At 32.3% G+C, this 72089-nt stretch overlaps 3 protein-coding genes across 3 annotated transcripts; 1 reads left to right on the forward strand and 2 right to left on the reverse strand.

The window, feature by feature from the left end:
• Positions 1-14483: 14483 nt before the first annotated feature.
• Positions 14484-22690, forward strand: LOC143236173 (beta-alanyl-bioamine nonribosomal peptide synthetase ebony-like; the record flags this gene model as incomplete). Its single annotated transcript, XM_076474461.1, is given in 4 exon segments — positions 14484-14687; positions 14689-16542; positions 19946-20191; positions 21702-22690. Coding segments are annotated over 4 exon segments (2439 nt in total), but the record flags the coding sequence as incomplete, so codon positions are not given.
• Positions 22691-28461: 5771 nt separating this feature from the next.
• LOC143236175 (transport and Golgi organization protein 2 homolog) lies at positions 28462-56529 on the reverse strand. Its single transcript, XM_076474462.1, has 9 exons — positions 56496-56529; positions 54245-54351; positions 51000-51259; positions 48142-48221; positions 47000-47114; positions 45567-45637; positions 38919-39075; positions 37814-37927; positions 28462-31813 (listed from the first exon to the last, which is right to left on the reverse strand). Exons 1-9 carry the CDS (start codon positions 56527-56529, stop codon positions 31693-31695), a joined length of 1059 nt encoding a protein of 352 aa, XP_076330577.1. The 3' UTR covers positions 28462-31692.
• Positions 56530-65984: 9455 nt separating this feature from the next.
• LOC143237341 (uncharacterized) lies at positions 65985-70582 on the reverse strand. The gene has a single exon (XM_076476484.1). It carries the CDS (start codon positions 69608-69610, stop codon positions 67163-67165), a length of 2448 nt encoding a protein of 815 aa, XP_076332599.1. The 5' UTR covers positions 69611-70582; the 3' UTR covers positions 65985-67162.
• Positions 70583-72089: the final 1507 nt, after the last annotated feature.

A 72089-nucleotide genomic window follows, 5' to 3' on the forward strand; every position in this document is an offset into this window, starting at 1 on the left:
TTGAGCACTTTCAAAAGTGGGTCTTTCTAATGAAACTAGGAAGGTTGTAGTTCGTAAGGTTGTCAGGTAACCCTTTATATTCTTTAGGAATAGTTCAGCTTAGCTTGACTATAGTATTTAGTGTTTCCGATGTGATAGGTTATAGTTCTTAATTCTTAGGGATGGTTGAACATAACTTCTTTATTCTAATCAGTGTCTCCAATGTGCCTGGTCTTAGTTTATCACCATTAGGGATGGTTTAGCTGTATTTCTTCGTAAGTGCAACAGCGTGTTAAGCAATCCATAAAGTTCATATTTCTATAAACTTCAGTTGAACTAAACCTATTATAGGTGACAATGTAAACAACCAAACAGTGTTAATTGTCACAAATATTCAGGTCATGGCCAAAGCGTTTATTGGTAGAGGTTACTAGAATATTGATGTAGCGCATGTGTTATGCTATTCCTTGTGAATGGACTTCCCAGAAAAACATTTGTCCCTATTGATGGTAGCTTTGCCAGCTACTGGCAACAGTCAATAAATTGTCAACGGATTCTACTGTTATACAGAACCTGGCTTCAGTGGGTGAAGAGGAAGAGGTAAAAGGCAAGCAAACAAATTACATCAATAAATGAAATAAAAAAGCAGCTGCTTCTAAGCAGAGAGTAAATAGTGTAATATTGAAGAGTTGGTTCAACCTGTCTTTTGAAAAAAAAAATTATAACACATACACAAGTCATAATTTAATATTAAAACAAATTGTAGACGAGCACAGACAGCCCTTTGTGCTTAATAACAAACAACACTATCATCTTTAGTGAAAATATGTCACCAACATCCAAAATTAAATAACGTAACCGGAACTACACGATAATCTTACACTTACATCAGTGAAAACAGTGGCTATGTCACGTTTCTCACCAGGTTTTGTTTGTTTTTAAGCACAAAGACAGGCAATGAGCTTTCTCTGCTCGCCAAATGTTGTGCAGAGTATAAATAGCGTGATCATGAATATTCCAAGCTGTATTCACTTTTTAGATAATTAATAAAGACAGAAAAAGCCACGTTTGTTTATCAATGAAGGCTATGCGAATACGTTTCGCGTTTACAAAACAAAATTTTAATATATATGTTTATATATTAAAGGTTTTATAAAAATGTTTATAAAAATGCTTTAAGTGTGAATAAAAGATACCGTCAAAAGAAGACTGAACTTGCGATTTAAGGAAATAAAATAAAAAATGTCAGCCAAACTGGTAGTCACACTAGTACCTATATAAATAATTTGACTGTAAATATTCTTTCATTAGTTAGCTATGCTGCTTATTTCGTTTGATCCACTACCATGCCCCAATCTGAACATTTCTTTTCTGGTTAAACTTTTTTTCTCACTGATGGTAGTTTTTTTCTCTAAAACAATGTTAACTTATTCCTTTATAGTGACGCCATGGAATCTAGACTGACAGTTTCTTGCTATTACCAACATGCATTTGGTACAGCTCTAAGGAGTATTATTATTTATGTAAATGCCTAAGTTAATATTACGTCACACTATACCTTTTAATTAGGCAGAATTTCATAAAATTTAGCAAATTTATGCTTAGACATTGGCAACAAATAATGAATACTAACCATCTACCTGTATGATTCTTTTGAAAACTTCAGTAAGAAACTGTTAACTTAGTTTTTTTTGGCCTAACCAACATCAATGTATTTGAACAAACTTTCACTTTATAGTCTTGCTGCTGCAAACCTGTCGTCTTTAATCAAAATGACAAAAACTAAAACGGTTCATTTTACGCTTATGTGAGGCTGCAGTAAAAATATCAGATCGATTGTTCAAGTGGGCCTGGAGAAGTATTTTGGTAAAAAGTAAGCGTTTTGTTAAATAACTTCTTCCATGTGACTTAGACCAATTTTGACACCTCATTGTAGATTGTGAAGATTTATCAGTGTGCGAAACATTAAAAAAATCCATGAAAACATTTTTTTCTATCAAACAAACTTCCTGCCATTTCTTTGTAAAGAAAAAAGAGAAATTAAATCAAAACTGTAGATTTTATATCTCGTCTCTTTCTTAATGGACTTACTTGAAATTTGGTATGTAAAGTAAGGGTTACGTAGAGCAGATCCACTAAGAATATTTGTTTCAGTAGTTACCACAGCCTGAGCTACAAAAAGTGGAATATTATTGTTAATAATACATAAAGTGTGCTCTAGGTTGTTTTGTTCTCAAGACGGCTGGTATGGGTATTAAGACTTCAATCAAAATAAAGAACAGAACAATGTTTTGACTTTCTTAGGTCATCTTCAGGTTAACAATGAGAGTGTTTCTTGTCATATAAAATACATCTCTCAATATATATTCAATGATACAAAGTAAAATAATTCTGTACTTTCTTATACTGTATCATTTGTTACATCATTCCAGTACATGATGTCGCCATCAGCAGCTATTAGACATGGTTTTTAATTGACGACAGAGTAATTCATGTTCTCCAAGTGATCAAACGTGTTAGATCTTTGGGGTCGCGTAGGGTGTAAAACTAACTCAAACTATTTCACAGACGTAGACATAAATGGCCTATGGTACTGTAAATATCTATCCATCATATCTTGTGCATAACATATGCATATACATGATCTAATTCATGGTATGGCAAAAGAAATACCTTCATCACGTTAACATAGTAATAAATGTACGTTTTCATGTATTACTGCTATTAAAAGATCGTTATAGCCTGTTGCATCAGATATACAGGAGAAATAGAATATACAGTCGGTATTAGTGTCTCATGCTGTGTTAGAACATTCCCAAACACAACCAAACAAATATAATTCAGTTATATGCCAACAGTATTTCAGAACAAGCGTCTGCCAACACACACCACTACACATCAGGTGATCAGAAAGCAAGCATTGCAAGGTGCTCTCATTCTTTCACCACATTGTTGGTCAGATTTCTAGTTTGAGTGAAAATAAAAATCAACCACTAGTTCCCTAGGTTTTATATACCAAACAAAACTGTAGTAGCCATGCATCTAACTCAACTGGGTAGATTATTGGAAGACCTGACCGCATTTGGTTTACGTTGATCGACAGGGTCACTATGCATTTCCAAATAAATTATATCTTAGAAAAACTACTCTTACTTTACAATTTATTACTTTCAGTTGTTTGTTCAAACACAAATACAGTTACTAAGAATTATTAACTGATTGTGGTTTAACTTATTCTGTTTTTTGTACGTGACTCTAATTGTTCAATAAATAATTGATAAAGATTTAGACATGAAGTCCACGTCCTTCAAGTTATGTTAAACCTATTTCCACTAAATAATACAAATTCTATCAAAGAACAACATTATTCAACTGAGCTATATTGTATTGGTGGAATAAAATTAGCATTCCTGAAAGTAATCGAACTGCAGTTTCCATACTGAATTGTGTGTGCAAAATAAAAATGGAGTTGTTATGCTGTTGAAACAGGAAATCTGCGACTATATAGAATGAAAAGTACAGTTGAAGCTCGTATTTTTTATTATTTATCAAAATAATGTAGTAAATCACTTTGATTGTGGTCAGAACAAGAAAACCATTGATTGCTAAAACCCTGATTTTAGCGTTATAAATCTGAAGACATACCGCTGTACTATCGGGGGGCTAAAGGATGAAAGATACACATACAGAAAAGTTGTCACTGAAGAACAACTACAAAACACCAGAAAGATATATTAACTTTTCATAAATTTAACATCAGCAGGACTGGTATAAATCAGCTAAATAAGTAATTTGATTTTTCCCTAACAAATAGTAGCCTTTAAAAGGTGAAAGCAAATATAAGTAGTCTGACCTCAATAGGTGGTGATGATAGTGGTTATTTTGGTCCAAATATGCATGATACATATTAATATGACACAAGTTCTCTCTGTTTGAAAATTGTGATGAAATGTGTCACAAAAAGGCAGAAATATATCTACATAAAATATGTCAAATCTTTTGATGAAATTTGTCACTGGGAGGTACACACCGAATTACATAAAATAGGTCAAAATATTCCATTGATTATCGAGTTCTGTTTAACATTTCTCATCATTCAGTCGCCACGAATGTAGTGATGTAGGATGATCATATTTACCTTTGTTCACATAACAAGGCAATGGGTAATGATCATAAAGATCTGGAATGCTCAGGAGTTCATAGCTTCTCGTTGGCTCTACAATGTAAGCATGAAGGTGCCTGTGATAATCAACAATTTGGTATCTTTGACAATACAAAAAAGGTTTTCCCCAAAGAGCAAAGTAACAGATCACTGAAGAAAATTGAAGACTGTGGAATTTATAGCAACTGACAACCATTGTCCCTGTGTTGCATGCGAGGCAGTTGACTGTACAACCTGATGCTTTAGTGACAAAATCGCCTTCCCCAACAAATGTACTGACAAGGTTTCGCTCTTCACCGAGTGAATTCACAGGCAATCTGACAGGATGAGTCAGGTCAAAGGCATCTATTCCAAGAAATCCATTGGTTTCCAAATGTGAACAGAGTTTATACTGGTGTCTCATTGCCATTGGTTTGGTGAGATTCCTCCTGTTTTTGGTACGTCTTGCAACATCAATAAAAAACTATGTTTGGCCTCAAATCTCATGGTCCACACATTCCTCAGTGAACTAAATCTGCGGGTCATCTCTGGGTAATGCAAAGTAAAATGTCCCTTTGGCTTGAGAGTACTATTTGGAAAGTCTTTTTCATAAAGAGAATGGAACTGTTGTGTCACATCATTTAAGCATTTAATGCTTGCATATGACATTGATGGACACATTATCAATTCTACCATATGCAGCAGAGCCAACAGAACTTTCCCTCTGTTGTTGCCTGCCTGCACTGCATCACCTACCAGTAAAAAAAATAACCTTAAGAGACACCAAACTTGCACAGCTTTTTGCTTAATGTGTACAGACCCTCTCAAAATAACAATCTCAGGCCTATTGATTTTAGCAGTTCCTTCACTCTGCCTGCAAGGTACTGAAGGCTGCAGTATCCAGACAAGACATACTGATCTATGAGTAAAACTAAAATTTTTAACATCAAACCAGATTCAAAAAGGTGCACCTCTGAATTTGAATGTTTCCTCTGGTTTGACAATGTCAATACTAATGTTTTCAAGAACAGATAGTTCTTCAATCAAAGGTCTAATTACTGTATTCAGCCCATGTTTTTTTTTTTTTTTTTTACATTTTGACTTTTCACCAAGATTTGTAAGAATATACAATGAAGTTGAAATCTCAAAGCAGGTTCAATATTGCCTAACTGATAGTATAAAGCAGCATATTTGTAAGCAAGAGCTCGTATTCCAGCCCGGTTCACAGCTGTAAACTCATCAAAATAGAGAATGATTTGAATGGAAAGGGGAGTTTCTTGCCAGAATGGATGGTTTTTGAAATGTTTACCATCAATGACATCTTTAAGACAATCATCAGCTTACTGGCGAGGATAAACAACCTGGATAAATATATCATCATGTTTATGCAAACACTTCAGAGTATCTAATAAAGAAACATACTGCATTGTGTAATGTTTCCCATCACCAGCAATTCCCAGGTCATACTCAACAGGCTTTACAAATGCTAAATTATCTTCAATGTAAGACTAGAAATTATTGTGGTCAGTGAAATTTTCAATCATGGAATAAAAGTCAAGACTTTCATTCTTGCAAGCTTCCATCACTGTAACTATACTATTTCTATGAACCTCCTCACTGATCAATGTTCTTTTTATAGTTTGAAATAAATGTTTATCTTTGGCAGCCATAATTGAACAGGACAATTTAAAAAATTACTTGTAGTTTTGTAAGTAATGTTTTTCAATTTCACGCATGTGCAGAATTATTTAAGTTAAGGTTCTTTGCTTGACTGTGACAACCATCTCCTTATTACCATCAACTGCCTCATCTTTGTCAGAGTTTTTATACCTCTGTTCCATAAAGTACTCGGCACATTCACCATCAGCTTCATTATCACGCATACTGGTAGTAGCAAACCATCCATGCTTTTTATTTTTTATCTTTTCAAATATCTGATGCTTTTGAATGGTCTTTCATATCCATTAATCCCACATGGGACAACAAATCCAGGCTCATGCTCATGAACCAAAGACAAATGTGAAAGAAGCTTGCTAAAATGCCTAACCTTATAATTACATTTAATACAAGGAAAAATACTGAAAACGTCTGACTGTTCTGTCATTTTAACTCCAAAGTTTACCAAACTACACAGTGTCTATTAATAAATATCATGTAAGACACGCATCCAAATGTCACGGGTTTTCATTCTGGAACGTAAAATGTATCATTTATTTAACTAAACTTAATGATAAATTTCAACAATAACAACTAGCAAATGTCGGTCGCCCGCGAACCGACGGTGTATCCTCGGACTTGCCCTCAATCTAGCGAATAAAAACGTACTTCAAAATGCAAAATCTTGCCACAACCTCCCTGGCGGTGGCCAAAAACATTCATTGGCCAGACCTCAACCTAACTAACATATTCACCCAATTGGACAGAAATCCCAAAGGAATTGTGGACTGTAGAGTGAACACAAGGAAATCTCTGCAGACGCATATGTATGCTGATGAGTGATTTATAGTATCCTCCGATTTTCGTAAAGATGTAGAATTTTTATTATTTTAACTACACAACTCGGTTGCTCATGACTCGATGCAACATACCCTGGATCCCACATTTCTCTCACCGGTATGGATGTGGTATAGATTATGGGAAGGACCCAAAGTCTGAGAAAGTACCCTGGGAGCAAAGAAGGAAGAGGGGTTGGGGAATATTTTGCAGGATCACAGGCCTTCTATTCATAGTGTAAGGCCTGGCACTGGCTACTCTCTCGCACCATTCAATTTCAAAGTATAGAGTTTAAAAATTTAAATACATTTTGTACCTAAAGAGATTTTTAGAAAGTTTGTAATATTATATTAAAGAAACACACATTAAACACAATATATGTTTCACTTTTTCGTTGTTTTCAAATGATTTGTCTTGCCAACCCCATTTGCAACTCCATTGTTGACTGTGTCAGTGGATCCCGCCATAATGAACACGTCGCATAAAGTGTGTACGCTTTAGCATTTGCAGCTCTGCTGATGTATTAAAAATAAGGATTTATTATCTACGTATTATCATATGTCATCTTTCCTTATCAAAGGTCTATAAAATAATAACAGACGAGGTTCCTCTTAATGAGTATACAACTTTCATCTGTTTAGCGATGGCCGTAACAAATCTTTTTAGCAGCGGTGTAGTTGGCGCTAAATTTAACAGAACAGCAACATGGATCATTGCAGGTTTTTGATTCTACCACAGGAAATGCATTCAGGATACCAAATATGTGCATTTGTGATGTCAAGACTGGGAATGTTTTCGATTTCATACTTGCTTCAAAGCATTACTTAAATATAAATATTCCTACTCTACTACTACTAGACTACAGTAGTACAAACATACACAATGTAACGAGCAACCATCTTTGTTTACACATAACGAACTGAAAAAACATACAGATGGATTCACTTAACGTAATCTAGAAAGTTAACTATTCGTATTCTTATATTGTTTTATTGAAACATAGTATAGCAAAATAAGACATAAAAAATTAATATTTACCTGAATTTCTTCTTTCCGTCATCTGTACGGTTGCATGGCAAATATGCAATGTCAGTACAAGTTTCGGTCATTATAATTTCTATAAACGTCATATGTAATTCTCCAATGTGCGACAAAATATTGCTGTGTGTGATTTCTCCCCCCCCCGCCCCCTTTGAGCTTATAGTGTCATTCCTACAACTGGCTGCCGCTAAGGGTTGGACCGTGCCGTCTTCACCCCCCTCCTGTGTATGTATTATTGTATGTGAGCCACTAAATCCCCCCTCGACCACCTTGAGGAATGATCAACCTCTCTCCACAAATAACACCTACAGCCCTCCTTGCACAAGGAACTCCCGCCTTCAGATAAACTCGACCTGGTACACCCCTCTGGAAAAGAGATAGTCTCGCTCGCGCCTAATGTAGCTGCTTTCCATTTGTACTCGATTTTCGTTGCGCACCACTAGACGAATAGGATGCATTTCTCGGAGGTGTAGTGTCAGCGCGAGTGTTAACCACGTGGGGAAAGCTTATTTCAGTCATAACTTAGATCGTTGTGGATTGTAATAATAAATATATTGACTATTGGATTTCATATTCGAATATTCCAACACACGCACACAACAATATAAAAACACAATTGTCAAATAAAACAGTGAAGAAGTAGTAGTGGTCGATAAATAAGACTTATTTAGGTAGGATTTATTTTCTGTGAAATAAATTTATTCCCACCCTTCAAAGTAAATAAATAGATAAATAAATTCTTGCAAAGTTTAGCCCTGGTCACTTTTCAATTGTTACATTTATGGAACAAAATACATGTATACAGTCATCTGCTTGAACTGCACCTTAATGCTATAAGGAACATCAAGAATGTCAATTCATGAGTTAATGCTGCCTATGATGTTGGTCTTCCTGACCACAAAGTAGTCCTTAAGACTAGCATAGCAGTGCTGCTATGAAGTAGTCAAGGTGACTGGGAAGTGGTCAAACAGACTAATTGTTTAAATTAACTAAGAGTCAGTCAAACTGACTAGTAATAGATCATCGTTACTACCTAATAGTCAATTTCATATCCATGACTACCAAATGATAGTCATCTTGCTTATTGATACATTTTAGATAGTCAATTTGACAGCGACCACGATATCTCTAAAGCAGAAAATAGACGTGACTATGCCCTGGTAGTCGTAATGAACAACTTTTATTTAGAGTGTTTGGCCAGGGGAAACGGACGTTGTTGTCATTGATGGTTGTATAAACACTGTCAGTTGCATCACGATTATCGAGAATTTACAGTTTTGCACACATACATTTCTAAAGATGATATCACCAAACACGGAGTCGAAATTACAACAATGTGAAGTGGGAAATGGTACTTTATTTCTACCTTGATTTCCACAGATCACTGATGTTTCATAACGTTTGTCAGATTGTGATTATATATCAGCTATTAGATCCCATTCTGTATCATCCAGGACAGAGTTAAACGCTTGTGTCAGGTTGTATATAAGTAATTAGATATATCTACTTTCCCATACTAACTCATCCAGGACTTAGATGGACACTTTTGTCAAATTGATTGCTACATATCAGTAATTACGTATTTCTAATTCCGATTATAAATCATCCAGGACATAACTGGACAATTCTGTCAGATTGTGGTATATGTTAGTAATAAGGTATCTCTAGTCGTGAACTTATTTCGACACTTCTGTGAGATCGTCGTTTTATATCAGTAATTACGTATCTCTAGTTCTCTTTGTAAATCATTCAGGACTTAGTTTGACACTTCTATCACATTGTGGTTATATACCAGTTATTACATATCCCTTGTTCTCAATTTAAATCATCCAGGATTTAGTTCTATACTTTTGTCAAATTGTTGTTATATACTATTAATTAGGTATTTCTAGTTCGAATTCCAAATCATTCAAGACTTAGATGGGGACTTCTGTCAGATTGTGGTTATATAGTAGTAATTAGGTATTTCTAGCTTACATTCTAAATCATCCAGGACTTAAAATAACTTCAAAATAAATATAAAAATATCAAGCTACTTTGTAAACAACAAAACGTAAACAAAAGATAAATTTTAAAAAGGGGTTAATAATTTAAATTTCCCTATCCTAATAGCCCCCCAGTAGCACAGTGGTATGTCTGCGGACTTACACGCTAAAAAACGGGTTTTGATACCCGTGGTTGGCAGAGCACAGATAGCTCATTGAGTAGCTTTGTGCTTAATTCTAAACAAACAAACCTATCCTAATATGAATATTTATAAAATGCGTACCTTCTACTTTAAGTGGCGTCCTCTATCCGCACACTTCTATTTAAACAATTAAATATATACCCAACATGCATTCTCTTCTCTTAACTTTTCACCTCGTGAAGAAGCTTCACAGCAGAAGTGATACAAGCTAATCTATATTCTGTTGCCTGAGAGAAGTTAAAGGTATGTGAAATACGTGGATATTTATTCTGCACTTATTAAAATCACTTCAATTTTTTATTAATATGTTTATTGGTTTATTTAGTGACAACATTTATCTGACTTTGAAATAAAAACACCAGTAATGAGAATTATGTTATAACTCGATAAACTGACTAACAAAACGACAGAGACTGAGTAAATGAAAGTCGGGATAACGACTCTAACGATAGTTTATTTATTCACGTTACAACAGACCGTTTTCCTTCTAAACTTTCTAAACAGAAATCCTGACTATGGTAATAAGGTAGAGTTAACGTCTTTTGTGTTCTGTTTTTTAATAAGGTTTGATTTTAATGATATTTTTTAAATTTTATTATTCGATATTTAGTTCTGTGTATGTTACACACAGATTAAAATATGGTTACGTTTGTTTGGACGTATTTAATACTTGTGTTAATAGATTTCTGTTTACGCGTATCCTGTATCCTAATGTCATCCATATTTTATAATGTGTTCATGAACACTGTATGTTGATATCATCCATGTTTTATAATGTGTACATGAATACTGTATACATAGATGTGGTTATCATCGCATAAAAATCATAGGCTTTAACATCATTTACAAAACCAATGTATTAATAATGACATAAACGAACTTACATCATTTATTAAATCGACGTGCATATTATAATATGCAATAATAAAGATAGAAAAATATTGTCTCAATGTGTTAATAATATAAAAAACAAAGCTTTAAACTTCTCCTATTAATGTAATATAAACGGGTAAGTCACTCGATTGCATGACTGATGAAAAGAACGTTACCATAGTGATGGATAAGTAAGATACTGGATCCATCGAACCATTGTTCTGTTCCTAGTAACAAAGGTAGCATAAACATGATTTATTAACAGACATATTGAATACAAGTTGAAAGAGGTATTTATCTCTATTTACAATACATTATTTAAGCCTTGTTAGGAGTTCTGTGCATGGTTTTGGTTTCAATTCTATAAAAGGATAATAACTTATTTAAAAAGGTTCACAAAACAGGTATTGGGTATAAAAGAGTCATGTTTTATTGATAGGATAAGCCAGATTAAATTACTTTATCTTGAGAACATAAAGATATGATATGATTATCCTTATGCTTTATAGGATAACAGATTAATTTCTTTTGTATTTGAGGAACACGAGTTTAAAAATGTAGAAAAAGCAGGAAGGATCTAGCTAAGACAGTTTTACTTTTTTAACTAAATGAGTAAATTTCCTATGAGTTGTCGACAACAGTAATGGAGGCGAATGTTTTATAGAATTTTTAGAGAAAAATATCTGGTTTCTTGAAAACTAAGACTCAAATTAAACAATGATTGTTATGGTGTGAACTCCTTTCACAAACTTATGAAGCATGATTACAATTAGTCCACCAATGGCACAACGGTATGTTTGCGGTGTTGAAAAACTAGAAACCGAGTTTCGATACCCGAATTGGGTAGAGCACAGACAACCCATTGTGTAGCTTTGTGGTTAACTAGAAACAAACAAAACTATGATTATTTGCGTTTGTCGTAACACATTGGTTGGATTATGAACAAAATTATTTATTTTGTGTCTCAGGGAGTTTCAAGAATTAAAAAGTGTAGTAACATTATTTCAATAAACACTTAAAATTTTACTTTTCTCGAGTTTTCTGTGTGTGGACAACCTTGAAAGGCCCAATGGTCCGTGATCTCTTTATTTACTAAAACCGATAAACATTATCCGTGACTGTTTCGAAAATGTAATAAAAATATCTTAGGTTTGAAAAAAGATGCGTCCAAGAAAGGATTTTAAGAAAGAACATAAGAGAAATAAATTACATTTGGTGACCAAACTGGTAGCTTCTCTTATAACATTGACAGCACTTTAAAACCAAGTATTCATTCATTAGTTAGTTAGACCATATGTTTTGTGTCACCCGTCATCATGTCCCAAACAGAAATAAAAAACAAAACACACGACCTTTCTAACAAAAGAATAAATATTTGCTGTAACATTTTTATCAGTGCTGGAAGAGTAGTTACCAATGTAGTCACCAATTTTGATTTCTTTCGTTAAAGCCTCAAACTCAGTCTTTTAATGTTGTTTTTGTTTTGTATTATGACTTTTTTATCAATACGTACCAACAAATCACAGCAAGTAAGAAAGTGACACTTGATAGTCACGAACAATAGCAACCCTTTTACACGGAAGAGACCGAAACGTTACAGAACCAACCAGATTCTTTAAAACATATATTGCTAGTTTTTGCTCCCTAAAGCAATGCTAATAATTTCCTTTACAGTAACAAAATGGAATCTAGATCGGCAGTTTATTGTCATCACAAATTCGAATTGCTATAGCTGAATCAAAGTTTCATTATTTGCAATAATTGGTTAAACTAATATTAAATTACGCTAAATCTACTTAATCACAAGAACTTCATAAAATTTAGCAAATTTTATGCTTAAACCTCGTAATAAATAATAACTGTCAATAAATAATAACTCTCAATAAATATTAGCTGACAATAAATAATAACTGTCAATAAATAATAACTCTTCAATAAATAACAAATGTCAATAAATGATAACTGTACAATAAATAATAACTGTTCAATAAATAACAATTGACAATAAACAAAAACTGTCAATAAATAATAACTGACAATAAATAACAACTGTTCAATAAATAAAGAGTGAGAATAAATAATATCTGTTCAATAAATAATTGCTGACAAAAAATAGTAACAATCAATAAATAATAACTGGCAATATATAATAACTGTTAATAAATAATGACTTTTCAATAAATAGTAAATAACAATAAATAATAACTATTAAGAATAATAACTGTCAATATATAAAGCTGACAATAAATAAAAACTGTCAATAAATAATAAATAACAATAGCTAATAACTCTCAATAAATAATAGCTGACAGTAAATAGTAACTGACAATAAATAATAGCTGTTCCATAAATAATAACTATTCAATAATAAATAATAACTGTCGATATATAAGACCTGTTCAATAATAAATAAAAACTATTTAATAAATAATAAACGTGAATGAACAATAACTGTTAACTAATGAATAATAGCTGTAAATAAATAATAAATGTCAATAAGTAATAACTGTTCAATAAATAGCGACTGAGAATAAATAGTATCTGTTCAATAAATAATAGCTCACAATAAATAGTAACTGTCAATCAATAATAACTGACAATAACTAATAACTGTTTAATAAGTAATAAATTTTCACCTTTCTTATTCTTTTCAGAACTAGATTTGGAAACTACTAACTTAGTATGCTTAGCTTAACCATTGCCTGTTTATTTATTTTTATCGTTTTTGCAACTCAGCCGTCTTTAATCCAAAGGACAAAAAAATAAATATGGTTTACTTTTACTCGTAGGTAAATTTGTAGTTAGAATATGAAACTAAATTTGTTTATTTGTTTTGGAATTTCGCACAAAGCTACTCGAGGGCTCTCTGTGCTAGCCGTCCCTAATTTAGCAGTGTAAGACTAGAGGGAAGGCAGCTAGTCATCACCACCCACCGCCAACTCTTGGGCTACTCTTTTACCAAAGAATAGTGGGATTGACAGTCACATTATAATGCCTCCACGACTGAAATGGCGAGCATATTTGGCGCGATGGGGATGCGAATCTGCAACCCTCAGATTACGAGTTGCAAGCCTTAACACTCCTTAACACACTTGGCCACGCCGGGCCCTCTAGCGGTTAGTGTAAAGTAACTTTGCACATGTGACTTATTGTCAGACCAAAGTTCACGCATAATTATAGATTGTAACGATCTATCAGTGTACCACTTTGGAAAAACTGTATGAAATAGTTTTCATACTTTCGGTGTGAAGAAGGAAGTAATTCAATCACCATTGGATATTTTATATCTTTCTTGAAGGATTACCTTGAAATTTTATATGTAATGTAAAGGTTACATAGAGCACATTTACTAAAAATTTTTCTTAGAGTAGTTACCACAGTCTGAACTGAAGTCGTATGAAGGACATTATCTCTCTTTTCGTATGTCTTGTCATAATATAGTTACATTGTCGTTCCAGTTACTGATATTGTTATCATATAATGTATTTTGTCTCTCTTATTATTGATTTTATAATCACCTGTTGCACATCGTAGGTAAGTGGTAACTGAACTATTCCCTCTAGATAAACTCATTTTGAGTTATACGACTCTTCCTGTTTAGATAAATGAAGTGTGACGTTATACACCCTAGGTTAGTTTGTTTATGAGACGAAAGTTTATATTAACAAATCAAAGATATCATACTTATTCCCTACAGAATGTCTACGAAAAGTATACTACCAGGAGGTTCTCAAGTAGGTGGTATTGATTTTCTTGATGCTATAAAAAACTACCGTAACACGATTTCCCCTTCAAACAGCAGTTATTGACCCAGAAAAAAAACTCACCTATAAAGAGTTAGACGTATATGTCAATAGATTGGCTCGTAGTTTAACTTCGGCCATCAACTCAGTGGTGTCTGGAGAGAAAGAGATTATATTAGCCCTCTGCATGACCCCATCTTCCAAGAGCCTCATTGCACAGCTTGCTGTTTTTTAAGCTTGGGGCGGCCTTCGTACCAGTAGACCCATGTTTTCCAGTTCAGCGAATTCGTTTTATTTTAAAGAGCACCAAGCCATTTTGTGTCATTACGGAATCAAGTCATGAAGACATTATAAAGTTACTTAGACGTGACACTGTTGCGGTCATCAATGTCGATGATGTTCTGTTCTCAAATTCTTCAGAGTTTCAAGACGATGAAGAGAGGCTTAACAAAGAACCTTCTCTTGCAGTTATAATGTTTACATCAGGAAGCACAGGGGACCCAAAAGGAATCCGTCTTGGTTACAGAAACCTCAACAACAGGTTCAAGTGGCAACTTCTGAACTTCCCCATGGACCATAACACAACGTGCTCTGCTATAAAAAGCCTTACTTTTGTAGACTCCCTAACTGAAACATTTCCACCACTGATGGCTGGTAGACCTCTTGTTATCCTTCCAAACATAACAATCCAGAATCCTAAAAATCTACTTCAACATCTTCAGAAACATCAAGTCACCAGGATAGTCGTTGTACCATCTTTGTTACAGATGATTATTTGGTATCTGAAGATTGAGCCAAGCTTCCGAGAAGACTTAACCATAAAGCTGTGGGTATGTAGTGGAGAAACACTAACAAAGAAACTTCTAACAGAATTCTTTCTAGCTTTTCCTTCTGCCAAAATTGCCAACTTCTATGGATCTACAGAAACCACTGGTGATGTAACGTTTGCTTTATTTGATGGAGAAGAACAATGTTATCAACACATTGAAGATATAGTTCCAATAGGCCAACCTATTTCTAACACTGAAATATATGTAACTGACGATTTATTTCAAGTTGTACCAGAAGGAACTGTAGGAGAAATATGTGTTAGTGGACTGAATGTTGCCGAGGGCTACCACGAAATGAAAAGAAAATATTCCTCTAGTTTTCTTCAGAATCCGTTTTCGAACAAATATGATACCGTTTATAAGACAGGAGATCTAGGATTTATTAAAAATAACACTTTGTATTTCACTGGGCGAAAAGACATGCAAGTGAAAGTTCGAGGAATGAGAGTAAATTTGGAAGAAATCCGAAAATGTATTGAAGACATACAAGAGATAAAACAAGTGGTTGTTTGCTGTGAAAATTCACAAGATTTGGACCCAAATATTTTAGCTTTCTTCACTCCAAAAGAAGGCCATGGTTTAGAAATCAGTGATATCCAAAAAACACTTGAACAGGTTCTTCCCAAGTTTATGATCCCTAAATTATATAAAGTGGACAAGATGCCTCTCCTGGTCAGTGGCAAAATTGATAAAGCTACATTAAAGAAAATGATTTACAGAAAAATTAATCATGTCGGAGCTGAGTCATTGGAAGTAGAGAGACATGTCAACACAAACAAAGACATTATGGAGATCATATCGTCAATACTTGCAGTTGGCGAGTCAATGCTGGACCTTAATAAATCTTTTTTCCAAAATGGGGGAAGTTCTTTAACAGCAGTCGAAACTGTCAGTAAGCTAAATGAATTTGGGTATAGTGTTGATATGGATGAATTTCTTACAGCACCGTCGTTAAATTCTCTTCTGCAAACTGTTGATAGCTTCCAGTCAAGTGAGAGTAAGTTAACTCAACTAAAAGTTCAAGAGATAACGAATATGACAAACTTTGATGACGTTGCACATATAATTTCACAATCATTTACCAAGAAAAACCCTTTAGATTTCATTTTAAAAACTTCAGCTGAGGAATATATTGAGTTCCTGAGGCTCTTATGGAAGGATTTGGTCGAGCAGAAACTCTCTTTTGTTGCTGTTAACGAGACATCTCACACTGTTGGAGTTATGAGCAATTTTGATTTCTTCAACGAACCTCAGGTAAGAGGTTTAAGGTATTTTTTAGAAAAGCCTTTAAAGACATTATTAAAACGGTTGAATACGTTTGGTATTTGTTTTTAATGGAAGTTCATGTACATGTTTATCATACTCAACTATAAAAGTTAACATACAGCTTCTTTGATTTTTTAATACCTACACAATAGTCGAGCTGCAAGGTTTCTGTAAAATCAGCCTTTATCTTGTACGTTTGAAACCATTTTTACTTGTATACATCTATATAGAATAGAAACCAATGTACGCTTCAAACATTTAGTATTTATCGCCATCAATAGAATACTTCCTTATGCTTATTAATAGTTGTTTACAAACTCTCTACTTATTTTGTAGCACGTAATCTGTGCATTTATCAAGTGTTTTCTCGCAATTATCTTAGAAGACTTTTCATTTGAATAACATTTCTTACTGGTTTAAGTAAACTACATTTTCCAGTATAACACGTAACCCTTCTAACACCTACTTAACATTTGAATTTGTCAGGATTCTATAGCTTCTCAATTATATATCTCTAGTCTTATCTGAATTAAAATCGTAATGACTTTTTATCAGTAAAAAATTAATTATTTTCAAGACAAAATCATGTTTGAAATAAAAAATGTTATCTTGTGTTTTCTGTATGTTTACCCTCAAGTTATAGTAGAGACGTTCTAATGGCACTGACAACAATCTTGATTTTTATTACATTTATTCACGTAATGGTTTTCAAAAAGTACATTGAAATTTTAAACGAGTTCACTAGAAAATGAACAAAGGTCTGATGCCTTTATCATTTCAACAATGTGACACATTCCTGCAAATAATCTGGAGTTAATAGTCTATCACTGATCGTAGTTTTATAAACATCAAATTATTGAAACAAATTGATGGATAGGCTTCTGATTAGTAACAACAAGAACAACATATGCTTCTAGTCATGTATTAAAATACCTACATTAATGTGCAAAGAATATCTGGAAACATATTATTAATCAGTAAAGTCTTTGACCACGTGCAAGATTACTCTTGTACATTTATCTATTAGTTGAGTAAAGTGGTATTAATTTGTATGAGATATTTCGTTATAGAAAATACATTCTCCTGATGAATTCATAAAGCTGGAATAATGAGCAAAAAACGAATTTTTATTTATTTTCTAGAACACACTATTCATTTATTGATAAAAATTGTCTAATGCTTGTTTACAAGTACAGAATGATTCTATCAAAAGAATATAGTAAGAGCACAGTAGAAAAGTCAGTTTACCTCGTACACGGTCTTTCGTGTTGGTCAGTTTTAAAAATATTCATTGTTAGACGCGTTTGCACACATACTCTGAATCACCAGGAAAATCATTTGTTGACGGAACAATTCAGACTTCGAGAGATTCAGTTTATGTTAAACTAATCTGTAGCTCTCCTGTTATATAAACGGCAACCCAGGAACATGCCATACAGTATTTCCTCCAATAAAGTCTTCTATCTTCTTACATTTTTATTCCATGTAGCTCACATCAGGAACCTGTGAAAATCAAGAAATGAATTTTATACCATTCACCTCTTTACATGTTTCCATTTCTGCTCTGTACTTAGTGATACCATTTTCTTGAAATGTATAGATATGAAACTGTAAAACTTTGTTCAAACAGTGGTTGCAGATGGTTTTTCTTTCAACCACCACAGTTTTTCCTCATCGATGTTCACTACATGACATCGAAAGAATCATGTTTTACTGTTTTGTGCAAACAGGAGAGTTTTTGTTTCCTATTTTTCTACACTCCCTTAAAAGTATGCTGGTGATTCATCAGGGAAGACTACAGTTCTCCAGAATTCCAGAGGATGGACTCATTTCAGGAAAATATTTTATTCTTCCAATTGTTTTTGTAACAGTTGACATTCTATAACTAGAGTATTTTGAAACTTAACTGATCATCGCCTTTTCATTATGTTGACAATTGCCATCAGGGGTAATCACTGAAATCTGTAATGAACTTATCATAATGTTATGCAGATATCCAGTTGACAGACCAAGTGTATTCTACACGACCTCTGGTAAATTCACGAGTGTGTTGGTGTTTTAGTAGTATTGAAATGTATTGCATTCTTGTCTTCACTCTCAGAAATGGCCAACGAAGACTTATCACAAGGAGACTACTGTCTTCCAGAAATCTACAAGATGGTGACCCATTTATCTAGACAAAAAACTCACCACCTTCCGTTGCTGTAGTTTAGAAAGTCCTTCTTCTAGCTACACATCTTTGCTGGCTTATTTCGTGTAGAATCTGAAAAACTTTGATTCTGCCTTCTATTTCTCCAACACCAGAAAGCCCGTGACGAGGATCGTTTCAAACATGCCATACCATTGTCCTTTTCAATAATTATACAATTTCTCATAGCCATCAGGGAAAGCTTTAATACACTTATCATTAAACTGTGTGTTAATTTCTGTAAATATTAACTTCACCAACCAATAACTTATGTAATGGCTTTCTCTTTCTGGCCACATTCAGAGTGATTTACTACATGAACTTTGGTAAATAATAATCTGTGAGCTCTAGCTGTACCTGGCATTATGTGTAGTGTTAGATCTTCTGTTCCCATAACATAAGAACACCTTTTATATTATTCACACACATTTCAATGTGGATACTGGACAGTTCCAGTACTTTTAGGAATGCTAATTTTATTCTATCAGTACAACACAGCTTAGTAGGATAATGTTGTTCTTCAACACAATCTGTATTGTTATTTAGTGGAAGTAGCTTTTGTTTGTTTGGAACTAAATACAAAGCTGCACAATGAGCTATTTATGTTCTGTCCATCACGGGTATCGAAACCCAGTTTCTAACGGTGTGACTCAAAAAATAAACTGCTGTGATGCTGGTTAACTAGCCGCTAATTTATCAACAGGATAATTAGTTGATTTCTTTGCTAAAATTCGTAGTGACTTTATTTGTGTTTCAGCAAGCAAGTAAGAAATTGTCAAGTGAAAGGAATTCAAAGTTAGATATTCTTTAATTCTGTTGATTATTTCTGTTGGTGATAGGCCAATCACAGAATTTGAAACTCAACATAACAAGAAATTTTTGTTATTGTGAAGTTGTACTAAATAATTCAAAATAACAATCTTCACAATGGTATTTATAAGCTAACCAGTAGAATAATAAGCATTGTGAAGTATAATATAATCATCTCTTGATGACATTTTGAAGCAAGAATGTATATTTAAGGAAACGTTTCTTGACATACCTCGTTTATTAATTTAATTGTTTATTGTGTTCAAATCCTTTCTCCAATATAGTTGGAATTCTGATCTCTGATATTAAGTTTGAAACTGTCACTTAGTTTTATACACATAGAAAACAGTAAAAATAACTATTAAGTTATTAGCCAATATTATTTCTTATTAGGTCGAACCAACAGGTGATCTTAAAATAATTCTTGAGATGTTGAAATCTCTGGAGGAAAAATGGAGAACACGACTAAGAGAATTTGGAGGCAGCTGGTTACATAACTTCACTGCTGGGACACACCCCTCATGCACTCCAGCTCAGAATGTTGAAATAGTTTTTTCGATGGAGCGTCACGTTCTCAAATTAGCTCGTGAGAAAGGATTTTGTGGAGTATTTATTATCAACTCAAATAAAATGACACAGGTAGTACACGCAAATTCTTAACAAATAAATAAACATGTAATTATTAAACATATACCTCTCCGATACTGTGTGTTCAAAGTTGTGGCTATCCGTAGATGGATAATAAGAATGTTTAGTTCAAATAATTCATTGTTAACATCCAAAATGTAAGTGCTTTTGGAGGGTGGACCTTCATTCTTCAAGTCAGGCAGAAATACTGTACCTGTTTATAATTGGTCAGTAAAAATGTAAACAGTAGGTTGTAGTAAGAGTGATCCATTGGACTACTGGTCTGGTAAAGCTGCTTATATTTGTGTGATGAAAATGTAAAAGAAAAGACGAAAAGCATATTTTATTTTAGTCCTTATAAAAACTGTACAGTGTAATAAAAACAATAGAAGAAAGGGTGAAGCACAATAAGTTTTTGTGTTTTGTGAAAATGTAACAAAATGTGAAGTACTACAATACTGATAAAGAGAATGGAAAATAACGGTTACATAATCCGAACGTTTGTATCAATATATATTGATACAATATATATGTAGTTTGTTCAGTGTTTGTCTTCTATGGATTAATTTGAGAATTCTCCAATTCACCTTGTTGTTTAGTAGTTACGTTCAATTATAATAACTAAACCCTTTCCTATGCTTGACCTTGTTGTTTAGTGGTTATTTTCAACTGTAGTAACTAAACAGTTTCTCTAACTTCACATTGTTGTTTCGTGGCTACGTTCAACTATATTAGGTAAACAGTTTCCCTAACTTGATATTGTTGTTTAGTGGTTACGTTTAAGTATAGTAACTAAACAGATTCCTATACTTGCACTGTTGTATAGTGGTTACGATCAGCTATAGTAACTAAACAGTTTCCTACTCTTGACCTACAACTCATTCGAAGATTAACATTTGTTTACCAAAAAGGATAACAAACAAAAATTATATACTCCCTCACTCTTGATCAGCCATGTACAACGACAGAAGATCTCACTGATTAAACTAACAATCAAGCTTTCGGTATAGGATATATTATATCACTAAGTTACATGACAGAACAAAATTATGTAAGAGAAAAAGATCATCTAATACTGACTTACATGACAGAACCACATTACATGTGTATGAAAGAAAGGAGCTGTTATGTTATCAAGTCAGAAACCAAAGAATGATATATAAAAAAATCTCTTGACCACAGAGTTATAAACAAGTGGTAAAATAATAATAAGAATAAAGTTTTAAAACAGCTGAATCTTGAAGTACAATAATCAGTTGGGTTCAAATAGACCTGTTTTTGAAAAAGAAAAAATCTGTCTAAACGTAAAAAAATGACAAGACTGCTCAAATAATTTCTGTTACTAATACCGCCTTAAAAAAATAAGTTTCGGCCCTCAGTACCGTAAATTACCGGTAAAATTTCACCCCCTGACAACAGTGTACCATTTGTGGTTGAATAGTGTACATTATGGTTAACAAAAATAATTCGTACTATTTACCACAATGTATGTTATTAACATTTTTGTTTCTTATCTGTATAGGATATCTGCACAAAATATCTTGATTATCAACACGTAGAAACACTGGACGTACAGAAATGGATGTATGAACACAAAGTACCATTTAAAGAAGCGCCTTCTGAAACTTTGTTGTTTGTGAATTACAGATTTGTTTAACGACGGAGTTTCAACAGCAAATACATTGTTGTTTACGTGAAGTTACATTTGCCATTTATTTCTTGAAAAGTTCTGGTCTATAACTTCCTTTATATCTTATCGATGGTTCACGATGAGCGAATTAATTCTGATTTGGTGTAGGTATAATTTACTGAAGAGGGAGCTAGCTAATCTGCATTTTTCGTTTGTCGCATGTCCAGTTTTCACCGCTGAAGTTATTTAATGTGTTCGTGAAAGTAATAACATATGATATGAATGAGTTGATGTTAAACGGTTTTTAATGTTTAATATCTATTAACGTCTCTGGTCAAATATCTGTAATTTGTGAAGATAAAACATTATAACCGTTCTTTTTTGGTCCAATACGAAAAGCCGACCAATGTCGTCCTTTATATCGATCTCTATAGCCTGACAATTTTGTTTACACATGGATCGGTATTGAAGCTCTATGAGGTTCCAGTGATCATGTCTCCATCTTGACTTTGAATTATCTATGGTACATATATATCATTTACAACACTAGGTTCTACGATATATGAGTAAACATTGAGTGAATAAGATACACCATGCATATTAACTGTATATGGAGTTATAGTTGTCTCTGTTATCGTGTGGTTATTATTTAATCCAAATATAAATGATAGTACATAATTATATTGGGTGGAGTCAAAATAAGGATTTGTAGTTTGAATAAATAATATTTACGGTATCTGCAGCCTTATTTCTTTACTTGTGACCATTCCTATTTGCAGGTTTATAAAGTTTTCATTTTGTATTTATGTTCTTTGCTGGTAATTTTAAGCTAAACAATAGTAAAGAATTGCTTGATATGGTATCGAACTTGTGTATTCTAACGATAATAAACAGTTATAATCTTGCCAATATGGTTTTTACTTGATATATAATATCAAAATCACATTACAAATATTTTACGGACTTAACATTTCTTAAACTAAGGTGAAAAGATATCATAGTTGAACATATATTTACAAGAAATGTATAAAGTTATAGTTACAAGCATGTTTCTGTACTGAATGAAGAAAATTACAGATTGATCCAGATTGACTGGTTTAACACGTTTCGGTAATTTTGAAATGTACCAAAATGGAATATGGAAAAGAAAACATCCAAAGTAAATTTTAAAATTACATTTAATCTTTTCGTTTTACAATTGCACATATTTCTATAAATTAAATTCTTTTTCAGCAAATTCTGCGAGGTTTTAACTAAGCTGTTCCATAGGCGTCGAACCTCCTTCTTGTATCGCGACTGAGGAATGGCCCTTCATGTGGTTATGTCTAGCCCAAGCCTGTTTGAATTTAATTGTAAAATTCTAAAAGTGGCGTTCGTGCACTGAAACATGCTCTACTATGGGTTGATTTGTGATCATTTTTGGTGGTTTTAATGGGAGGTTCACTTTCAGCTGCATCCGGATTGGTTGCTGCAGTCTCTGTGGATGGCTATTCGATGATCATGATAGGTTCAACTGGACTTATCACTGTTTCCAACCCTTACGATTCCTCGTTTATGATGTGAACCAATGGATGAACCAACTATTTCTTATGCGAGGTTGTTACTCGAGTTATCAATGTTTTTTGTCAACTTTGTAGTGTTACTGGAATCTACCTTGTCTTTGTTCTATAGAGACCTAGGTGTCACTCAAGATGCACCTAGAGCTGGAAAGTTCCTCTCCAGCTGTGAGATGTCACACCCTCCTATTATACTTACAGCTAGCACTTTCAAGTTTTTGTAAAGGAACATTGTTAAGAAAAATAACAGTTTATGGGCTTATAGAGTCCAAGGACTCACCTAGTATGCAGTAAATCTACGTAATAAAAACCACTTCAACAATAACATTTCGTGAGCTTATAGATTTTAAGGTCTATTCTAATACACAGCTGATCTATGCAATAACTGAAGATTCGATGATTTTGTATGTAGAAAGCCAAATGTAATAATCTCTTAGAGGTTTTCGAAAAAAAAATACTCTCTTAAGTTGAGAATAAAGTACAAGTTGGGTGAAGTACTTGTACCTATTACTTGTGATAAAGACTAAGAGGAACTGTATTTAAATATATTTTTTAATGAAGGGAAGCTTCTTAAATTGGTGAATTTAGGAATGAAACTTACCTGACGTTAAACAAATACACACTCAGTACATATATAAAGATTGAGAAGGCAATGATAAAACACAATAATTCTTTGGTCTTCTACCTTACAAGTTTCAACGTAATGGAAAATATCCAAACTATTTAAAATTTAACTTCTCCCTCCAGCTAACAGACCAGAAAATTTGATCACACTTACATGAAGACCTAATTATTTTCCACATGATCATAGTTATAGAGTAGTTCAACATACAATTATCCGTGATTGGACTACATCATGGAATTAACCAATCACTCTCGATTTGATGTATTTGTTTCCAAGCTAGAACACTAAAAAATAGTTAAAAGTCTTGTAACTTTAAAATATACACTATAGAAGAATGAGGTATGTGGTTGTAGTCCACTGATGACGAGAATTTTCTCTCGGAACTATTTCTCACTATTTGGGATAATCATAAAGGTGTTCAGTGGTTTATTTGTTTACGTAAGAACTTGTCTCCACAATGGTAGACTGTAATTTACCAACTGAGCCAATAACAGGCAGTGTTGAATGAAATAAGGCTCTCAGGACTAGAAAAAAATAACATTGAACACATAAACTCACCACAAATGAACTACTGCAAATACGAGCCACAAGAACTGCTAAGAATGATAAGGACTGACTCCAAATACTCGTCAGAATCAACTTGAAAAAGATATAAGAGTAATATCTTGAAGGGATAATCAATACTAATTCAGAAAGATGAGCTAGACTAACATCCAAGATAGTCATACCCAACTTTCTAAATGATCAGAACGAACTTGGAAAAGCGATTTCACCTTGTTTTTAAAGATGTTCAGTATCTACTTCGAAATACTGTAAGGACAAACCCTGAAAAATGAGCAAGGATATTCCTCGGAAAATGTTAGTACCAACTTAGAAAGATGATCAGGACTAAATTCCAACGAACTATCATTGAATAATTTATACCGATTGTGAAAAATGATAAGCAACATTCAAAAAACTGATTTATCATCTACAGATGAAAAACATCAAAACATAACTATATAATAATTTATGATGAATAACTACAAACTTAAGTTACACCGAAAAAAAACACTTGCTTTTTTAGTTGCCTGTTCAGCTGTACAAGCCAATTACAGAAGCCTTGTGTGCCACTTATTTTATTGTTATAAATATTTTATAATAATTATTGATCAATATATAAAACAAAACCATTTGTCGAGAACATCAGGGACTTATTGTTATTCAATTGGAAATAAAACAGAGAGCTGTAACCACCTGCATATCACCTATCTTAACTGGTACACACCACCTACTTTTAATTGGTTACACACCACCTACTTTAATTGGTGCATACCACCTACTTTAGTTGGTACACACCGCCTACTTTAATTGGTGCATACCACCTACTTAAAAAGGATATATTGTTGACACAGTTGATCAGAATATAAGATCCCACAGAACAGAGACAGAAGAAAATACTGTAAAACCGATATTTCTTTGATAGTTTTGGCTGAATAATAAGTATCCTCGAGATTTGTATAGAACACTTTGGATGATTCTTTAGTCTACAAGGAAAAGAAAGGAACTTTATTTTAAAGACAGTGATTTTTAATCTGGCATTATTTCCAGGTCTTTTGACAAGTTTAAAATTACTATGGAAATTCATTATAAAAGAGTATGGATTAAATAATAACAAAATCTCCTTTCAGGTCATGCTGTAGCATAAGCAGCTTATCATCGAAAACCTTCTATGACAAGTCCACCTGGCCCGGCATGGTGGTCCTGACTGTACCAGGCCCCTTCAGCATCGTAAGCCTACAAACTTAATTATGAGTCACTAAACGTGTTAAGAGAGGGTACTACTATTTTTTGATACTTTCCCTTTAAACACCAAGAACTGGATAAACATAAGAAACTGATACACCTAACATCTGCAGTTTACGTGTTTTTTATCACAAATTACAATGAATTCGTTTTAATTTTTTTTATCAAGTTCAAACCAAGTAGTGAAAATATTGATATCTTATTGGTTTGTTATATTTAGGGCATGTTTAGTCATGATGAATCGCTACAAATAACACATAGTATATTTTGGGTCATTTTGCATGTGTATCGTGTACTCGAGCAGCTCCTATTACCAGTCACAGACAAATAAGACGTATTATACCATATTTCCTACCGGCATGTAAACTGTCCTTTTATCCAACACCGTCAGTAATCATCGACGAACTACCCTCGACTTCTCTCCACTGTACGCTACCAACTTTACCGAACAATCCATGGTTTTCACCATATAACACCCAAAAAAACTGGTTTACCCTCACTCTTCATCAAAGTTTTCATGGCTCCTCTACCCAGTGCCAACATCATCCTCCTCAGCCATGACTGCTCTCTTGATTTTTACCACTTCGAAATTGAAAGAACCATACCGGAAGCCTCTCACACATGCAACCTTTACCAGTATATCTCTCAAGGCCATTCTTCACAACATTTGATCAATACACACTGCTTACCGAAACTGCAAAACCCACAATGATAACCAATCAAATACAAGAGATAAAAAATACAGACTATTCCCACATCAGAAACAGAAATAGACCACTTAAACAACTACAAGGAAAAAGATTCTCGGACCCATATAGTAACTCATCTCGTAACCGTCAAGTCTTCAAACAAACTAGTAAACTGGCCTAATTGGCACCATTCCTGCTTTTCATCTCAGAAGCTCTTTCCGCTCTCTCCACGACTAACTGATTCAATGCCCTCGTTATCGACGCCACTGCAAACTACAAACGAACCCTTCTTCCTTTTCTACCAAAATACCAAATAAAGCACGCCATGAAAATCCTGCCTGAACTCCTCTCAAATAACCGAAGAATCACAGACTCCACAAAGCACAAATTAACCCCTAGCCACATCCTTCATTTTGCCTCCCATACGTACTTCTCTATATCCGTGCACTGTTGACATATTGTCATCCTACCAATGAGAGTGGGTTTTCTCGGGATAGTTTCTCCCTACACCAACTCTTGGCATAGTATTTGTAGATCCTCCCGCCGCACTGATAGATTGTAGGTCCAACTTCAACCTTTCATTTGTGTAAATATCTCCTTCACTAACTTACCTATTAGCCCAATCAACTCGGTAAATTTATCTAGTTTGCCCCAATAACAAATCAGGCGCACATCTTATAACCACGAATGGGGCGAATGAGAATTGCCCTATCTCCTTGGTGATTAATTGGTTCTATTTAACAAATTAAATTCACATCAAAATGACTCCCAGAGAGAGACACGAGTTGGCAAGACAGCATCCACCAGGGGTTTCTTATAAAGTAGACCTTAGATATTTTATAAGTTAGGAAAGAACGAACTTTACACTTCTGATAAATATTAAAATATTGTTTAAATACTTTTGTTTATTTGGGTTAGCTAAAGATATATTTTATACTTATGTGGAAGGTAGAGGTCGTTTTTCCTTAACTATTATCAAAATAGTCAAAATGGCTAAATCACTCCAGTATAATCCACAGATTTTGAAAGATCTTCGAAATTAGAATACTTGACAGCTGTCAAGTTATTACAGAAATTAAAATAAAAAACTTTTAGTTAAATATTAATTGAACTTGTAGAAGCTGGGTGTGTGTATTGCTAGTAAAGTGACTGTGGTCAGGGCATGATATACACAACAGTTTTAAATGTAATTAACAATAAAGTCGTGTTAAATAAGCCTATAGCAGTAAGTAAAGGTAGTAGTACCAAGAACGTAGGTGCGTTATAGTAATATAAATAATATTTTAATAAGTAGTCTTAGATTCCATAAATAGGGATACAGTGATGAAATATAAGCTACGGTTACAAGGTAGATCAGTAAACATGAAGAGCAGATACCATTATTATAAGTAAACTGTATAACAACAGCAAATGATTTTACTCAACAGAGCTCTTTTCTTTCATTTATTGTAGCCAGTCTAGGAGAACATTAGCTCCAAGTAAAGTCAGTATTGTATTAGGTGAGAATTGTAACCAGATATGAAGAGAAACAAGTAAAAAATTGTTAGAAGTCAGTGAAATTAAATTAGGTGATAAGAAATTGTTACTGCATTTAAAAAACAATATAACCATAGAATCTTAGGACTGAACTTGTTAAATTATCTAACAAGTAATGCACGCCTATGAATTTAAACTTCATAAAAGTTGGTATAATAATGGATCTTCCATGATTAAACTATAAAGATTTCCTTTTTTCCATGTAAGAATTTTTTACAAATCAAGAAGAAGAAACTTACTTAGATCGAATTATTATTTCATTTAACACAATGAGCATTTTTATCATTACTTTTGTTATGTCTGGGATCTAGAACAATCGATAAGACTCTCATCATAATTGATCTGGAGAACAGCTATAGCCAGTTGTTCATATTTTCAACATAACAAAATATGACTCAATTTCAATGAAAGTGATTCATTTAGGTAAAAGTAGATATGACATATAAAAAGTCTGTATATGATGGAGAAAAATGGCTATATTTTTTTTATTAAGTACAAGAATTAGTGTAGAACATGTAAAAATTTCAAAACAATAAAATCATTGTAGGTCTGTGTAATTACAGTGAATTTCATAAAGCAAGAAACGTGATAAAAATTCACAGTAAATACATATGAATAGATTAAAAATAGTTAACCATATGAATATGATAACTCATTTGAAGGATTAGGCCCAAAATAACAAGTAGCTCCCAACATAATTGAGTTGTAAGATGAACACACGCTGAACGTATAGAATATAAAGTAGATCTTTCACATGATGATGACAACACTATTATTGACATCAATGTCACAGTAGTAGGTACAAACCAATGTGCTGAACACAGGAAAGACACATTACAAGATAGCACAGCCCAACCATCTAATACAGATGTGCAATGTCCACCAGATATATCAGATTCCAGTGTAGATGCAATGCTATCAAAGCCAGTTTTATGTTCTCATGACTACAACTTAAGATGATGAGAACCAATAACCAAACAATCCTACATACAAGGATTAAATGTTAAGATGTAGACAAACTGTTTGGCCAGAAGACAATATTCAAAAAAGAACTTATCCAATCAAAGAGCACAGCTAATTAGAAAATCAAGCAGTGTTCAAAATTGTTAGATAAAATCAATGTAAGGCCTGAATAACATTGGTAACAAGACAAAATGGGAAGTTTGAGACCCAAAAACGACAATGGCAATAAAAAGTACAAATTACAATGATTATAGGCAAGACAAACAATGTTTAGGTAAAAATGTGTGGACTTGTAACAAGTAGTTGTGGTAGGATAAAGACAAGTCATTGAGCATAAGACAAAGTGTCAAGTGGTGATGTAGCTAACATAATTAGAAGTGTCCACTGTTAAGGGAAAATGATGCCATGTTAGGCCTAGAGGGTTTCTGACAGACAGATGGATAAGTTTGTCATGAAATCCTGCATTATATCATTGGAGGATGCACATGCCTTCCAGTCTTGGTACTCTAAATCCACGTGTGGTGTGGAAGACCAAAAGCAATTGAAGTGGACCACAATGTCCCTACATGTTTAAACAGAAAGACAGAGAACATATCTAAGAGCAATTCTATTCCTTCTGTAAGGAAAGTGATGGGAACTATAACTTGTTAGTGTAAAAGGCAGAAAGTAATTAAATTATTAGAAGACTACTGGAATTTTATCAATCTGGAATACTTTGATTGCCCCTGCCTTTAAAAATAGGACATTCCTACCATAACCTGTTCTTTTAACACTTAAAACAGCAACAGTTGTAGTTTCCATAAAGTGATTTATTTGAACTTGTGGTTACTTAAGCCATTCAGTAGCAACATGTTCAAATGGAGGGAAGATTTAATAATAAGTAACCTGATGTGTAAACCCTTAAATGTAGTGATGTTTTTTTGGTATTTCTGTAATGTATTTTATGTTTTTATATGTTTAAGGTTATATATATTTGGCTACATGTGCCATTATCAATCATTATATTTCATCTAACTATGTGCCATAACTTATCAACAATAATTATTTTAATGATTATAGATATTAAAATAGTGTTTAAGAATGTTTCACATTTAACCACATGTCACCTTTTCTGATTAGAATATCAAAGTTTTAAATTTTTATGAAATATCTATTTTTGTTTTCTATGCAAGAATGTCTCAGCTCCAAGACAAGGCATTTTTTTTTTTTTTTGAGAAAAGAATACTTTATTTCCTAGTTTACTGTAACAAACTATCTTACTTCAGTTTAATATGAAAATAATAACTCAGTTTCAGGTTTGTATGGAAACATTCTTCAGTGTAGATTTACTTTTAATTAATGTATTAGTCTTAGGCTTTCTATGAATTGGTACCCTATAATTAGGTTTTCTATAAAAGAATGTTTCACTACGATTTATTAAGTCAGGTTGCTTCAAATTGAAGCTTTCTATGAAAGAATGATCTATACATTTCCCATGAGAAAATGTCTGTTATATTTGGTACAAAAGTATGTGTTATATTTAAGTTTGCTATGAAAGAATGCCATAGTTGTTTATCATGAAATAATGACTCTGTTTTAGGTTCCTTGTGAGAGCATATCACAAGTAATGAGTAACCAGACAGATAGTTACATGTAGCTCTGATGTGGTTGTTTTCCCAACCTACTTAATTACAGTCATGATTTCAGTGTAATTGAATATTTGACTGTATATCCAACATTTTCCCTTTTTTTATTATTGATTTTATCAAATACCTCTTTCCTAGAAAACTTACTTTATATTACTGTTATCATGACCAAAAGACAATTCATGTAGAAGCATGTGTGTAACTATGACAGTGCTCTGGAATGGTGAATACAAGTAACCATCTCAGTGTTCTATAGAGGGACAGGTATATGTCTGTGGCAATGAAAGATATATTTAAAACAGGTAAAAAATCATTCAACTACAATTACATTAATAATATAATAATGAAGTACAAATAAAACTATCATCACATGAAATAAATGCACATGTTAAAGAAATAAGAAAAGTGCATAAGTTCTAACATGGTAACTGATATAAAACAATATATCTTAACCTTTACTAGTGAAAACATAGGAAAGTATAAGTCTCTACTTATTTGACTTTTAGTAATTTCTTATTTAAGTTGGTAGCTTGCTCTGACTGGTAGTTAGTATTAACAACTACATATTACAATGTGTATATAATATGATGTTTATGAATATTGCAAAAACATTGTTTTTCATAAATTGAAGTAGGTACTGAGCTGGAAACAAAATCGGATATTATTATGAATTTAAAAAATAATAATAATTTTTGGGAAAACAAAAGTTTACAACATATATTTCCAGACTCAATACATGCATAATAAAAGTCCTAAAAATAGAAATTGCTGAATAACTATGAATGTAATAAATGGAGTTGAAGAAATCACTTCAAGTCTACACTAAAACTTTTCACAGTCTCAAAAAATTAAAAAATAAGTAATAGGAACAATTTAGGTTTTGGTTTTGTTATTCACAACATCCTTAGTGAATTATTATAATTTTCATTCAGTATAATGTTATATAAGAGCCTCAAACTGATAATTAACAATATGTATATGTATATATATATATCTATATATAGAAATATTATTTTAATTATTATTTAGAATTTTAGCAGCTCTTATGCCTGCCAAAGATTAAAACACTTGAAACAAAACACTGTTTCATGTTCGTCATGATGACTATTCTACTTGAAAGGTATGGTGAACGTCTACCCAATTTCTGTTGTTCAATGGATCTTTCATTGTTCTTTCATAAAAATCTACTTGACCAGTGCCGTCAATAAGTACCACAGAATGTGTTCTGAAAGAATAACTCTTTATCAGCATAACTCAAGTACTGTTCAAATTCGAATTGTTAATAATAACCAGATAATATTACATACTGCATAACTGTTAATCCTGTGTAAAGCACTTTTAAAGCTGGAAATAATAACCATAATCAGAAAAATTACACATCTCATAGCCATAAAACCTGTGTAAAAGAACTGTTAAATTTAACTGTGTTAAACTGTTAAAAAAAACAAAAGTGTTATAACTGTTTATAATCATATTAATAACCATAAACTCTCACAAAGCATGGTAAAAGATAGAACTCTTAACTGAAAGTTATATATAATACTGTATATGTGACAACCATAAAATTCATGCCTAACACTATTAAAGCTAGAATTGTTAACCCTAGTCAGGAACAGTTGAGCTAAATTAGCATAATTTGAGGGATGTTATTTGACTTCAATGTAAAAATTTATCCTAAACTTCACTAGGGAGTTACTCATGTATGAAGACACCAGACTGAGAATACAAAATTCACCAGATTTTCTGTACACACAAAGTATATCCTTGACAATGATGCATGTGGTAATCACCTTCATATTTTTGTAAATTTGTTTCTTCGTTATTTAATTTGTGATTATAAAACTGTTAATATTTACATTATTTGTAAATAGCACAAAGTGCTATTTCACTATCACATTTTACTACAAACCTCTTATCATACGAATTACAATACCATCACATAATTGTACCACACAGACTTTTTGTGCATCAGAAAAATTATTTTTCATAACTTAATTCAAATGATCCTATCTGTAACTTTCATTAGTTTCTTATTTATACCATACAACTTACTTCTTGACTAGTTTATCAATGTTATTTGATGATCTCCTCGAGTTCTCATTCCATAATTACATCCTTATCACTCATATATTTCATTCCATAACTCACTTTATATTAGCTTCAGTAAAAATTGTATTCTTTAAATCATTTATTTCTGAATTAATTTTTATTTTAAATATGCAAACTTTCACTTGGATCTTTTCCTTACTGGACAACTATTTATTACCATTTTATTATTTTCTCTCTTTCTCCTGGTCAATCAGTTTTGAGTTTCTGTTCCCAATCACTTCCTCTTCCTTTGTTGCATTTTTCCTTTTTTTTTTCCTGTTCAACATGAAACCACCCTTTAGATAACATGATGTCACTGACCAAACCACTTCGTACATGCATCTCATAAACTGTCCAAGTTCATTCTATATTAACTGAATCCTTTATAATATGCAGTCTATTAACAGATCCATCTCAACATAGTTTCCTGTCATTAGTGAGTGCTATTATTTTCTAAGGGATTTAAGCATTACCATGTGCAAAACAAAAGATGTGATCAGCACATGGTAATGCTTAAATTTTTTAACTGTTTAATTTGCAACACTAAGTTACAGAAGAAATCAACTTTGATTAGCTATCTATCCATCATCACTTGTTCTTTATCAGCTCTCAAGGGATTACACTATTTCATATTCCATTTATCAGAAGCTCTTCTTGTGTCATTTTTTAAACTATTCTTCTTACATTCTGCACCCTGCTTTCATGATATTTAGTAAGTGGATGAAAACATGTTAAAGACCTCCAAAAATTCATTATAAATTGTTAATTCCTTTAAAATAAGTAAAAATAAATGCCTGAAGACTCTTTCTCAACTTCTTATCATTAGATAATGATGTTCTGACCTGATACTTGATTATCTTATTAACTCACAAAGTTCATCTTCTGACCTGTTATCTAATGCTCTTGATAACTCACCAAGTTCCACCTTCTGATCTGGTACCTGATGTTCTTGTTAATTCACCAAGTCCTATTAAGAATTACTTTTTTTTTTAACTTCCTACAAATCATTCTTTCCTGGTTTCTTAAATGACTTTGAACTTTGGTAATTCAGTTAGAAAATACTGGTTCATCACCTTCCAGTTTTTTACTGTATGCACTAATGCTAACAATAAAATCAGTTTCTCATCAAAACCAAATTCATTCTGTAACTTTAAAAATTTTCTTTTCCAAAGGAAAAGCACTTAAACAAAACAAGTCTATAGCTAGTTTTTCAGCCTGAGTTCAGCATAAATTTTACAAAGAATAAGTTTCATAATTCCTTCCCATTCATTCTTATTACATAGTTCCAAATGGTTTTACTCGGCTTTGATAAAGGATCTAATATCTATCTTCAAGTGTGTTGAATATCCTATGCCAACATTATGTCCAAACAAAAGACATATAACAGCTTTATTCACACTTGACTCATCAATATTCAGCAGCTTTGGTAAAGGGATCTTCCTAAAATGTCCAGTATCTGCTCGATGACATCATGTCCAACTATAAAAGCTTTACATAAGTATACAGTAACGTTTCTCTCTTCACTTGACCAATATTTCAACAAAATCTTCCAGTTTTATCAAAACAAAACACAAATGATGGAGACTTTGCCACATTTTGAAACAACTACAAAGAGCCAAACCGCTCAAAAATCATGTATTTATTTTACATTTCCTCACAGTGATGAGTTTATTAGCTTCATGTGAAGAAATTCCAATAAATCATCACTCAATAACATTGTACTTTGATAGATTGTTTAGGCAAAGTATTCACGATGAATTTTGTAGAATGGATGGCAACTGCCTGTTGTGGAGACAAGTGTAGAGCTTCTACCTTTCGTCTTTGGAAGACTTTTGAAACGTCCTCTACACTTGTGTCTCCACAACAGGCAGGTGCTGTCTATTCTACAAAGTTTCAACATTGTACTAATCTAAATGGCAGCTTCTTTTATTTACAAGAGTAACAAATTCTTTAGCTGAGATAATGATGTTGAATGAGAGCTTATGACAAGAGTAAAACGTCTTTGCCCAAACTTACAAGTCTCTAAATCTTTGTTTTCTCATTATATCTTTATTTACCTCAATCAACAAGTTTGAACTAAACTTCATTTAATTATATGGTGTTGTGGTTCCTCTGGCCTTCCACCAAAAATAAACTCAATCTAAGCATACAGACTATCTTGTAGGATAGTTTGAATTTAGTATCTGGTTGAAAGCTATCTTATTGTACAATGTACTTGTAGATTGTAAATGTAAGCTACTTTTATATCTAAAAGTAAATTTATAACAATAGTATTTGAAGTGTACCAATGAGTAAATATGAACAAGCCCAGCTGTTAATAGTTATAAATAATTTACTTCAACTATTAATGTTATGATTAGATGTGGAATTAATCCTAGTAAAGAGAAATGTACTCTACCATGATTACATAAAGTGTTACAAATGTACTCTACCATGAAGTGTTACAAAAGGATGTAATTTTTACAACACATTCACTAGATATCAAAAATTTTGTCTTAATATTTCAGAACTGAATTTAGCTTCATTGGTCAAGAAACAATGTCAATTTGTACCTTTTAATAAGTTTATAATAATGTTGCATTATGACTGTTACAAATTTGTGATAAAAATTAACAAAAGAAGAACAGATAATCCAACAGATAGAACAGGAAACAAGTAAAATAAATGACCAAACATAGATAAATAAAACCTATAAACTCTTATTACAGTCTCTTTTGTTCTCAATTCATTTCAAATTACTTTTTGATTGAATAATTTTATATTTTTCCAGTAAATAAAATGAAATACTACAGTTTAAAAAGTGAACTAACTAAAAAAGATAAATAATGTATTGTATGAAGTAACTTTCCATGAAGTGTACAGTTTTTGGTGTTTAATGTACTGAAAAATAATTTAAAAGCAAAACTAACTTTTTGTTCTAAACATTTCACAAACACCATAATCGATAAAATATTTCTAACCTCCTCAAAATGAGAAAATATATAAAGTAATGTATTTATGAATTTATTAACTTGTCATAAAAGGTTATACTTTCATGATTAAATCAAAATAGATCAGATTGGAGTTAAAGCAATTTTTTTATGTGACTGTATCAAACCTTTCATTAAACATTCAAACAGATCTGTCATCTGAAAAAAACAAATTTTTTAAACTTACACTGTATTTTTGTTTAAGATATTTTAATTTGCAAGTACATTATTAAATATAAATAACTATACAAGATAGATTTATATACTCCAAACAATAAATAAAGATACAATATTTCTGTACACACTCAGAAATTATCCCACCTAAGATAATAAAAAAAATAAAACTTCAGAAGAATCATCTAACCAATACATGACAACCACAGATATATAAAACATGCATTATATTAAACAGTCATTAACAATGAAACAACACATCTAAGAAAAGGAAAATAAATAACTTTTTACCCTGAACCAAATACGTAGGTAAAAAACCCAGAGTTCAAGTACAGACATATCTAACTTTAAAATACTCAACAGAGAGAAGCCATCCTTCCAAGGCTTTTTCAGCTATTTGAAGTAAATAATGGAATTTATTGCCACAACAGAAAACATTGGGTATGTTCAGCTGCATCATATCTCATTGAAGAAAAACTTAGAATTAAAAAGGTTTTACTTCTTGAAACTTATCACAATAAAAGTTATTTTTATTCACTTCTTAATCACAAATGACACAGTACTTGCATCCTCTCGCAAGATTGGCTAAAATCCCACATTATAACTTTTGGTACGGTACTTGCATCCTCTCACAAGATTGGCTAGAATCCCACATTATAACTTCTGGTACGGTACTTGCATTCTCTCACAAGATTGGCTAGAATCCCACAATATAACTTCTGGTACGGTACTTGCATTATCTTGCAAGATTGGCTAGAATCCCATGTTATAACTTCTGGTTTGGTACTTGCATTCTCTTGCAAGATCAACTAGAATCCCACATTATATCTTCTGGTACGGTACTTGCATCCTCTTGTAAGATTGGCTAGAATCCCACATTATAACTTCTGGTACAGTACTTGCATCCTGTTGCAAAATTGGCTAGAATCCCACATTATAACTTCTGGTATGGTACTTGCATCCTCTCGCAAGATTGGCTGGAATCCCACATTATAATTTCTGGTACAGTACTTGCATCCTCTTGAAAAATTGGCTAGAATCCCACATTCTGTAGAACGAGGACCCAGATTCTAAGATCAGAAGTGGGGAAGCACACCACTTTTGAGCCAAGGAGAAGCACAGGATGCTAATCCAGTGAGGCTAAGTGATCAGCATGATCCCAAATATCAGAGGAGAGAGGAAAACTAAATATAATAAATAGGGGAAAGATAATTCAGTGACATAAAGCAAAAACATCACAAATCTCAGATGTAATTCTGTGAAGACTGAATTAGGCCTAGGAGACACCATGTGATGGAAACTGTGATGACTAGCAAGTTCTGGAGACCGAACAGGGCAGAGAAAGTCAATATCAACTTGCAAGTTAGTGAAAGCCATGAAAAAGGCTGGGGATAAAGGATAGACCATGCAACATTTGATTTCCTCATGCATAAAGCAAATAATTCTGTCATCAAAATGGCTGAACCTGAAGCCTGTAACTCCCAAAGTAGTAAAGTGAACTCTGGAATTCACAGCACAGAAAGATTACACCAAACATTAGTGCAGAAAAAAAGGGACTAAAATGAACTTATAAAAAAGAATAATCGAGTCGATTAACCGTTTTGACAGGTAAACATAGACAGATATGCAGCAATAACGAAACGTTGACAAATGATAAGTGATAGTTTGGTAGAGGGAGTCACATGCATCACATATCATGTTCCTATCAATCACAAGGTGATGCATGATGATTTACACTAGAGACTAGTTGGAATTTTTCATTTACAAAGGAGAAGGGGGAGAGAAGAAGGCTTGTGACATGTGTGAAGTAAAAGTTTGCATACAGAAGGCAGTGCTAAATGAGAATAGCTAAACTTGGGAGATAAGGGTAAATACCATTTCGGAAACTTAGGTTTTAAAATACTGTACCATGCTTTCTGCCATAGGCTTCACAAATATTAATTAAATAGAAGATACCTTAGTTTAATGCTCCAGAAATGAACTACTTCTCTCACCTTGTTCCATATCCTATATTTGGTATTTCAACAAACATAGCACTTAGTTTTTCTAAGTGGTCTTCAGGATAAAAATAATCACATTGGATTCTCATTGCTTCTTGGACTGGATATCTATGGAACACAATTCAAGTCAAACTTTGAAACAGCTACTCATTTTTTTCTAGTGCACAGAAGTGACCAGAGACAGGCTAAGGTTAAGCTTAATACAGTAAAGTCCTGAAACATCAATCTTTGACATATATTAAACTAATTACTCATAAACAAAAATAATTTTTCCATTAACATTTTACTCAGTAAACCTTGTGGCTGAAAATATCACAAGAGTATCCAACTGGCAATTCAATGCATTTTAATTATTTTCTTTTTAACAGAAGTTCTTAACAAACCATCATATACACAGCTGCTTTAATATGATGCATTGATGTGATTCTGATATGACAGTTTTAAGTAAAGAACAAACACAGACTACTTTTACTAATATAAACCTTTAGGGGTCATCATTAATTATACACTTTTTATTTTTAAATGAGATTGATTCCTTCTCCATCTACCAACAATTTTATCCATCCAGGAAATTTGTAAGCTTTCCCTTATTTCCCTTACCACTGTATCAAATGTATTATTGTGCTGAAAAAAATAACCCATTAATTAATTTCTACTTAATTATCATAAGATTCCAAAAGAAAATGTGCCCTGGGTTAACTGCTTTGACGATGACTGATATAAATGATTTTAAGCTGATTTACTAATGAAATTTTACAAAATGATGTGAAAGGGTTAACTTGCTCTTATATCTTCTTATCAGTAAAATATCACATCATACATTAAGCCCACATATTTATATAAGATAAAACAAAATTAAAAGTTTACATAAAGACCTATGATAAATTATACTTTCTGATAAATGAACATAGGAATTATGCAACACTTTTGTCTGTGATGAATTGTTTAGAAGCATTTAAAATTCTAGCCCTCTATATATACTTTGGTTATTTTGTAATAGTACATGTAGCTGGAAAGTATACAAACAATTAAAGATTCTACAATAATTCTGTTAAAACCTTCCGATCTTAGTGAAAAAACAGAATAAAAAAATACCTACTGTTTTCTGTCTGAAACAGCAGCAATCAAGTCATTGATCAGGGACTGTTTAGTGGCTGTACTTGGATGGCTTTGTATGACTTTTTGGAATTTCTTCTTACCCTCAATTACTTTCTGCCATGGCTTGCTCACATCGCTGTTTCCAAATGAATAAATTCCTGGAAAATTTATGTTCACCACAAAAACATGACAAACACAGCTCCATTAATCTGGTTTTTGCATAAAATTGCATATATAACAAACAAATGCTGGTACAAAATATGAAAAACTTTGAAACATGCTTAAAATCATTTTAGGAGGAAAAAAAAAAAAAACAGTTTTGGTAGAATGTCTTCCATCAGAAATTTAGAATTACTGTTGTGTTTTTATATGTGAAAAGAACGACACTTCCTCAGCATACAAAATAAAATAAAAGATGAATAAAAGAAGTGAAGAGAATTATTTATTGGTAAAAACTAATATAAGTTGGGGGTAAATGTGTCTAATGTACAATGAGGACAAAGCACACATTATAATAATCATAATAATTCAATCCATAAAATACACTAAGAAATAATAAAAAATACAGAAAACAAGTTAAAAAATAAAAGTTAGAATCAGATTAAAATTAAGAATTTAATAGACACTTTTGTGAAAGAAAATAAATAAAATAGATTTTGAAATGAATATGAACTGAAATGTTTAGTACTTTCACAAATCTTTCTACTTGTTATATACTTGACTACAGCTACATGAACACCTGAAGCATTCTACATGTCAGATGACTAAATAGAAACACTTGTCTACTTGAACAAACCCTTCTTGCACAGAACAGATACACAAATGAGTAATCCTTATTTGCTCTATACATGATAAAAGTTTTCAATATGTACCACATTTTGTTAAATTAAAATAAGAAATCTATATCTGAATGTTAAAAATAGAAGATTTGAGAAAAGAAAAGCAAATAATTTATGTACAAGAAACACATCAATTTTGGTCATTGAAATTATCTTTCAGTCAGAAATAATTAAATTTTGAAGATGTTTTCTGCCAGTGTCTTCAAAATCAGATATGTCTCTAATGAGAATCCTTCTGAATACATGTTTTACATAGTTCAGCAAGCAAGCAGTAGAAAGATGGAGCCCCAAAAAATATTCATAAACGTTTCAAATAAAAAATTAAAAATTTCAATACCCAAAAATTAACATTCTCATAAACTTAAAATGTATTTCCAAATAGATACTTCTTTGCAGAAATTTCTCAATTAGTACTTTTCTTTTGACAAATGTTTCACTCATCTCAAGCCTTTTGTCCATCACCTCCTTTCTGCATATCTAAAACCAAATAACCATGCAGAAGCCTTACGTCAACAGGAGTGCCGAATTACCCTATCATAGCTAGTGCCCTCTATAATCAGTTAATCAGTTCAAGATTGGCCAACCAAGTCAACTGATACACCTTAAGTAAGGAGGAGAGGTAAGAAAAGTGAGAGGAGATAAATATATATTTTGAAATAGATTTTCACTTCAGGAAAATGCTAACTTTCACTCTGAAATTTCACCCCCACACACACATAAAAAGCTAGAATTTCACATTTAACTGGTGGAAGGCTTTTGAGAAAATGATCCTACTTTAAAACTTTAAAATGTGCCCAAAGACCATGTGGTGAGAAAAAGGAATTAGAAACATTCCACCAGGAGAAGACTGTACCACTTCTCAGCCAGATATATCTCTTGCCCTTGAATAAATTGTTGATAAAATGAAAGGGCAGTAACATAGATGGACTCCAAAATGTTCTCATGGTGTCAAGTATCTAGGGTTGACAGACCATAAATGGGAGTTCAATCTCAAATAGCACTTAGCTGTATCAGGAACTGTACATCAGATCCATAGTAGAAAGAGGATCTTCAAATTTCACCTTAGAAAACAGGTACTGGCAAAGAAGGTAAGCTACCATATGAAGAATCCATCCCCACATGTGCACATCTCCAATACAATCAACACCAGATCCACTGGGAACCAACATCCAGCAGATAGTAGGATGTTAGTAGAGCTGAGGAAGCATTCATCTCCAGTCCAAAGCCTAGCAGCATTGAGAATATATCATAAAGTCCACACCTGTGAGGTTGTCTGTGGCTTGTTCATCTTCAACCAACACTTGACCAAACCAAGAACTGATGTCTACAGAATGGTAGGAAGGAGAAATATTTCAACTGCAGAGAAAACTGAAATACCTAGATATATGGCAGAGTGTTACAACCAACATCAGGTGGCATATGGAATTATACGTCAGATATGCAGTAAGAAGGGCATCATGCCATCAACACCAGTAGAATACCACTTCCCTACTTTCAGCTGAGTGGAATTACACTTCACTCAGAAGGACTGACTTGCAAGGTTCACCACCCCAGCAACTAAAAACTGGTAAGTGGCAAGAACTTCCATACTCTGCTGGAAGAAAAGGGGTACAAAATGTGTAAGAAAGTCTAGAGGTCCACAGCACCAAGAGACAGTGCAACAGGTGACTGTGATATCTTTATTTTGAAAAGCAGAGCTATCACATCGACAGAGTTGATTAACCAACACCTGGTGGTGTTTGGAACTGTGCATCAGGTTATAGTGGAAAGAGACTCACCACATTGAAACATCAGAAACAGGTAGTAATCCCTATCTGCTTTAAAACATAAGGCAAATCTGAAGTCTCCATTAACTTAAGAATTCACAATAAGTATAGCTCTAGAAACAAAAGTTAAAGTAAAAAAACTAAAGTTTTGTTAATTATTGTAAATCTCATCAAGTTGAACATGGACAAGAAATTTGAACATCTCTGTTCAATCCAATACTAGTAAAAGAATTAAGTATATTGTGTGTACAAGAGCATAGGGACACTTAGTCTGTGTGAAGCTTGTGTCACTCTCCTCTTGGTAAAGGGATTTTGTCACATGTTAAACAAATGAATTTAAGTGAAGGTTAATGCAAGTCTCATATGCAGATGTATTAGGATAATAATGTTCCTGTATGAGTGATGAGTTATCATATCTGAAGTTAACACAAGATTAAAGGAAATCAAAGGACCTTTTGATCCATTTTGGCTGTCCTATTCACTAAATTAAACCAAAGCCTTCATAAAAAAACAAGATTCAAAGCCTGCTTTTATCATTCAAATATTTATGAAACTTTCCCATAAATAAACTACATCTACCACATACAAATACAACCCATTTCAGAAGCCAACCACCCTGTTAAGAAATATAAAGCTATTTTAGCTGAAGATGACTTTTTTCCTTGCCAAAATTTGAATTTGTGTCTTCTAGCATTGGCACTATCAATTCCCTCAATATCAGAACCCCTATAATTCTTCTTTTTTCAAAAATAAATACTGTCAGAGATCTTAACCTATCCTCACTTGACAATATTTCCAACCCAGGTATTATCCAAGCAGCACTCCTCTGAACCCCTTTCAACAAATCATTATCCTTTATGAAGTAAGGATCCCAGCAATCAAAATGTGTCCCACTCAATGACTTTATAACCTCTTTAAGCATGTAATCTATATTTCTTTAGAAACAACTTAGAATCCTCTTTCCCTTGCCACTAACAACACTACATTGCTTAAGTCAACATGTTAATACATCTGTAAAACCTAAAAATTTCATACAGTATACAGAAATATGGGTGCAATATAAATATTCAGTAAGCAGAGAGATAAAAAAATTAGTTAAATACCACTTGGTAAGTTATCAAGATTAGTAAGTTAAACAGTGAAATAGTGTGTATGTTGCCGACTGACTAGAAAGGAAACTCTTTCATGCAAGTGGCTTATGCTTTGTTAGGCTTACCATTTATCTCCAAATTTCTCTGGAAATATTGTTTGTGAAGTTAGGACTACAGTTGAACACAGCATGTAGCAAATATTGATTTTGTTTTGCTTTAATTTCGCGCAACGCTATTCAAGGGCTATTTAAGCTAGCCATCCCTAATTTAGCAGTGTAAGACTAGAGAGAAGGCAGCTAGTCATCACCACCCACTGTCAACTCTTGGGCTACTCCTTTACCAATGAATAATGGGATTAACCGTCACATTATAATGTCCCTACAGCTGAATGGGCAAGCATGTTTGGTACAACAGGGTTCAAACCCACGACCCTCAGATTACGTGTCGAACACCTTAACCCACCTTGCTGTGCCGGGCGTAGCAAATATTACTGAAGAAGTAAGTAAGTTTGTTATTGCTACATGGACTGAGTTTAGCATCATATTTATTAAATATTCCAAAAGAACACATTTAACAATGAAAAATGTTATAACAGTATATAGCTCAGACTTTTATAAAGAACCATTTAATGAGAACTATTATTGTTAGCGTATTGTATAAAACATCACAATGTGATATAATATTTTCTACTTACAATAAATTAAAGCAATGAAGTTCAAATGATGCAACTTTAATTTCAAATTGGTATTATTACAAGACATTGACAGTGAATACATTTGTTTCCAAGGTATGGTGCAGATCAGCAAAGCATCAATTAAAAATAAAATATGCAAATCTCTCTTATTATATAAATATTTTTATTCATAATTGAGTAATGTTCCAGTTGCTAATTTAACCAATATTGTAAAATCATGATGAATTACAGATGGACAACATAAGCACTGGCACAACTGTCAGCTGAATGAATGTTATTTTTCTGAGGGATTCCCTTGAGTAGAAAATTTTGTGAAATTAATAAAAGAAAAATGGAAGCACCAATTTTAACTATAATCCATAATGTACTAAAAGGGGACCTCTTTCTCACAACCAGTGGACTGGAGGGAAGCCAAGCAAGAAGATTTATCTACAAAATGAAAAAATCGACAATTTGAGTTGCTGAAGAACATATCAATGACAACAGTGTATGTTGTTGTAAATAAAAACACACTTATGTTTGTCTGGAGAACATATCAGCAACAGATTTTTACAAGATTTCTGTCAAATACTGAAAAACAACATCTTTTACAAGAACCAAACAGCTGCAGAGAAACCTTAATACCTTATTCTGTAACAAAATACCTAAAACCCTAAAACCAGGTATGCTAAAAGTTTTTGTATCAAAATTATTGGAAAGGTTAATAAAATGTAGAATGTAATTAAAGATTAAAGCAACATAAAAGTAAATTATTATAATATAAATAATTTATATAACCTACTATACATTAATGTGAATGATAATAACATGGAGAAACAGATAATCATAAGAGAATAAAACACATTTCATCAGTAGAACTTCAGAGTTTGATCTAAAATATTTCAATCTGATTTTTTGTAATATATTTGGTGCCAGTGTAAAGAAAATATACATTAACATTGTTAATATATATACATTTTTAGACCAGCATTCTAAAAAAGTTTTACCTTCTGACACAGTGAAGGTACAGTAAGTACACATAACAGAGCTATGAAACATGGTATTTTCATACAGATCTCACAACAAATGTCAGGAGGAAATAAAGAGAATAATGAAAACCATCTTACACTTGAAATTAATAAGCCATAGATTAAGGTTAGAGTAGAATTTAATTAAAGCAATATTCATTTGTATCCGATATAAAAACACTTTGTTTTCATGAAACACTCCACAAAATACTAGAGGAAAAAAGAATCCATCATAATACTAGGAACATGAACTACAAAAATGTTTCACTCTACACACAATGTTCATTTAGTATTTACAATATTAACCTGACTATAGAGTGATCTTCAATATAAGCCAACCCCTATTTTCAGAAACCAAGGAAAAGAAGAAAAAAAATCAATTGTCACAATGTCCTTTGTTGGTACACAAACAGAGTCAGTCTTAGTCATTCTGGAGCCCTGGGCAAAATTCAGTAAATGGGGCCCCATAATGATAAAAAAACTCAGAAGTTGATTAAAATGCCATGAGCTTTTCCATGTGTTGGAACCCTGGGTAATTGCCCAATTTGCCTAAATGGTAAGACTTTCTATGCCTACAAAATTGATACAACTGAACAGTGTGTAGATGATTAGTTGTAAGAAATAGCAATGAGCTTGAGTGAACATTTGGTGACTATGATATCTGGATATTCAGGAATGTCACCAGCTAGAGTAAGACTTGTGGTAAGCTGTGACTGTGAGACAACTTTGAACTGGACAACTTAATTATTAATAAAAAAGAACACTGCTTTATAACACGACCAACACGGCAAGTTGTTTTGACAAAAATTCCTAGCAATAAAAATTCTTTATTAGTCATGGTTCCCTCCATTGCTTTAGAGTATCTACTTTTGCTACAGTAGCTCTGAAACTTTCCTTCTCATCCATAGGTCACTTCTATGATTTTTAGTTTTAACATAATCACCAATATAAAATTTGTGACCCATGTTACATTATCCTAAATGCATTACCCTACACTTACTATAATTACAGGCCATTTCCCAAATATTTGTCCAAATTATGTAATGATCCAAGTCATTCTCTAATACCTGAAAACTTTCAATACAGCTAGAAATACCTAATTACATATCCAATATACATACACAAACATATATTTCACAAATACTTTTAAAAATGTAATATAACACATAAAGGAAAACACACAGTGTATGTAAACATGACTGTCTGAGGGAGGTTCCATTTTAAATGTGTGTGTGTGATTATATAACATTACCTGGAGGAATATGTTGGGGGGATTCATCAGATAAGTTATTCAAAAAGGCTGTAGATAGTCCATCAGATGACCTGTAACAAGATATAAGCCAGAACATTTACTTATTCACCTTTGAATTTAGACACAAAAAAAATCAAGCTGACATCTAGATTCTCTAAAATGTTATATAAAATTGCATAAAGGTTTTATGACCAAAATTATGTTAAAAATATGTAAATAAATATGTACATGGCCCAAAAATGTGTTTTTTAAACACAACACTATACAATGAATTATCTGTGCTAAATCCACAATGGGTATTGAAACTTGAATTTTAACATTATAAGCCTTTAGACTTAATTACAGATGCAGTAACAAAACAGAGCAAATACTATTAGAACAACATCCTATTTATTATGTACCAGAATATAAGGAGCACAAGACTGATCACAATATTCATAATGTGGCCTAACTAGTGACATGTACAATGGAATTATAATCTCTTTCGACTTGTATTATATATTTCTGTTGATACAACCTAAAATACTATTTGCCCTACTGCTAACAACAGCACATTTCATGGATGGCTTTATAGATTGGCCAACTATTACACCAAGATCTCTTTCTTTCATGACACAATTAATGTTATTCCCATCCAGACTGTGCTTGTAATTAAAATTATGATAACCCACATGTATTACATTACATTTATCACAATTAAAATCTATCAGCCATTTATTTGTCCAACTCAATACGTGATCTGACTTATCTTGTAAATCAGTAGCATCCTCTACACAGTAAGCAACACCCAAGACCTTGATTTCATCTGCAAAGTTAAGTAATTTATTGACTGTTCCTTCATCCGTGTTATTGATGTAGCTCAAAATGAGCAAAGATATCAAGACTGAACCCTGATGTACTTCACTTGTAGCACTAATCCAATTTGATTAAATTCCACTTCTAATAGCCCTGTGCTTTTTTCTGCCCAAATCTTTTTCTATACAATTTGCTAATTTATCCTCCACATCTACAGAAATACTTTTTTTTACAAATCTTTTATGACATCTTGTCAAATGCTTTCTAATAACTCAGATACACCAAATATACATTCTAACCCTCATCTGCAAAAAGAGTAACCTTTTCCAAGCATGTCAAAAGATTCATAAGGCAAAATTTTTCATCAGTAAAACCCCATTGACATTCCAATAAAATTCTAAACCTTGTTAGATTAATTTGTATAACATCTTTCATCAGACATTTGAACATTCTTTCCACAACTGATGTAAGACTAATACATCTATAATACCTGGGACAATTTTTATCTCTTTCCTTGAAAAGAGAAGTTACATTAGCTAATATCCAATCCATAAACCTTAACAAATTCAATTACCACGTTACTGAATGAAAAATGTAAGATAATACAATAACTTATTGAGAGGTATACAAAAACTTACTTCATCTCAACAGTGACTAGAGTAAATCCATTGTAATCCTTTCCAGTTTTCTGAACATCTTTTAAGTATGAAGCAGCATCCTTCTGACCTGTGACATAATCCACAACGAGATATCCTGAAAGAACTGTTTCATTTTTTTAAGAACTTCGAAAATGTAACATGATATAATAAAGAATTAACATTAGGATATTTTGTATAAATATCATAAAACATTACGTCTTGACTTCTCATGATGTTATTTCAAACTTTTATGAAGACTGGAAGGTATTTGGAGAAGCTTTATTAACCTTCAAATGCTTTTACTATGTTTGTTTGATGTGCACCTTTCCCTTCTGGTAATCCATGTAAAAGCACATTGGAATTGTGTACCTATCTTCTCTATTTCTCCAGTTCAGTGACACTAACATATTAACAAAGATATTTCATTATAACTGCACAACTGTTATTCCAGCTTAATTGGACACTGTGTTTAAATACAAGTGCAACTATAGGCTACCTGAGCTTGATTATTTATTTGAATGTGAAAAAAAAACCTTGTTTGTTTTATTTAAATTAAATTTCTTTTATCTTAGCTAAAAGTAACATTTTTAGCTTTACTATTTCATCATTGTGTTTTGATCATTTTCGGAGTTTTGATTATGACTGTTACATGTAATCGGAAGGAAATCTTTCCACTGGAAGCAATGATAACATGACACGGGCGAGACTACTGTTAAGTATAGAAGTTCTGCACACATTCTTTTATTTCCACTGTGAATTGAAGTTAACAGTGAGCTCCTACAGTCTCTCTAACACTTTCCTCCACAAGAATACAGAGATCTAGCTCTAGTACTAGGACTGCAGACCTGGACTTTTGTACCAAAAACCCACGTCTCCAACATAACCAACATAAGATCCCTTGGGAACTGACATCCAGAAGATGGTAGGTAGGTGGAGAGCCCAGGAGAGTTTTCCTCCTGTCCAAAACATGGCAGTATTGGGAATTCATTGTTCATTCTGTAGTGGAAGGAGGGTACATTCAAAACACATGTGAGAACTTATGTGGCTTATCCTGCTCCAACCATAACACTCACCATAAAGCAAGATCCAAATATGCAATAAAGGCCCCTGTAGAGAAAAATAAAATAAAATAGAGTACTTACCATCTACAGATAAACAGTTACAGAACTGATGATGTCTCACAATGACGTTCAACCAGTGACATGGTAAGGTGATGGATCTGCTTGGAAGGAAAAATAAACACACTGTCACAATTATCAAAAGAGAAGAGAAGAGACGTGGTAAACAAATTAACTGGTAAATTCAACTCAAAAGGGTAATAAGAAAAATATTAAAGGAGAGGTGTGGCAAGGACACATGGGAGGAGATGATTATGAAGATATGCATATTTGTACCAGTCTCACCAATGCCAACTGAGAGCACTGACTGCTCCCAACAGAAGGTGAAGAATAGAAGACCAAAACTGGGGAAGTAGTGTATTGAGAAGAGTGGTAAAAGCATCCAAATTTGGTACACCCCACAAAGCATACAAAACAAAAGTAACAAGATCCAACTGATATCCCACACTCTTCAGCAAGCTCTCTAACAGTCAGACGTCGATTTGCCCGCACCAGGGTGTTGATTTTGTCGACGTGTGGGTCGACAGTTGACGTGGAAGGACGTCCAGGACGCTCATCATCTTCAATGGACTGTCGACCATCCTTAAAACGTTCATGCCACTTGAAACATGCCGTACGCTTCATAGCAACATCACCGTAAGCCGTGTTAAGCATAGCAAAAGTTTCAGTCTCAGATTTTTCAAGTTTAACACAAAATTTCACAGCAAGTCGTTGCTCCTTCAGTTCATTCATTCTGAAATCCGCCAAACGAAAAAATCGCACTTCACTTAAAACCGCGTAGCTAATACACAAATGAAGATATCTGCAATCGGGAAATGGCGTCGTAATCAGATGATCTGTGCGAACCTAGCGACACCAAGCGGATTCCACTGGAACCAACTGGAGCCGCGCAATTCAAACAGTCCGCGTATTTTTTTAACAGACCTCGTATATGCATATATACAAAATATACAATTATGTGAATAAAACATTGAGTTTTGGAAACATAAACTGAAAATTCAGATGGAAAATACAACAAACATATATAAAAATAGAAACTAAAAACGCAGTAAGTATATATACCAACAGTGAAAGCTAGATCTGTCATAAACAGGGTTAATAAACACAAATTTTGAATTTATAACAACAACCATAAACAGCAACACAGTACAAATAAATCTTTACATGAAAATACAACAACATATACAGGTATGCATTAGTAATTAAATCCCCAAATATACAAGTTATATACAAACTACAATTACAAATATGAAATTATAAAACTATAGTTTCCAGTTACAAATGAATAAATATAATTACAAAAGGAAATTCGATATACAAACTTAAAAGAAAAATTAAACTTCAAAGAGTAATTTAAATTAGTTACAACAAAACTATAAATGAACAGTACATGTAATATACAATATGTACCAGTGTTGAATGTAAAACAAATACTGAAAACGAAAATACAAAAATTTAGAGGATTCAAAAATACAAATAAACAATAATAATACAAAACACAATCAAGCGTGCACACCAACGAGACGTTTGAGCGCCAAAGGTGATAAAGTTCCCTCGGACTCAGTAACCGATGGTCCGCCACAAGGCAGAGTAACAGTTTGTATCTGGCCTTAGCCATTATCTTAAAGTACGACACTGGAGCCCGCTGAAAAACTAATTGGTTACGGGTAAGTCAGATGACGTACTTAAACACCGATAGAGTGTAGTGGAACGTGATGGTGAGGTAAATAGGAACGCGGGCCGGCACATGATACAATATGGTCCTAGCCGAGATCGAAGGGACACAGAAAAGGCGAGCCACCTTTTTCCATATCACATCCGACGTCAGACAGAGGACTAACATGTGTAGGACAGACCCTACCCGAGTGTGACACAATAGGCATGATTCGGTAACACTGCTATTTGAGACATATAAAGTTCTGTTACCGGTAAGATGTTTTGAACGATGCGCCAGTTGATAGCACGGAAGAGCAAGGTGGTGTTGCTCTATCCTGTGAGTACGGTCCGGGGTAAGCTGAGGGTAGGGAGAGCTGGAGTCTGTACGAATATTACGTGACATGGCATGACAACGTCTGATCGCTGCAACAGCGTCAGCATACCAATTGGGAGGATCAAAACACATCAGTTTACTCAGACATGATTGAAACACTAAAATGCCTAAGCCCTGTACCAATCAAGAAACGAACAAGTTGGCTGCAGCGATGATCCTTCTGAGACAGACAGCAGATAGTTGTTAACAAGAAAAGTTTGGTTTGCTTTTGAATTTCGTGCAAAGATAATCAATGTTCTAGCCATCCCTAATGTAGCAGTATAAGACTAGAGGGAAGGCAGCTAGTCATCATCACTTATGGTCAATTCTTGGGTTACTCATTTACTAACAAATAGTGGGATTGACCGTAAAATTATAATGCTCTCACGGCTGAAAGGGCGAGCATATTTAGTGCGACGGGGATTCGAACCCGTGACCCTCAGATTACGAGTTGAACGCCTTAACCCACCTGGCCATGCTGGGCTACAACAGGAAAAGAGAAAGACACTTGGTCTGAACACAGGGGATGTCTAGTATTTAATTAATTACAACCAAGACACTACCTCAGTTTTACCAATCCACAAGAAAGTGCAGACATGCTGCTCGACAGCTCGTGCATTGCAGTTATTGAGAGGAAGAATCGCGCCAAGATACCATATCAAAGGGAGAATCCTCCTACTACCTCTGCCTTGCAGGGCTGTAATGATAATTTTGAACTGCCGAACTGACACGTTGCACCATCTCCCCAAAGCAATTTGAGGACTTGCAAAGAAGTGAATCCCCAAACATTTAACGGTAGAGGAAGTCCATGCCAAACCAAATGGAGTGTCTGGATGAGGCCTATTTGCCTAACCATCGAATCCTAGACTTCGTGTAGTTGAGTAGGACTCCACTGGCTTGAGAGTACTTGTTGACAATTGCTAGTGGTGACCCAAAGGATGTTTGGTTCTCTAGACATAGGTTCACATCATCTGCTTGGCTAACATACTTAACTGACACCCCTCCTGGGAAAGGAAGGCCACATACTAAAACCGAGTGGTACAGATAAGAGAGCAGGCAGTCTATCACCAATGAGTAGAGAGATGGTGATAATTCACATCCTTGAAGAGCACCCTGACAGATGTTAAAGGGACTGTCAAGTATCCATATATCTTGGGCTACTCTTTTACCAACGAATAGTGGAATTGATCGTCACATTATACAACGTCCTCACAGCTGAAAGGAGAGCATGTTTGGTATGACGGGGATTCGAACCCGCGACCTTCAGATTACTATCGAAAGCCCTAATCACCTGACCATGCTAGGAATACTAGGGTGTATCTTGAAACTTTGTAGAATAGATGGCAACTGCCTGTTGTGAAGACACAAGTGTAGAGGACGACGTTTCGAAAGGCGGAAGACTTTTGAACATTCTACATAGTTTCATGATGAATACCCTGCCTAAACAATTTATCAAAGAATAGATTGTATCTTAGCTAAGTCCAAAATATAGGTGTTTACTTTTAGGCTTGTTGGTAATGCTTACATGACGTCACGCGCATAGGATATTTTAGAAACCAGGAGAAAAAAGAAAACAAATATTCCTAAGATCAATTTTATAATAAATTTGTCACAAATAGAACATGTCTGGATCATTTACACAACTTCTTGATGACACAGAAATGAATAAATAATATTGAAAAGAAAAAAAAAACTAATGTCAAAGTGCACTCACAAACAAAAGGTGAGAGGTCCTGCGGCCTTATTATCCGTTTAATATACTAACGATTAGTCTAAATAAATCTACAACCAGTGATGGTTAACATTTTAAGTCTAAAAAAAATAATTCACTTTTTTAAAGTCACTTACGATGTTTTGTGAAAAATCTGTACGCAGTGGAGAAATGAATGAATATTATCTTTTGATTCCGCATACAAGAAGTACCGCAAAACGTGTAAACATTTCAAGCCAATAAAAACCATCGCAGGGCGGTGTCATATGTTTAGGTTGGTTTCGCGGGTCTCTCCATGCAAATTTACACGCCACCAGCACACTGAAACTACTGAAAGTTCGTTGATAAAAAACTGACGTATAAGTGCGTGTTATTTTCAAGAAAAAATGTTTGGAATTCTAAATATTTTTATGAACTCTGGATGGTTGATAAGGTGAAACTAATTTCTCACTTCCTTCTACAAAGTATCTTAACTGCTGCTGTTGAAAGTCAGTGAGAGGTTACGAAAAATTGGTAATTTTTTATAAAGTTTAACGAAACCGTATATTATTTCCTTTTGGAACGTCCTTGTTCATCCATGCGAGGTGAAACAAACATATAGACCGTCGTGACGTCATATTGCGTACTGTTGATATCTGTTCTCAGAAATACATTGCTAAACATGCTCGCCCTCCCAGCCGTGGGGGGGGTGTATAATGTGACGGTCAATCCCACTATTCGTTGTTAAAGAGTAGCCCAAGAGTTGGCGGTGGGTGGTGATGACTAGCTGCCTTCCCTCTAGTCTTACACTGCTAAATTAGGGACGGCTAGCACAGATAGCCCTCGAGTAGCTTTGTGCGAAATTTCCAAACAAACAAACAAACAAACTGAAAGGTGTAGAATAATTTAAAACGTACTGACATAGAAGTATATGTATTGACATGAGTGATGTGTTAATAGATAAGTAAGAATTGTACATTGTGAACCATATACAATAAAATTATAATTAACATGATACAAAGAACGTTTTCTGTAGTGATACATACTTCACAACAATTAGTTAAATATATTTGGTAGGCTTAGGTAAAAGTTGGAGTACAAATTAAGAAGGTCCGATCAAGAGTAATGTGTGTATGTAAGTGATATTATTATTCTGAATTTAAACTAAAACCTACTTTATATTGAGTTATGATCTCTATCGTTTGATTTTAATTTTAATAAATGAAAAATTACGATATTTAGAAATGACATGGTATCTGTGCTGCTTCACACGTGAGTAAATCGGTATAATAGCGTTTAATAATGAATATATGTCTCAGTGTTATGACTATTCATAATGGATAACTCCGTCTTACGACTTTTAATTGTGGATTGTTCTGTTATTACAATATATCTTATAAAATAACCTTGAGAATCATTATTCCATTATATGACCTGTTTCGTAATCACGAATGATAAAAAAAAACTTTTGAAAAGGAAAAAAAAATTAATGAAGTGAAAGTTCCCACACTTTAATGAAGTTTGGGTTTCAGTTTTGCAACATTAAATTTAGTATATCTTATGAAACTGATCATAGAAACCTTTGTACTGAATCGAAATACTTATTTTAAATACCGTTTTATTAGATTAACAGACATATAAAGATTGTTGCTTTGGATAAGAAGACCTGTTATAAAGGCTGTTGTCTTGGATGAATAGACTTGCCAGAACGATCATTACCTCGAATAAACAAACTGATTACAACAAACGGGTCCCGGCTCGTAATCTGAGGGTCGCGGGTTCGAATCATCGTCGCACCAAACATGCTTGTCCTTTCAGCCATGATGGCGTTATAATGTTACGGTCAATCTCACTATTCATCGGTAAAGAGTAGCCCAAGAGTTGGCGGTGGATGGTGGTGACTATCTGCCTTCCCTCTAGTCTTACACTGCTAAATTATGGACGGCTAGCGCAGATAGCCCTCGTGTAGCTTGCGCGAAATTCAAAAACAAACAAACAATACAACAAACGTTAATCTTGATAAACAGGCTCATTACAACAACTGTTAATCTCAATAAACACAGAGATTACAACAACCGTTAATCTTGATAAACAGACTGATTACAACAACTGTTAATCTCGATAATTGGACTAATTACAACAAACGTTAATCTCGATAATCAGGCTGATTACAACATCTGTTAATCTCGATAATCAGGCTGATTACAACATCTGTTAATCTTGATAATCAGGCTGATTATAACAACTATTAATCTTGATAAACAGACTAGATCTCTTTCTTTCATGACACAATTAATGTTATTCCCATCCAAACTGTGCTTATAATTAAAATTATGATAACCCACATGTATTATCTTACATTTATTACAATTAAAACCTATCAGCCATTTGTTTGTCCAACTCAATACATGATCTGAATTATCTTGTAAATCAGTAGCATCCTCTTCACAGTAAGCAACACCCAAGACTTTGATATCATCTCCAAAGTTAAGTAATTTATTGACTGTTCCTTCATCTGTGTTATTGATATAGCTCAAAATGAGCAAAGATATCAAGACTGAACCATGATGTATCCAGTGTGTGACATTAATCCAGTTTGACTGAACTCAACTCCATTTATAACAATTCTTTGCTTTCTTCCCTTAAACCATTCTTCTATCCAATTGATTAACTTATTCCCAAAAACTACAGATGTAAGTATTTTCCACGTCTTTCATGTGACACCTTGTCAAATAGTTTCTGAAAATCCGGATACACCAAATCTACACTCTTACTCTCATATAAATAAGTAATAATTTTTTCAAAGAATGTGAAAGGACTTTTAAGGTAAGATTTTTTCTTAGAGAAGCCATTCTGAACTTCATGAAAGTACTTTGCAGAGCATCTTTTAACAAACTTTCCAAAACTTTTCCCACAACTGATGCAAGACTAATAGGTCTATAATTACTAGGACAATTTTTTTTTCATTTGCCTTAGAAAGCAGAGTTACTTTAACTAACTTCCAATTCTTTGGTACCTGCCCACTCTTCAAGGACTAAGAAAAAATAGTAGTAAGTGGTTTACATATTCAACCTTTATTATCTTGAACACCTGTGAGGAAATAATATGTGATCCAGGAGCCTTATCATTCTTTAAACTTTTCAATTTTTTCCAAACCAATTTAGAACTAATGTAGTCATCTTGTTTGATCTCATTTTCATCTATTAACTAACTGTTCAAGATGTGTAATACTGCTTAAATTTTCCTTAGTAATAACCAAAGAAAAAACAAAATTTAATAACCCAGCCATCATATAATCATCAGATATGAGCTTTCTTTTATCGTCCCTCAAGGGCCTTATTCCTATTCTAACATTTTGTTTACACTTAATGTATTTTAAGACATCCTTGCTGTTAATTTTACATGTTAATCTTCTCATAATCATTTTGATGTCCTAATTTCTTTTCACCAACTTTCTTGATCTTCTAAATTTGGTGTGACTTATCATACCAGTTAATTTAAATTTGTTATGCTTTTATTTATCTCTTAAACTCTCTATTAGCCAACCTAGTTTGTTTCTTGCAGCTACCCATTTCTTTCTTATTTGAAATGTTTAGCCAAAATATAATTATTTTTATCTCTATATGCAGTAAAATGTTAAATTTAATAGAAAATGACCACTTGCACCGACATATTTACCAATTTCTACTCTCTCAATCATTTCTATATTCAAAGTTAACTATAAATCCAAAGTACCATTATTTCTTGTAAGTTCTTTTACTAATTGATGAAGTAATCCACCCTGAACAATAAAAAAAAACCTTTCTCCCTCATGGTTTGTATCTAGCATTTCCCAGTCCATATGTCTTAAATTAAAAATTACCCACAGTCATGACTTAATTAACAGCTGAAATATTAACCTCCTCATTGTAAACTTTATCACTAATTTCATCAGTGTCATCTTGTGGTTTGTTACAAATTCCTACTTAAAGTCCTTTCCCTTTATCTACTAATATAAACCTAAATGAATTCAATCTGCTTGCTATTATCTTTGATATCCTCAATTTCAGCAGGATGTAATTCATATTTTACATATAAAGCCACTAATCCCTTCCCTCTTTTAATATTCTATTCCAATTAAATACCCAGTAATCCTGTATTTCAAAGAAACATCTGTTATCAAAATCATCTATGTTTAAATATGTTTCAATTATTCCCATTACATCAAAATCCTCCATTGCTACCAGTGCTCTAAAGTAATGTTTTATTTATTACACTTCTAGCAATCACAATTGTAACAATTTATCTTATCCTTATAACTACTTCTATACTCATTTCCTACACTAAACTTTTCTCTTCCTCTTTTTACATTTAGTTTTCCTGGCTGTCACCACTGTCTAGTCCTAGTTCAAAACTACCATTACAGCTGAGTTAATAGACTTAGCAAACATGCCAACCTCTACCCTATTTAAATGTGAACCATTCATTTCATAAAAGCTCGCACAAGTTCAACCAGCCAATCTGCTCATCCTTACATACTAACCTAAGCCTAGCATTTAGCCCTAGTGACCTGTGTGTGTTTGTGCATTTTTCTTATGGTAGAGCTACATTGGACTATCTGTAAAATCCACCGAGAGGAATCGAACCCCTAATTTTAGCGTTGTAAATCCGTAGACTTACCGCTGTACCAATGGGGACCTCCTACTGACCTCATTGTAACTTCATATTCACAGTTAATTCTGGGCAGTGTCCCTGACAAAATAAAGTTATTTCCTATTTCTTTAAATGTTTTCATCAACCCCCTGTACTTATTAATTAGATCCTCTGACCTGCCTTTCACTTCATCAATACATGATTAGCCCTTACATACACCACCATCTCTACTGACCCACTTTATTACATCCCCTTTTCTGTCAGTTATATCTATACCTGTGTAGCATAATCCGATTATTTTCTTCCTACTTACTGCTACCATCATGTCAGAAAATATCAACAAATATAAGTAAAGTTATTGACAGTTTGGGCTATGATAGTAAGTATAGCGGGCACCAGACGTCAATTACCTCCATATTTTCAACATCGTTTGCGATGGTTAATGACTAAGTAGAGATTGATTGGTTTGGTTCTGAATTTCGCGCAAAGCTACACGAGGGCTAACTGCGTCAGCCATCCCTACTTTAGCAGTGTAAGACTAGAGGGAAGGCAGCTAGTCATCACCACCCACCGCCAACTCTTGGGCTACTTTTTTTATCAACGAATAGTGGGGTTGATCGTCACATTATAATGCTCCCAGGGCTAAAAGGACGAGCATGTTTCCTGTGACAAGAAATCGAATCCGTGACCATCAAATTGTGAGTCGAACGCCCTAACCATCTGGGCATGCAGGGCCATAAATACGAGATAATAGTGGTGTGTGAAAAGTTATTTCCAGATAAGAGTGTAGCAGTCAGTCTATTAACTATCACAGTTACTTTGTACAAATCAATGGATTTATATAAGGAAACGTATTTTGTAAAGAAGGCCTACAGCAACTGACAGAACTGTACAAATTTGTAGAAACGTAAACTATTATCATTATGTAAACTGAACATTGAGCTATTTTCACCGTGTAATACGAAAGAATTTGCCGTCGAAACAGCTACACTATTACAGTACGCATTCTTAGTTAGAACATTCGATGACACGTGCGCGACTACTTACTTTGACGTGATGTTTGTCGGCCTAAGCAGTTTACTGGTTAAAGTTGATAAACCGTGAATAACTGCATTTGTATCTTGGTAAAATTGGGGAAATGTACTTGACTTTTTTTTATAAAAAAAACATTTATTTGTTTACAATTAAAAAGAATTGGAATTCTTTATTTGTTTACAATTAAAAAGAATTGAAATTCTTTACTTGTTTACAATTAAAAAGAATTGGAATTCTTTATTTGTTTACAATTAAAAAGAATTGAAATTCTTTATTTGTTTACAATTAAAAAGAATTGGAATTCTTTATTTGTTTACAATTAAAAAGAATTGAAATTCTTTATTTGTTTATAATTAAAAAGAATTGGAATTCTTTATTTGTTTATAATTAAAAAGAATTGGGAGTCTTTATTTGTTTATAATTAAAAAGAATTGGGATCCTTTATTTGTTTATAATTAAAAAGAATTGGGATTCTTTATTTGTTTATAATTAAAAAGAATTGGGATCCTTTATTTGTTTATAATTAAAAATAATCGGAATTCTTTATTTGTTTACAATTAAAAAGAATTGAAATTCTTTATTTGTTTACAATTAAAAAGAATTGAAATTCTTTATTTGTTTACAATTAGAAGAATTGGGAGTCTTTATTTGTTTATAATTAAAAAGAATTGGGATCCTTTATTTGTTTATAATTAAAAAAAATTGGGAGTCTTTATTTGTTTATAATTAAAAAGAATTGGGATCCTTTATTTGTTTATAATTAAAAATCATCAGAATTCTTTATTTGTTTACAATTTAAAAGAATTGAAATTCTTTATTTGTTTACAATTAAAAATAATTGAAATTCTTTATTTGTTTATAATTAAAAAGAATTGGGAGTCTTTATTTGTTTACAATTAAAAAGAATTGGAATTATTTATTTGTTTATAATTAAAAAGAATTGGGAGTCTTTATTTGTTTATAATTATAAAGAATTGGGATCCTTTATTTGTTTATAATTAAAAAGAATTGGGATTCTTTATTTGTTTATAATTAAAAAGAATTGGGATTCTTTATTTGTTTATAATAAAAAAGAATTGGGGTCCTTTATTTGTTTATAATTAAAAAGAATCGGGATTCTTTATTTGTTTATAATTAAAAATAATTGGAATCCTTTATTTGTTTATAATTAAAAAGAATTGGAATTCTTTATTTGTTTATAATTAAAAAGAATTGGGAGTCTTTATTTGTTTATAATTAAAAAGAATTGGAATCCTTTATTTGTTTATAATTAAAAAGAATTGGGATCCTTTATTTGTTTATAATCAAAAAGAATTGGGGTCCTTTATTTGTTTATAATTAAAAAGAATCGGGATTCTTTATTTGTTTATAATTAAAAATAATTGGAAATTTTTATTTGTTTATAATTAAAAAGAATTGGGATTCTTTATTTGTTTATAATTAAAAAGAATTGGGATCCTTTATTTGTTTATAATTAAAAATAATCGGAATTCTTATTTGTTTACAATTAAAAAGAATTGAAATTCTTTATTTGTTTACAATTAAAAAGAATTGGAATTCTTTATTTTTTACAATTAAAAAGAATTGGAATTCTTTATTTGTTTACAATTAAAAAGAATTGGGATCCTTTATTTGTTTATAATTGAAAAGAATTGGGATTCTTTATTTGTTTACAATTAAAAAAAATTGGAATTCTTTATTTGTTTATAATTAAAAAGAATTGGGATCCTTTATTTGTTTATAATTAAAAAGAATTGGGATTCTTTATTTGTTTATAATTAAAAAGAATTGGGATCCTTTATTTGTTTATAATAAAAAAGAATTGGGAGTCTTTATTTGTTTACAATTAAAAAGAATTGGAATTATTTATTTGTTTATAATTAAAAAGAATTGGGAGTCTTTATTTGTTTATAATTATAAAGAATTGGGATCCTTTATTTGTTTATAATAAAAAAGAATTGGGGTCCTTTATTTGTTTATAATTAAAAAGAATCGGGATTCTTTATTTGTTTATAATTAAAAATAATTGGAATCCTTTATTTGTTTATAATTAAAAAGAATTGGAATTCTTTATTTGTTTATAATTAAAAAGAATTGGGAGTCTTTATTTGTTTATAATTAAAAAGAATTGGAATCCTTTATTTGTTTATAATTAAAAAGAATTGGGATCCTTTATTCGTTTATAATCAAAAAGAATTGGGGTCCTTTATTTGTTTATAATTAAAAAGAATCGGGATTCTTTATTTGTTTGTAATTAAAAATAATTGGAAATTTTTATTTGTTTATAATTAAAAAGAATTGGGATTCTTTATTTGTTTATAATTAAAAAGAATTGGGATCCTTTATTTGTTTATAATTAAAAATAATCGGAATTCTTATTTGTTTACAATTAAAAAGAATTGAAATTCTTTATTTGTTTACAATTAAAAAGAATTGGAATTCTTTATTTTTTACAATTAAAAAGAATTGGAATTCTTTATTTGTTTACAATTAAAAAGAATTGGGATCCTTTATTTGTTTATAATTGAAAAGAATTGGGATTCTTTATTTGTTTACAATTAAAAAAAATTGGAATTCTTTATTTGTTTATAATTAAAAAGAATTGGGAGTCTTTATTTGTTTATAATTAAAAAGAATTGGGATCCTTTATTTGTTTATAATTAAAAAGAATTGGGATTCTTTATTTGTTTATAATTAAAAAGAATTGGGATCCTTTATTTGTTTATAATAAAAAAGAATTGGGATCCTTTATTTGTTTATAATTAAAAATAATCGGAATTCTTTATTTGTTTACAATTAAAAAGAATTGAAATTCTTTATTTGTTTACAATTAAAAAGAATTGAAATTCTTTATTTGTTTATAATTAAAAAGAATTGGGAGTCTTTATTTGTTTACAATTAAAAAGAATTGGAATTATTTATTTGTTTATAATTAAAAAAAATTGGGAGTCTTTATTTGTTTATAATTATAAAGAATTGGGATCCTTTATTTGTTTATAATTAAAAAGAATTGGGATTCTTTATTTGTTTATAATTAAAAAGAATTGGGATCCTTTATTTGTTTATAATAAAAAAGAATTGGGGTCCTTTATTTGTTTATAATTAAAAAGAATCGGGATTCTTTATTTGTTTATAATTAAAAATAATTGGAATCCTTTATTTGTTTACAATTAAAAATAATTGGAATCCTTTATTTGTTTATAATTAAAAAGAATTGGAGTTCTTTATTTGTTTATAATTAAAAAAAATTGGGAGTCTTTATTTGTTTATAATTAAAAAGAATTGGAATCCTTTATTTGTTTATAATTAAAAAGAATTGGGATCCTTTATTTGTTTATAATCAAAAAGAATTGGGGTCCTTTATTTGTTTATAATTAAAAAGAATCGGGATTCTTTATTTGTTTATAATTAAAAATAATTGGAATTTTTTATTTGTTTATAATTAAAAAGAATTGGGATTCTTTATTTGTTTATAATTAAAAAGAATTGGGATCCTTTATTTGTTTATAATTAAAAATAATCGGAATTCTTTATTTGTTTACAATTAAAAAGAATTGAAATTCTTTATTTGTTTATAATTAAAAAGAATTGGGAGTCTTTATTTGTTTACAATTAAAAAGAATTGGAATTCTTTATTTGTTTATAATTAAAAAGAATTGGGAGTCTTTATTTGTTTATAATTAAAAAGAATTGGGATCCTTTATTTGTTTATAATTAAAAAGAATTGGGATTCTTTATTTGTTTATAATTAAAAAGAATTGGGATCCTTTATTTGTTTATAATAAAAAAGAATTGGGATCCTTTATTTGTTTATAATTAAAAATAATCGGAATTCTTTATTTGTTTACAATTAAAAAGAATTGAAATTCTTTATTTGTTTACAATTAAAAAGAATTGGAATTCTTTATTTGTTTACAATTAAAAAGAATTGGAATTCTTTATTTGTTTACAATTAAAAAAGAATTGGGAGTCTTTATTTGTTTATAATTAAAAAGAATTGGGATCCTTTATTTGTTTATAATTGAAAAGAATTGGGATTCTTTATTTGTTTACAATTAAAAAGAATTGGAATTATTTATTTGTTTATAATTAAAAAGAATTGGGAGTCTTTATTTGTTTATAATTAAAAAGAATTGGGATCCTTTATTTGTTTATAATTAAAAAAATTGAGATTCTTTATTTGTTTATAATTAAAAAGAATTGGGATCCTTTATTTGTTTATAATCAAAAAGAATTGGGATCCTTTATTTGTTTACAATTAAAAAGAATTGGAATTCTTTTCTTTATTTGTTTACAATTAAAAAGAATTGAAATTCTTTATTTGTTTACAATTAAAAAGAATTGAAATTCTTTATTTGTTTACAATTAAAAAGAATTGAAATTCTTTACTTGTTTACAATTAAAAAGAATTGGAATTCTTTATTTGTTTACAATTAAAAATAATTGGGATTCTTTATTTGTTTATAATTAAAAAGAATTGGGATCCTTTATTTGTTTATAATTGAAAAGAATTGGGATTCTTTATTTGTTTACAATTAAAAAGAATTGGAATTCTTTATTTGTTTATAATTAAAAAGAATTGGGAGTCTTTATTTGTTTATAATTATAAAGAATTGGGATCCTTTATTTGTTTATAATTAAAAAGAATTGGGATTCTTTATTTGTTTATAATTGAAAAGAATTGGGATCCTTTATTTGTTTATAATAAAAAAGAATTGGGGTCCTTTATTTGTTTTTAATTACAAAGAATTGGAATTCTTTATTTGTTTATAATTAAAAAGAATTGGGATCCTTTATTTGTTTATAATTAAAAATAATTGGGATTCTTTATTTGTTTCTTTTAGAAAAGAAGTGAAGATATACACTTGTTTCTATTGATACGAATTTAACAATAGTTGTTTATTTTTTGGAGGATATTTACTAATTTATTTTTAAATAACTGAGACTACTTTCATGTTTATTGTTTAATTGGGAAGATGTTTAATAAAGAACTAAGAGTATTGGCTTGTTTACTTTGATGAATAACTGAAAATATTTAATTGTTTAATTTTTATGAATATATGAAGATATTTAATTGATTATTTTAATAAAGAAAAGACAAAATGTAATTGTTTGTTTTAATAAAGATCTGAGGATACTCAATTATTTATTTTAATTAAGATTTGAGCAACTTTTATTTTTTTATTTTCATAAAGAACTCAAATGTGTACCTTAATAAAGAAGTGTGAATATTCCCTTTTTTTATTTTGATAGAGAAATATCAATATTTACTTGTTGTCCTTAGTAAAGAACTTAGGATATTTCCTTGATGGAGAACTGGGGATATTCGCTTGTATACTTTTATATAAATTTGAAGATACTTACATGTTTTTTTATGAAACACTGAGGATACTTTTTTATTTTCATAAGAGTTTGCGGATATTTATTTGTTTACTGTGATAATGAAATGAAGGTATTTGTTTTTTATTTTCATAAAGAATTGAGGATATATGCTTATTTATATTGAGAGAGAACTGAGAAGGTGTTTACTTTGATTCACTTGCTTAACTTGACAAAGATATGAATATATTTAATTTACTTTTTTGATAATTTTTTTTTACTATGATGAAGAACTGAAAACATTTACTTGTTTATCTTGAAAAAGAAGTCAGAATATTTATTTGTTTATTCTGATAAACTTTGTTTTTAGGTTAAACACAAAGCTACAGAATGGGCTATCTGCGTTCTGCCCACAATGAGTGTCGAAACGCGGTTTTTAGCGTAGTAAGTTCGGAGACATCACTGTACCTCTCGTAGGCACTTTAATAAAGAGATAATTGTATTTGTTTGTATAACTTCATACGAACTGAGGATTTTTACGTGTTTATATTAATAAAGAAGTAAGATGTACACGTTTTTTAAATAAGAATCTAATATTTACTTATTTATTTTGGTAAAGAAATAATAATATTTACTTGTTTATTTCGTTTAAAAACTGAGAGATTCAGTTGTTTATCTTTATAAAAATCTGAGGATATTTACGCATTTTTTATAAAGATCTGGGGATATTTACTTGCTTACCTTGGTATAGAACTGAAGATATTTACTTGTTTGGCCCGGCTTGGCCAGGTGGGTTCAAGCGTTGGTGGCGATGACTAGCTACCTTCCCTCTAGTCTCAAACTGCTAAATTAGGGATAGCTGACGCAGATAGCTCTCTTGTAGCTTTGCGCGAAATTCAAGCCAAACCAAACTATAACTATTTTTTCTTTCTACCTCTCTCCTGGAAAGACTTATGATCAATCAGACCTTGATACTCTCATTTAACAGTTGCCGTCTCCTTTTTAATCCTGGAGGCCTTTAATGGACGTAATCCTCTCTGGAAGGTGTTGATATTGATGGCTAGCACACATAGCCCTCGTGTAGTTTTGCGCGAAATTCAGAAAGAAGCAAATTTATTTGTTTATTGGGATTATGAACTGAGAATATTTTTCCCTTTCTGAAACTATTTACTTATTTTTCTTGATAACTATCTGATGTCGTTCACTTGTTGACCTTTAAAAACAATTAGCGATATTTACTAAAAAAATTAACTTGATAATGAACTGAGAATATTTACTTGTTTATCTTGAAAAACTGTTTACCTTAATAAAGATCTGAGGATATTTAATTGATTATTTTGATGAAGAACAGAGAAAATGTAATTGTTCACCTTAATGAAGAAATAAGAGGAATTACTTGTTTTTTTTATATAAGGGTATGAAGATATTTTGATAGTGAACTGAGGATATTTTAACCTAGTTCTAGCCGTCCATAAATAGCCAAATAGCAATGTAAAACTAGAGGGAAGGCAGTTAGTCATCACCATCCACTGTAAACTCTTAGGCTACTCTATTACCAACGAATAGTGGGATTGACCGTCACACGTGATGTCCTCACGGCTGAAAGGATGAGCATGCTTGGTGTGACGAGAATTCTAACCCGCGACCCTCAAATTACGACTCGAGACCCTTGATAAAGATCTCTGTATATTTATTTTGATCAACAGTTACTGATTTTTACCGGTTTATCTTAATAAAGAAACTGGGGCTACTTGTTTAAATTGATAAAAGAACTGAGAATATCTACAATTTTACCTTGACAAAGAACTGAGGATATTTACAATTTTACCTTGAGAAAGAACTGAGGATATTTATTTGTTTATTTTCGTAAAGAACTAAGGATTACTTTTTGTCTACATAAGGAACTGAGAATATTTACTGGTTTGGCGCGATAAAGAAATGAGGATATTAATTTTGTTTACTTTGATAAAGGTCTAAAAATATTTCCATTTTTTTGTGTAAAAATCTTAATGTTTACCATAGTAATGAACCGAAGATACTCCCTTGTTTATTTTGATAACAAAATGGGAGTATTTACTTCTTATTATAACCAAAGTCTGTAGATATTTATTTGTTTATTTTGAGAAGGAACTAGATATATTTAGCTGTCTACTTTGATAGAAAAATAAGTGTATTATTAACTTGGTTATTTTGACATAGAACTGATGAAATTTACTTGTTTTCTTTTATAAAGGTTGCGGATATTTATTTACCTGTTTATTTTGATAAAATTTAAAGATACGTTTTTCCTTGATAAAGAACTGAGGTTTATTTTTTGGTTAGATAAAATATCGCAAACTCTACATGTGTGTGTGTGTGTGTGTGTGTGTGTGTGTGTGTGTGCTTTCTTATAGCAAAACCACAATGGGATATCTGCTGTGTCCACCGAGGGGGAATTGAATCCCTGATTTTAGCGTTGTAAATCCGAAGACTTACTGCTACCCCAGCAGGGGGCTTGCATGTTGAATGATATTTTCTATGTACAAATTATCGACAAGACGAAATACATAAAATATTGCTTTACACTTAAGGATCGTGATTTTGAATCCCACAAATATCCATTTCTTATGATAGTGTGTTATCCTTTGTGTTATATAAACATCAGCTAGAGTACCCGGCATAGTCCACGATATTAGGGTAATAGTTTTATTCTAAACACACTTTAGCATAAAATGTAATCTACATCCTTTGTTGCTAAGTTACGTGGTATAAAAGCCATTGTTAGAACGCAGTATTTCTAAAACGCATTAGCGTTTCTATATATTAGAAGCTATTAAATAAGGAACAATTTCTTTTCTATGTGGATTCTCGCCATCTTGACTCATGAATAAGATGCACATACACCCACACATGTAGATAAGTAATACCCATGTGCACATTCTCAGGGTTCACTTAGTATGGGTGCACAGTTTCAGGTTTCGGGGTTCTTTGGTTATGGTGCTATAGCAGTCACACACACAGACTCAGAGACACCCCTTTTATTACTGTAGATATGGTCAATATTGGTTTTCGTCTAATGAATTCTGCGATAGGTTACAAATCGTACAACTGTTTCTATGTATTTATTCTTAAAAATGTAATTCTGTATAAAATTAAATATTTTTAATAAAAACATCACAAATGTAGATTATGAGTTCGGCTGTTTAATGAACAAAATACAGAGGTAATAAAACAAAAATATTTACAATAATTGTATATATATCTATATATATATATAAATTAAAGGACTTTTGTCAGAAGATCTGTTCTAAAAACTTAAAAGTTAATAAGCATATTAAAACGTAAATAATACCAAAGAAGCAAATACATTTATTTACAATATATATCTATAGACTTAATATAAGTGTAGTTTAATCTAGACGGTTTACAACAATAATAATCCACAATAATTTAGAAATGCGTTCAAGTCAAGATAATTGCTATATCAGTTATGATGTTTATAACAATAATAAACCACATCAATACGTGAAGGTCGAGAAAATTACAATATATAAACTTGGGTTACGGTTAATATTGAACACTAGTAAACATCTATACCACAACAGCCATTAATAGACTCGCTGCTATTCAGAATGTAAAGAGAAACTTTTCCAAAACATTTTAACGGGCATTAGACCTCATGGTCCCTTGCCCCATGAAAATGGCATCCATTTCTCGATGACTTAATCTTTTTAAATCATAACTTTAACATCTTTAAGTTTTAAATACCATTAAAATATAATACACGCTTGAACCGGTGTTTGTGGTCATGGTATAAATCAGCGACTTATGGTAAAATTAAGAGTAAAATTGGCTTCACTCTCTTTTTCGCGAAAATTCGTAGTTTCGAAGGTAAGAAAAACTATCATAACAGTATACATAACATACATATATAATTGAGCCAGTGACGTTATGAATAAATTAGGCGATATTTAATAATAATAATAATCCACACTTTCCGTACATTAACAACAGTTCAAAATTTAAATGATTCTTGTGTTACAGTGGGGCGTGTACGTGTGTATATTTTCTCATAGCAAAACCACATCGGGTTATTTGCTAAGTCCACTGAGGGAAATCAAACCCTGATTTTAGCATTGTAAATCCATAGACTGTAGCAGAGGGGGACTACACTGGAGCATGTTCGAAACCATTATTAATCCAACAGCTGCCCAAAATCTGTTAATAAATAGCTTTCATTAATTATAAATCTGAAAACATGATGCACTAGTTGCACAAGAAGCTTCATTGAATACAAGTGCTAATATAGTGTGCAAATTATTCATTTCTTGTCAACTTTCATTTAGTTCGTTTACAAAAAGTCAGCACGAAGAAACAATATTGGTTTTGCTCGACGTCATAGTAGAAGATCCAATAAACTGGGTGCAAGTTAAGTCCCTATCTGACGATATTTTACGGTTGTTCTCGTGTGAGTGTTCGGCAGTCAAAGAGTTGGACCCCGTCCCTGTGGTTTTCATGTGGATCTTATTAAATGCTGACTTTGAAATTATAGATCTGAGTTTTTCTTGAAGAGATGTTCGAACCTTCCTAGTACAAGAGAAAGAAACGAAGATGAAGAATCCTTGTAGAGTATTTAAGAAAACAAAGATGTACCATAGACTTTCATAATCAAGGTATCCAGCTAGAAGACCCACAATCCAGGTGAGACCTGTTAGAAGAGCCAATTTTGAATACAAACGAAAGTTCTGTCTAGAAGACTTAATTTGGTTATTAGTTACGTTGGATGAGGTGTTGACAATTATCTTAGCACTACAAACAAAGAAGACTACATTAATAAACATCACTGCACCTAAAGGAGTAACAAAGAAGAAAGTCAAAGCTTTCTTGTGACTAAACCAACAATGGTAGAGTCCAAATCCTGGTTTATATTCATCTGGTATGTTCTTCTGGTGTTCAACCATGACAGTCACTGCCACTAACAGTACCGGAGTCAACCAAGAATAAAAAGAATAGCCCAGGAACCTCCACCACTGTTTTCCTTTCGAAACTCGGAGTTCTCGTGTTGCTCTCAAAAGAGACCTCCACACGTCAAAAGCCAGCACACTCATCCACAAAAAGGACGTGAGGAAGAAATAAAATGTAAGGGTTCCTACAACAGCACATGCTTGAAATGAAAGGACTCCGACTTGTCCAATGATGAAACAGCAATAGGCAGAAATAAGTGAAGCAGCTAACGACACTAAGTTTTTTCCAGATAAATTATGGAGGTCAGGTATCAGGAAGAATATTGAAATATGGAAAATAAGACAGGTGATTGAAATTCCAAGACCTATGATGGTGACGTAACCCATGTAAATTGAAAACTTTTCTGTGTAATCTGTTGTTTTGTTTAGAAAACTGGCACAAATGAAGATCCTGCCTTCTTTAGAAATATAAACAGATTTATTGTAAATTTGACCATACTCTGGTATGTACACGCTTTGGTTGTTTAGAAGAACGTACTCGCCTTCGTTAAGGGAGATTTTGGGACACTGTTGAAAGTCCGATTTGTAGATTGTTGATTGGTTGCGAACGTCTACATTCCAAGGATTTGCGGTTGTCGAAGATAACACGTTAGAATCACTGTCATTTAAATTATTTATTCTTAGATGAGGGTTGCGACTGTTTATGTTAGGTACATCGGTTTGGTCATATTCAGTGACCGAGTTGCTTGATATTTCTTCAGCAGTTGTCGTTCCTGAAGTTTCTATCTCTACACATCGACCATTTCTAGGCTCGAACCCAAAAAAACCACAAACAATATTTCGGCACTTTTTGAAAAATGGATCAAAATGTTCATTTTTTTCACAGTGCATTTCTTTGCCCACAACTTTACCCGAATGGGCATTAACATCAAGCAGAACAGCAAACGATCGAGGAGTAAAAATACGGTTGTGAATTTTCTCTGTGGGTTCTGTGCAATCCAGTTCTAACCCGTTTACATAATTACAGAGAGCGCAGTGACCATTCTTATAGACTCTATCTGGTTTATATAATAAAGCTGTATAAGATCTACATTTATCTTCGATGTCAGATCTGTTCCAATTCCTTGCGCATTCTGAAATCATATTAGGAACACATTGTCTGAGATGATGGGTGAGAGATAGCTTGTTAGGCAAATTGTAAAGTATATTACAACTGTAAAAGATAAGATTGTTGTCATCGTCGTCCAACCAGACGCCCCATCGCGATCCACTGTACTCTAGGTGGTCGATCACGTAGTCTTCTGTTAGATTCTGTCTAGATTGGTTATAAACGTATAAAGATGGACATTCTAGTCGCGGCTTCCACAATATCATGTCTTGGCTACTGTCATCGTTACAGAGGGCGCAGTAGTAGTTACGATATGAGATTCCAGTGATGGGGCTGGTGACCGGAAGTTGGGCTACTGGGTCATCCTGAACATCCGACAGGGTAACTTTTTCACATTTTTTACGGAAAGTCTCACTTCCAGACCACTGTGGTTTACAGACAGCTTTAACATACACACCATCAAACGCACCTAAAGCAACACAGTACCATTGATTTGTAAAGATTTCTTGACTAGCAGGTTTGGCATCAAAACAACAGTCGTTATATTGGACACACTCACTGTCACACTTACAACTTACTGTATTGTTTTTTGTTGCCCCTAAAAATTTTGACAAACACGTATGTGTAGAGAAACAGTAACTGCCCACTTTACTTATTTCGTCATAAGTGACACTGACTGCATTTGTTGTCATGACGGTGTGCAGCATCACCATAGCAATACACAAACTAACCAACATTTTGTTGTTTGGACGAAAGGAAATTATGAATCTGACTGTTTCACCTGGAAATCTTTTATTTATGTTCACTTGTTTCGAAGATGAGCTACAAAAAATAAGGAAAAATAACTTTTATTATTATTTTTAGGACTATTTGAAAAAATTATTCTAAAATTATAATTATAATATAAAGAAGTTCGACAATGATATATGCTGAGAATATTATAAATATGAACAGATGCGTTGCATTATAAATTCACACTAATAGAAAATTTGACCGGATCCATTGCAGTATAGAACGTTAAATATGACAGGCAGTCTAACTTCACAAAATGAGAAAAGATTTGGAAGATATTACACTGAACAGCTAGGTCTACGCGCACACAGTTAATAGGTATTAACCTATTAAGAAGCAAGGAAACCAGACGTGTTCGGACTGTCCACGTACACGAGCTAGAGGTGTTTATTGCACCATTTACCTCTTTTTCACTTATAACGTCACGTGTAAGATGAAACGGATAGCAACTGCCTCGTTTATGGTGACACTTGTGAAGAAAGTTACTTATTTTGTCTTCAGGGCACCGATTTTACACGAGCTTATATGCTACCTAGGAGGACTTAGGTGGACGTTACTTGATTGTTTGTTGTGTATGTTAATCCCTGTGGCTGGGATATAGCTTGAAATATATAATGTAACAAACACACAGTTTATCGCTGTACTTGCAAATATCAGAACAAAACAACGTAAAACATTTTGTACATAGCTTGATCTGACTGAAAATTAATATTAATTTCTAAATACAGTTAGTAGTTTTTAAAACAGGCTTTAGGTAAGTACTGTAATTGTTTAGCAAAGACGTTTCAATTAGGTTTCTTCTTTCCTGAACAGGTATCTCTAGACCAACCAACTTACTCGAGAATGGTCAGGCCAAGCAAATTATACGATTTATATATCACAAGTAAAACCGTTAAATTAAATAAAAATTGCGATATCACAAGAAAGAACTGTTAAGTTAATTAAGAAGTATTACACGGGAAGAATTTTTGTATCAAAAAGGTTTGTAAGGTTTGTTTGAAGTTAAGCACAAATCAACACAAAGGAAAACACACAGTGTATGTAAACATGACTGTCTGAGGGAGGTTCCATTTTAAATGTGTGTGTGTGATTATATAACATTACCTGGAGGAATATGTTGGGGGGGATTCATCAGATAAGTTATTCAAAAAGGCTGTAGATAGTCCATCAGATGACCTGTAACAAGATATAAGCCAGAACATTTACTTATTCACCTTTGAATTTAGACACAAAAAAAATCAAGCTGACATCTAGATTCTCTAAAATGTTATATAAAATTGCATAAAGGTTTTATGACCAAAATTATGTTAAAAATATGTAAATAAATATGTACATGGCCCAAAAATGTGTTTTTTAAACACAACACTATACAATGAATTATCTGTGCTAAATCCACAATGGGTTTGAAACTTGAATTTTAACATTATAAGCCTTTAGACTTAATTACAGATGCAGTAACAAAACAGAGCAAATACCATTAGAACAACATCCTATTTATTATGTACCAGAATATAAGGAGCACAAGACTGATCACAATATTCATAATGTGGCCTAACTAGTGACATGTACAATGGAATTATAATCTCTTTAGACTTGTATTATATATTTCTGTTGATACAACCTAAAGTACTATTTGCCCTACTGCTAACAACAGCACATTTCATGGATGGCTTTATAGGGTGGCCAACTATTACACCAAGATCTCTTTCTTTCATGACACAATTAATGTTATTCCCATCCAGACTGTGCTTGTAATTAAAATTATGATAACCCACATGTATTACATTACATTTATCACAATTAAAATCTATCAGCCATTTATTTGTCCAACTCAATACATGATCTGACTTATCTTGTAAATCAGTAGCATCCTCTACACAGTAAGCAACACCCAAGACCTTGATATCATCTGCAAAGTTAAGTAATTTATTGACTGTTCCTTCATCCGTGTTATTGATGTAGCTCAAAATGATCAAAGATATCAAGACTGAACCCTGATGTACTTCACTTGTAGCACTAATCCAATTTGATTAAATTCCACTTCTAATAGCCCCGTGCTTTCTTCTACCTAATCCTTTTTCTATACAATTTGCTAATTTATCCTCCACATCTACAGAAATACTTTTTTTACAAATCTTTTATATGACAGCTTGTCAAATGCTTTCTAATAACTCAGATACACCAAATATACATTCTAACCCTCATCTGCAAAAAGAGTAACCTTTTACAAGCATGTCAAGAGATTCATAAGGCAAAATTTTTCATCAGTAAAACCCCATTGACATTCCAATAAAATTCTAAACTTTGTTAGATTAATTTGTATAACATCTTTCATCAGACATTTGAACATTCTTTCCACAACTGATGTAAGACTAATACATCTATAATAACTGGGACAATTTTTTCTCTTTCCTTGAAAAGAGG

Source organism: Tachypleus tridentatus, chromosome 13 (assembly GCF_004210375.1).
Source record: "Tachypleus tridentatus isolate NWPU-2018 chromosome 13, ASM421037v1, whole genome shotgun sequence".
Taxonomy (NCBI): Eukaryota; Metazoa; Arthropoda; class Merostomata; order Xiphosura; family Limulidae; genus Tachypleus; species Tachypleus tridentatus.

Excerpts from the sequence above, each read along its gene's own strand:
- LOC143236175 (XM_076474462.1), bottom strand. The coding sequence starts at position 56,529 with ATGAGGTCAGTAGGAGGTCCCCATTGGTACAGCG. Across the intron at positions 51,260-54,244 it reads TACAAGATAATTCAGATCAT|GGTGCTCTTCAAGGATGTGA; the intron begins GTATTGAGTTGG and ends AACATCTGTCAG. Across the intron at positions 47,115-48,141 it reads TAACTGTTTATCTGTAGATG|GATATCTCGTTGTGGATTAT; the intron begins GTAAGTACTCTA and ends CAGTTCTTTCAG.
- LOC143237341 (XM_076476484.1), bottom strand. The coding sequence starts at position 69,610 with ATGTTGGTTAGTTTGTGTATTGCTATGGTGATGCTGCACACCGTCATG.